Genomic DNA, 64,863 nt, shown 5'->3' with positions numbered 1-64,863 from the left:
ACCTGTGTGCCCAGAGTACCAGGCTGCCCAGAGAGGTTGTGGAGTTTCCATCCTTGGAGATAGTCAGAAGCCATCTGGACAGAGTGCTGGGCAACCTGCTCTAGGTGACTGTGCTTGAGCAGGGGCGTTGGACCAGCTGATCTCTAAAGGTCCCTTCTCACCTCAACTGTTCTGTGATTCTGTGTGGCTTTGGCTGTTGAAAGCCTCATTTTGTGAGATACCATGAGGAAATTACATATGTACCTTTAAGTCTCTCCTCTGTATGCAAGGTCATCTCACAGGTTCCAGCTTTTCAGCTGTTGCTTGGTTCCCTACATCCACGTAAGATGCTTTGAGTTACCCAAGAACATCCTGTGGAGAGAAATAGTCTCCCAAATCTTTTGGGCTTTCTGGCCCAAAGACCCTATGTGCAAACAGTTGCATGTTGGATCTGGGCCTCCCTTCTAATTCTAGCTGGTCAATGGGCTCTTGGAGCTGATCAGCTTCCACTTTCCTTTGTGTTGCTTGAAAGTACACGTAAGGCCTGTGATGCAGAATGAGTAATACTGTATTCCCTGGCTGCCTCCATGGGTTTGGAGATCTGCTTTTCATCCTGGTTTGCACGTTTCTGCTGCTGCCATCTGCCGTGTGACTGGGTCCTTACTCACAGGAAGTACGTGAAGGGCTCAGACACAGCAAATGTGGGTCAAACAGAAATCTTTAAAGCACTGGTGAGCACAGGTCTCCCCAGAGCTGAGTCACTCAGGACAGGAGTGAAATCATTGCTGAGTGTAGACTGTCTGGGACTTGGAAAGGTGGGGACAGAAGAGGATTCAAACTTGGAGACTGATGTTCTTTTTCTGATCTCCTGTGTATCATTCCCCAGGCTACAGTCTGGGAAAAAAATTTGTTCAGTATGTTTTGACAAAACAATAAGGAGTGACAAGTGACCTGTTCTGCTTTGCTGTTTTGAGACGATACAGCCATGGTACTAAGGACTGCCTTCCCCAGAGGCCACACCTTGGGTGGGAGCATGGTCCCTGGAGACAGATGCAGGGTAGGGAAGAGGCTTGGATCTGTGTGTTGTTACAGACCTTGCTGCTGGACAAGTCAGCTGAACCAGAATTTTCACGGGCTCATTTTAATTCTCTTTGGTACTCAACTTGATGCCCAGATGCAGATCTGCCAGTGGTGAATGAGGGAAAGATGGAGAAATGCTCCCTTCTCAGCAGGTGGCTGGGGCCCCTGCTGCCTTTGCACTAACAGTTTCACACAAGAGAAGTTCAGGCCCCATTTTTGCCCCTTTCTCTGGTTGGAGTTGGCCCTTTTAACAACACCAGTCCCTGGAGGTGGGCTCCTCTCTGCTGCTATTAAGACCAAGCTTTTGGTTAGCTAGAGAAGCAGCTATGGGATCCCGTAGGGACACTTGGGGCTTACAGCTACATAATCATAATTAGTGATCCCCATTAATAAATGCAGCAGTGCCATGCTATCGTTTTGGCTTTGCTGGCCACGTTGGCTAGTTCAGTGCAACGCGAGGCAGCTTAATGGTGGTGACATCTCTCGGTGGGTGTGCAAAGTTGTTTCTGGCAATGCCTGTAAACACCTCCCACCACCACCCTCCTCCAAAGAAGAGCCCGAAAGCCCATTTTGGGCAGCTCTCCAATGCTAGTTTTGGCATGTTTGAAGCAGTCCTATGGTGGGACGGGGAAGGTTTGGGCCCAGCACCACTTCATCGGGCTCTTGAGACCAGAAACAAAGCTTCTGCCTCCTGCTTGCCGGAGATGGTGGCTTAAGCACCCTTCCCAGCAGACCTTGGTGGAAAGGGGCTGTAAGGTGGCCTGGAGGGGACCCAGAGCCAAGCTGCCAGGCCAGCAGGTTCCTGCCTGGGGCCTGCCCCTGCTCATGTTGCCCATACACGGTGACAGAGCCAGGCCTTTGTGGAGGACATGTCCCACCACTGGGCCTCCCCACCACCTTGCTTCTGCGGCTGGCTCACCCGCTGAGTCGCGGTGGTGTTGGAATGTTGCCACTGGGTTTGCTGCTCAAGAAAAGGCAAAAAAAACAGCCCCCCGCCTCCCAGTCCCCATCGCCCTTGCGGCCCAAGCAGAACAGGTCCCAGCACCGTGCCTGCAACAGAGGCAGGGTGAGCTGGGCGGCCGTGTGAAACCACCTGGTACCGTCACGGCAGCCCATGCTGGGAACTACCCCCACCCTGCGCTGGGCTCAGCTTGTACCCACGCAAGGAACTTGAAAGAAAGCAACGGATAGCAAGCTCAGGCTCTTGTTAGCTGGATATATTTCTTTTTTTTTTTTTTCTTTTTTTTTTTTCGGTGGTGGTGGTTTTTCACAGAACACTGTTTGCAGTAGAGAAAAAAACTGGCATTGCAGTCTGTCGTTACAACGTTGGTATGGTCACGTAACCCAGGACGCGTTTGGCCTTCAGCACAGAAACCTCGACCGGCACGTGCCACAGCAGGGCTCAGGTGGTCTGCTCCGGTCCGCAGTTGGTTTTCGTTGTTTTTGTTGTTCTTTTTCTTTTTTACCTTTTACGTATGTGAATTTTTCTTTTCTTTTTTTAAACATTTCTCAAGCTTTCTCCGAAGGAATGGCCACTGGCTCTCAGCTAGCAGAAGGAGACTACAGAAGAGCTCTTGGACACGTGGGATGGTTTCCTTCTCCCGCCTCGCAGCTGACTTGGTCTAGATAGTTTTCCAACTCGTTTTTATTAAAAAAATAAAAAAATGCTGCAACTATCAGTTTTACAAGGCATACAAAATCTCTAAAAGGGAAACACAAGCGCAAGGTGCTGAGGTACGAAAACCTGAGGTAGTTTTTGTGTGTGTATGTGTGTGGGTTTTTCTTCTTTCTTTTAAAAAATTTTTGCTAGTTTTTCAAGCCCTGGGCCAGCAACCTCTTGTAAATGTGTTACTCCCTCCCCTTTCCCCCTTCTCTCTCCCCAACATTTAAAAAGGGATCCTTCCTGAAATGCCAAGTCCCTAGGGGCAGCCCCTCGGCCAGGCAAGGCAGGGGCCCTCCCAGGTTACCTGGTTTGGGGGGGGGGGGGACAAGGACACCGTTTTTTTTTTTCAGGTTGGTTTGTGTGTGTTTGCTGTTTTTTTGCAAAAAAATGCTGGCTAAGTACCATGGGGTCGGGCTGGTGATAACCAAAGGAGAAGTTGTGGCTGAGCGGGTCTGTCGTTTGCTTTCTGCAGGGCGGTAGTGAGAGCACTGCTTTGTCCGGTGGGGAGGGAGAGAGACAGACAGACAGACAGACAGAGCGGGGGAACGGGGCAGATGCAAAACCCAGTTTGGACTCTGTGAAGCTAAGAGGAAAGGGCATGGGAAAAAGAGGGAAAGAGAGAGAGAGAGAGAGAGAGATTCCTCTTAAAAGAGACGGTATCCCTTCTGTTGGCTTATACAGGCAATCCCCACAGTGCACTGAGGGTGTTGCTCTTCTCAAAGCCCTTAAGAAATTGCCACTTTTTAACGCTCACTCAATCTTTTTTTTCTGCTGGCAATCCTAAATCTCTGGTGTACTGTGCATCAGAGAACCAATGGACCAGCTTCTTTCCTTAAAAGTCTAGAAAAGCCTGCTTTTTTTTCTAAAAACAAACGCCCCCCCTCCCTCAAGATCCCAACCACCCCCCCTTTGAAATTAAAAAAAAAACTAAAAAAATCTTAAAAAAATTAAAAATCGGCGTTAGTTTTAGTTATTGATATATTAATTCTAAAATATATTAACGCTGCGAATGCTGCAGGGGGCACTGCAGCCCCCGTGCTGTAAAATCTCCTCCTCTAGTTCCGTGCACGCAGGTACAAAGAGCAGTTCCAAAAAGTTGTCAAGGAATTGGTTTTAGAGGAGAGAAAAAAGAAGAAAAAAAAAAAAGGATCTCTGCCTATGTTAGTCCAACTAAAGGGATAGCGTCGGTAGTAAATAGAGTAAGGTGACAGCTGGGGGATTGACAGAGTCTGCAGCGCCCTCGGGCAAGCAGCCCAGCGCTGAGGCATCTTCAGTGTGAATGGGTGGGAAAACCCTCCCTTTCCCCGGCCGCCGTCCATCCGTCCGTCCTCTGCAGGGCCCCAGCCACAGGCAGACTTTCGTGCCTCAGGACGGTCTTTGGTTTGCTCCCCTGATCGGCTGTTGTGTCAGGCGTGGGCAGGGTTACATTCATCGGGTGTTGCGGGCTGGCCCGGTGGGAGCCTCACTTGCTGTGCTGCGAGGCCGGGGCTCCCTGAGCGTGTTTCTGCTCCTGCTGCTTCACCTGCTGTATGATCTCCCTGACCTTGTGCTGTGCGGTCTGCAGACAAAGCGAGAGCTGGGCATCAGGGCGGCAGAAGAAGGAAGAGCCTGGCGAGCGGCATCGCGAGCTCGCCCGGCACGGCGGTGGCCACCACGGCCGCCTGGCCCCGCTGCCCGCCCCGGCCACAACCGAATATCCCTCGGCTTCTTGGCCGCTGAGCTCTTTTAGTTAAAAATGGGACAGGACGATGATTTGGCATCGCTGTAGCTGGCGTGAAATGCTAAAGAAGGAGCAGCCATGCTCCTAGGTGACTGCGGCCCAGGTTGCCTGCTCGTGCCTGGCTGGGGAGCAGGGCCGAGTTACTGGCGACCACAGATGGACACGTGCTCTTCCAGGACAACTGCCAGATGGGAAGGGGGGGGGTAAAAGCCAAAGCAATGCACATTTCCACATTGCTGCCGCACAGAGCGCGCCCATGTTGCACTCGGCGAAGGCTCCCGCGCTTACGGCCTGCGTGTGTGGCTGCATGTTTGCATTGCGATGTAAAAACAAGATGAATCCTGAAATAGGTGCTCTCTTCCTGACTTACTCTGGTGGGAACAGGCTCGGCGTGCCTCTGTGAAGGGTAGGCAACCTCATTTACAAGCATTTCATTGCAATTCATGTATTTAGCCTGTCCTTTTCACAGCCACAGATTCCAAGAGTGAATTTCTTTTTTCGGGTGATACTGTCCTATCTGAACAGTTACTCGCATGTGAAGGCAGGTGAGCAGGGTGCGGGTTCTGCACTAAGGTGGGATTCGTCTCCTCTAACATCGTATGCCTATGGTATAGGTGTCTCCGTGGGAGCGCAGTCTGCTGGGCTCCCTTGCCAGCACTGGAATTTCGGATACAATCCCTAGGAACAGGCATGGGCTTGGTGGAGAGATGATTTACACCCTGGGTGCCACAATGTGGGGTGTTTAAGATGATTTGTAGGTGTATATTTTTAGTTAGATTAATGCTACCTTTACGCTTAGTGCCAGTACACCTGGGGAGAGCTGCTGAAATACCTCTAACGCCTCCAGGAAGCGAGGGACCCATCAAAAACAGAGATGCTCATGTACAAACAAGGATGCTCGCACAGAGCTATGTTTGGTGCCTGCTGGCAAGACTGACAGGTTTCCTTTAGGGATCCAACTAGCTAGGAATATGAAGAAAGACATTTCAAAACCTTACCTGACTGGCAAAGAAATGCCCAATTGTGGAAGAATGGTTAAGTGAAAAGGGGCATGATCTCTTAGAAGTGAGCAATCCTGTCTTCACGATGGAGGGAGGATCCCACGGCTATGTGAACTGTCCTTGAACATTCCTAGACCATTACAAAAGGGGAAGGCAAGTAGTGGTAAACAAGTCAAGGAGGGGGCCGACAAGCCCCTCCACGTGAACAGCAACTTTGCACCAATCACGTGTTCGCTTTAGGCGCGTGAACAGAGACTGTAAACCAATCATACAGCTGTTGCTAGCACATGCTCTATCGCCTGTCTATATATACTCTGTGTAAGCTCTAATAAAGGGAGAACGACCATACTCATATTGAGACTCATCGTTACTCCGGGTCCGTCCCCCCACTCCGACATCTGGTAGCAGAGGATGGTTTACTTCCGTGACTACCGACATCTGGTAGCAGAGGATGGTTGATTTCCGATAAGAGCTCCGAGACTGCGGTAAGCAGCAAGAGGACGGGAGTGGGGATTGAACGGCTGAGAGGAGTGCTGGTTGTACGCCGCTAGCCAACCAGACACTGAGGCCTCGGGGTCGCACCCCGCCTCTCAGGGAGCAGCATGGAGGCTGATGCTGCCGCCACCTTGCTCGCCGGGATACTCTCTAAGAGAGGGATTGACGCCCCGGCGAAGCAGTTGCATCGGTTGATCAAGCTAGGGCAACAGTGGGGACATTTCCCTGGTATTCATATGCTATTTTCTGTATCGGAATGGCGAGATTTCGGAGAGACAATGTGGCAGAAGACGATTGAGGGAGGTGAGAAGGAGGAAAAGGCAATAAAAGCTGTTTGCGCACTTTGGAACACCGTACTAGAGACTTTAACGGCAGTGTGCCGGTCCGTCGGGGAGGCACTGCAAAGGGTGCAGGAGAACTCTGAGGGGGAGGCATCGACAGTGCCGTCACCCGCTGCGTTCCAGAAAGCGGAAGTTTCCTCGGAGCCGGCCGGCCCGAGCTCTGAGGCAAACGCGGAAGTGCACCCGGAGGAGGTTCAAAGAGGGGCGGTGGCCACGCCCCTTGCTGACCTCATAGACTTGGGCGGGAAGGAGTGCCGACCCCCTCCTAGTGCTCCTCCCCCGCCGCTGCCTAGCAACAGTCGCCTGTACCCACCGTTGCCGCTGCCTACGCCACCTCAGCGGCCGCCTCTACCCTCCTTCAACGAGACCACCCGCTCACGCCAGACTCCATCAGAGTACCCCCCCACTGCTTTCGTCCAGCGAGTCTTTGGGGGACAACACGCCTGACACCAGAAATAAAGTACCGCCGTCACCAGAAGAAACCGTAAGAGTGCTACAGGAGCTATCGGAACGCCTGAAAAAAGTGGAGCTGCAGGCGCAAGAGAAAGAGGGAGGAAGGAGTACCTCCCTGCTTAATAAATCCCCTCGCCGGACTTCCAAGGGAGTCCCGCTGGGGTGGTATTATCAAGGACGCTATAATAGAAGGACAATGGAAGCCTGTTGCGGGGTCCGAGGGCCCCACAGCACTGGCGTTCCCCGTGCTACAACAGAATGGTCAGGGGAAATGGGAACCACATGATTGGAAAATTTTACAACAAGCCGCCAAGGGTTGGGAGCCCTTGGAGCTGAGGCAAAAGGGGGGCACCCAATTTGGAACAATGGTACCAAAAAAAAAAAAAAAAAAAAGGCCTTGCCGCCAGACGTCTTTTTGATATGTGGTGACAGGGCCTGGCAGGGAATTCCAAAAAATGTAATGGGTGGTCCATGTTATCCTGGCAAATTGACACTGCTGGCACCCGACAAAAATTGGTGGAGAAATATAACGGGGCATAGGACCGCCATCCGCAGTAAACGGGCGGCCATAGGGCTCTCACCAAATTGTAATGATAAGGTTACCCTACGCAGTCCTACTGAAAGAGTGTTTTTGTCCTTCTTCGTGCCTGGGGCAGCAGCAGGCAACGCCTTAAACCAAATAGGACGCTTGGCTTGCTGGGCAGAGAAGCAAGCTAACGTCACTACTGAGGTAATAGAGAGCCTATTAGAGGACCAAGGTAGCCTGCGACATGCTATTCTGCAAAATAGGGCTGCAATTGATTTTTTGTTATTAGCTCAAGGTCACGGTTGTGAGGATTTTGAAGGTATGTGCTGCATGAATTTGTCTGATCATAGTGAATCCATTCACAAACAATTGCAATGGTTGAAGGAGCACGCAAGTAAAATCCGTCAGAACCATGGGCTGTTAGGCGAATGGTTAACTAACCTGTTTGGAAATCTACCACAGTGGCTAATAGGGTTGCTTACTGAAGGCTCACGCATCTTAATGATCCTTGTAGTTATAGGTTTGTGTTTATGTGTAGTATTAAGCTGTATTAAGAAAGCTCTGCTGAAAGTAGTGAACCAAGCCTGGATTGCTCAAAAACAAGAAGGGGGAATAGTGGAAGAATGGTTAAGTGAAAAGGGGCATGATCTCTTAGAAGTGAGCAATCCTGTCTTCACGATGGAGGGAGGATCCCACGGCTATGTGAACTGTCCTTGGACATTCCTAGACCATTACAAAAGGGGAAGGCAAGTAGTGGTAAACAAGTCAAGGAGGGGGCCGACAAGCCCCTCCACGTGAACAGCAACTTTGCACCAATCACGTGTTCGCTTTAGGCGCGTGAACAGAGACTGTAAACCAATCATACAGCTATTGCTAGCACATGCTCTATCGCCTGTCTATATATACTCTGTGTAAGCTCTAATAAAGGGAGAACGACCATACTCATATTGAGACTCATCGTTACTCCGGGTCCGTCCCCCCACTCCGACATCTGGTAGCAGAGGATGGTTTACTTCCGTGACTACCGACACCCAATGATTTTAACGATGACCTCCTCATTCTCATCTGGGGTTTGGTCTCGTGACACAACGACTTCTGCACTAGTTAAATTCTGCAGTTCGTTCACCTGAACCAAAAGGAAGATTCCTCATTTTTGTGCAGCTGTTCTTGGAAGAGCTAAAATCCATTTTCTGTGCCTTTCCATCCTTGACCCTAGCTGTGCTGCAGCACCAGGCATCCCCCCTCCCTCCTCAGCTCCCGCCACTGGCTGCTGAGGGTCTGACTCTGCCCCACCTCAGGGACCATCGAACATTGGCTAGTTCAGTGCAACGCAAGGCAGCTTAATGGTGGTAACATCTCTCGGTGGGTGTGCAAAGTTGTTTCTGGCAATGCCTGTAAACACCTCCCACCATCACCCTCCTCCAAAGAAGAGCCCGAAAGCCCATTTTGGGCAGTTCTCCAATGCCAGTTTGAAGCAGTCCTATGGTGGGACGGGGAAGGCTTGGGCCCAACACCGCTTCGTTGGGCCCTTGAGACCAGAAACAAAGCTTCTGCCTCCTGCTTGGTTTGGATGCTGGATGTTTCCACTGAGTCCATTAGCGAATTCACCCCCTTGTTCACCTTCTGTCATTGTAGTGGGGATATGAACACAAGAAAAGGGGTGGAGATTTGGAGCGTGTGTGTTTAGATGGAGCAAAAGGGGTAGAGGGGACAGTGTATATGTATCCAGGGATTTATTGGATGAGGGAAAGGCATGGCAGGGGATATAAATATGGGGATCATAGTATGGTTTGTATATGTATACAGAGTGGAAGGAAAGGCGATGGTGTCACAGGTGTCAACCGTTGGTGTTGCCAAGTGACCTGGAACCTTTGCCTAACATTCTGAGCTGCTAGTGGCTGATAGCTGAGGCATCTCTGTGTCTGCCAGCTCTGTCTCCCTGAAAGGAGCGAGTGTACTGACTGCGTGCTACGGTTTGCTGAGCACAGTCGCCTTCTCCATGAGGAACCGTTGCTCCAGGAGGTTCTTGAGGCTATGCTTAATATTATATAATAATAATATAATATAATATAATATAATATAATATTATATATATTATTTCATTTCATAGTTTGACCAGGAGCCTCTGTTCGCTAACTGATCATTGGAAATGATGATGTTAAGCAGGTGGGATGAAATGCAAATGAAACTGTGTTAGGTGGCTTCAGAAGCTGTCCTGCTGCCGAAAATAAGTTTTCAAACATTGCTAACTGAGAGCACATTAGCTACTATTGTAGAGCACCACTGAAGTGCAATATTCAATTTTCTTTCATTAACCCATGAAAATTTGAATTTACTTACAGCTTTAAACTATAAACCTTAACAAACTGTTCTCTGTGCTGTTGCGGGGCAGGGAAGGGGGGTTTGAAAAGAAGAGGGCCTGAGCTTACATGCATATATGTAGCGTTATTGCACTTTTCTAATACCTTATTTTTTTTCCTGTGGCTGCTGAGGGGGAAAGTAAAATGATGGCTGCAAATGGGTGCTGTCTCCTCTAGAACAAGGAGAAGGACGTGAACATATCCTTGCATGGAGAGCAGTTTCAAATGACTCGTGTTTTCTGGTCTATTTTTTCAGCTTGTTTCAAATATTACTCGACACCAGTGTCCTTATTACTGTCTCCCAGGCCCTTGGTAAAACCTAAATTGTAATGACAGGGCATAACCTCCTCCCAGGAGGTGTGCACGCATTCATATTGGAGTCACAGGTAGCTAAGCATAGATTCGTTTTTTTTTTTTTTTTCCCTAGCTTCTGTCTTTTGCCTATCTGTGTTCCCTAGGAGGCCATGCCTACTTTAGAAAAATCAAGGACTTCCTCATTTATTTCTTAATTACTGAGAAATAATTCATCTTGCCCTGTGATCAAGCTAATTCTAAACACCCAAGTGTTTGATAAAGTAAAAAAGGACAAAACAATGCTCTCACAGATGTTTAGTGCTCTGCTAAAACTGGAGAAAGATGCAGTTCTATTCAAGAACAGTTATTGCTAGCACAGGCAGGTATTTAAACTGTACCTACCTCAGAATGTAGCATTGAGAAGGATGAATTATACTTTAGCTCTGCTGCAAGACTAATGCTGGAAAGTTTTCATTGAAGACCAGCTCAGAATGAAACTTAGCTCTTGCTAAAAAATTGAGCAGGAGGACACAGATGTATTTTATCCTCTTCGGTTTTATCTTCTGAAATATCAGACTTGCATTTAACACCTCCCCCCCCAGTATTTTCTGCCTACCTTTATTAGCCTATCAATAGCAAATGTCATCTGTGTTATATGAAAGGTGCAGTTAAGGATATCAGCTATGTTTGAAGAACTTTTTGTGCACCCGATACAAAAGGAAGATAGTCCATTAGTGGTGGTACCAGCTTGTGTTTGGGAGCATAACAGTTTAAAAGGAAACATTTTGTTGTCCTTAGACTTTTCTTTTTTTGCAGCTCACTTAATGTAGTGATATATATGTTTACATATGACCTTAGATGGCTTGGTAGTCTTTAGTATGCCCCTTTTCTAAGGATAAACTTTACATCTTAAGCTCAGTAGTATTTTTGTTCCTAGTAACAAAAATAAAACATTGGATGATGTAAGGAGACGTTAATGGAACACGTGAGAAAGAGGCTGAAGATGCTCTAGTGGGAGAAGTAGCTGCCTGTGAGTGGTCTGTTGCCTGAGAGAGATGTGTGGTATATTGATGAGAGATGCTGCAGCAGTGGCAGTAACTGCAGTTGAAGAGACCTTCATGTGTTTCTGTCTGACATGATCCCAGAGGTGGTTGGAGGGGACAACTTTGGGACATGAAAGCTAATTTTGAACGTTTGGGCCCTGTGAAGGGAACTCAGTCTCTTAGAAGCTTGTCTGTGGTTGCAAAACACTGTTCTGCATGTTCTTTCCTCAGCGTTCAGTCACCTGTGGAAGATCCTGACCAGACTCCAGCCAAAAAGCGAAAATCAGGTATTACACATTATAGAAGTAATTAATATGTCTTTTTCTTAGGTTTCATGCATCTTGGAAAACTCTGGCTTTTGTACTTAATCACTGTTATTGAAATCGACTTTCCAAGCCGTTCCTTTCTCCTTGTGATCATCTCTGTAGCAGGGGCCTGAGGGTGCGTCATGGGGCCTAGCCCTAAATGTGGTGTTATCTGTGTTGACTGAGTATGGCAGGGTACAATACTTCCACAGCCGTTAGGAGATATCCCAGATCAGTAGAGCGTTGTGGACTGCATTTGGTGGTTTCTGGCTATGCATGCGTGCGTACGTTTGAGCAGCAGAGAGCATTTTTAGAGCAAAGTTGTGTGCTCCCTATCTGTATTCATGATGCTATACCTCTGTTAGTTCAAAATACCTCTATCTTTTGTATTTTGAGAAACCATTTTGAATCTGGGATATTAAGGAAAGTTCTTTTAAACTGATGGCAGGCAGAGAAAAATGATGTTTCTGATTGTAGCCAGCTAGTGAGTTTTAGAAAAAACTTCTGAACTGAAAACAGAAGACACTAGTCTGAGTTCAGTCTGAGTCTGAAAAGTTTGGCATGTGAATTTGGAAAAGGTAGGAGAGCTGCGTAAAGGGTGGAGATGCAGCAGGGGTTAGGCGTAGGAGAAAACAGCAGCGGCCGAGAGTGATGGAGTGGTATTGCTGCTCTCCTCAGTGAGACTTTGTGATACCCCCTCTGCAAAGTGATTACAGTGTTCAGGAGGAAAACTGTGCAGCCGCCTGCAGCCATGTTAGTACCTCTAGATACCAGCCACATTGGTCACGATTTGAGATGGAATATTCCCCTTGACAGTGTTTACTGAAAGAGAGGGAGAAAGCGATGCTCTTTAGGCTTTGGGACTTTTACTAGCACAAGTTCCAAGAGGAGAGTTTCTCAGTTACTGCTTGTCAAAGGATGCTGCCTCTCATTTAATGGTAGAGACTGCTGAACTGTAAATGCACTTTTCAGACTTCAGAGCGTAAAACAGTTGAGAATATGTCAAACTGATGTCTCGCTCCTCCTTTTAGCAGCATGACCAACCCTCAGTAGGAACAATTTGCGAGTCTTAGTAAGTAGGCCGAATCTGCTTCTAGGAACCTGGTACCATCTATGCCCTCGTCTACTTCGATGTCATTCTCTTAACTTCAAACAAATGCTGTTGTGTAATATCATTTAATCTCTAACACAGTCCTTTATTAGACAATCTTGGCTTGCTAACGTTTGGAAATACTGTCTGAGGGGTTGCATGTTTCTGCTTTTTGAATGCTGAAAAGAAAAGGCTTGGGTAGCTTTGGTTTCTAGACCTTAGTGAACGGCTTTTCTCAATTAGTCAAGAGCAACACGTAGCAAACTGTAGGAGTACAGGCGTGTATGGAGGGGGTGAAGAATAGAAATTGTACCATGTGCTGCTTTTCTAGAAACACTGAATGTTCCCAAAAGCAGGGTGTCCTTAAAAATCTGGCTGCAGGCTCCTAGGTTAGTCTTTGAGCCCCGGTTCTGAAGACCTGCTAGGTGAGCTGACTGGTCCAAAACTCACCACCAGCTGCTGTTGACAGTAAGGTGTGTAACTTAATCCTACCTGGAGCACTAGAACTCATTTTAAGGAGGTGGATTTCTATTTATATTAAAGCTGTAATCCCCTTTTTAATCACGTTCTTGTATGGCCTTTCTTGGTTTTCTAGATTATGCCGTCCGTAAGCCTAAAGAGAGAGTTGAAAAAGTTCCTGCTGTGGTGAAGTTTCCAGCCAAGGCAGCAGATAAACACCGGAAGGCTTCGGTCAGCAATGCAGCTCCAAGCGCAGAGTCTGCAGAAGAGGTTAGCAAGGTTTTTGAAAATAGGTAGTTATGATATTGAGTGAATGCATGCAAGATGAGCTGCTTTCCCTAGTGCATCTTAAAGTTGGACGTGTTCTAAGGCTGCACAGCGCTAGGTTCTTCTTTTCCATTTATAACAGGCAGCTCTTGTGTGCTGGGTTTGCATCATTCAAGTTTGAATACTCTACTCTAGCACTTGTAATTCAGGAGCTAAACGTTTGCTGTCTTCCAGATGCTTTACAGTAGTTCAAGTTTATAGCCTTAGTGTGTTTGCAGGCATTGCGTGGTTTTTTTTCAAGCTCGTAGTTAAAGAGTCAAGATATATTACCTTGCAAAGAAAAACTGCATGCTTTCCTCTGGAAAACCTCTTTCTGATAGGTGCATTATCTACCAGTCCATGAGTAGATTCCTGTAGGACTTTGGTTCTGTGAAAGTGGTTCTTGAACTGCTTGATTTTATAGTTTGGTTTCAAAGGTGCATTGTTATTTATTGCCCCACTAGGATAAGAAGAATAAGAAACTGTCACATTCTAACGATTGGCTCTTGAGGGAGTCTCTAACTGTTTTATTTGTACAAAATTTATTTTTCAAGGACTAATCTATCATACTTCAGAATGTTTAGGCACTGACAGTGATATAACTTAGTGATAGGCTCACATTGTTTTAATGTACTTGAGATTTGTTCAATTTTTCTCTGAAGAATGACATGCAGTTTTAACACACTAAACTTTCATGATCCAGAAGTTTTCAGTTAGAATAAAATACTGCATAGAACTGGATATAAAACGGTTTTAAGTGAAAATCCCTTCTGTAATGTGTACAAAATCACTGCATACATGAGATACTATATTAAAAAATTGAAGTGTACTTGTCAGAGGACCTGTAGAGATCTGCATTCTGCTGTGATCTGAATCAGTAAATTATAGTCTCTGAATCATAATACACTTGACCTTAAATTTCAGGAGGATTATGTGTTTGCTTGGATTTGTGTTCATGCTATACTCACACAGTTACCTTTTCTGTTTTTACTCAAGACTCAGTCCACTGCTTCTGACAATTTGTCTAATAGACCAGCAGGTTGTGCACAAGATTTAGAAATGCTACAAGTTGGTAAGGCTGACATCAAGTTATTTACTTGCTCCTTTTTTACCCTACCTTGTGTATCGTGTGACACCACCCTGAGGTTTATGTACTGGTTTTGCGGTACTAACATTGGTAGATGCAATAGCAGGTAAAATCTAGGAGTGCTTTAGCACGAAGTCTGTTTTCTTTCCTGCATCTTTGCATTGCTTCTGATTTTTGGGCCAGACATTTGTCTTGTCATCTCAGTATTAAGTGCAAGAGCTGTGTCGGATGCTGTCCTGCAGTTCTGATATGTCTGCTGCTGGCTTGCCTGAAGTAAATTGCATTAATTTCAGATCATAGATTCTGATAATCCTTTTTTATTTCAAGTTGAGGCTGACAGTAGTTTGTGTCCACAAATTTCTTTAGCTGCCAGCATGAAAACCTGAAATTACTGTAAACATAGTAACCTAGTGCAAATAGTATTATGATGTAACAGAGAAAATGAAAAGAACTCATTTTTGGTGAAGCTCTTCGTTGTAAATTCATAAAACTTTAGTTTCCTTTTGTATTTACTGGTGGCTCGTGCTCTTCTTTTATAGACAAAATGCCTTGTGGAAGCAATACTCGCTTGAATAAAGCAGCATTGTCCCTTTCTCATAAGACAATCCCTTGCTTGAGGTAAAAATCCTTTGGTTTTCTTTGACTTCTCTGAAAAGTTTGTTGTCTTTCACTTTTGTTCTCGAACTTTCTGTGTGTTGCATGACATTTATATCTGTCCACCTACCTTTTTCCACGGTGTTCTGGAACTCCTTCAAGCTGCAATGCTACAAGGAGGTCTCCAGCTACTTTATTTCCAACAAAGTTTAAACTTTTTGTTTAAATCCAGATTAATGGTCTGTGGTAGGTGAAAGTGTGGAACTTGAAAAGAAGAGGTTGGGACCAGGGAAACTTGTCAGAAGCTTCTAAATAGTCTGACAGGAAAAAATAAGTTGCTGCTAAGTGCATGATGTTGAGCATAAAATAGTTCGTGATTTAATAAGAGGAGTGATCTTGACTTTGCATTTGTTTCTGCTTATTGTTTGGGTGATGCTGAAGCATTGCTTGTACGCTTACCTCAGAGTTAGAAATAGTTGGAAGAGGGAAGGAATGGGTCAGGATGTGATTTCACACATTTACTGTTTGCCTCCCGGTCTCAAAATTAGATTGGTAGTCTTGTGTGTGTCCCAGCTTGGGATTACCATGACGAGAAAAGCAGCAGCTATGCTTCAGCGTGCTGGCTTTTAGAACACCTGAAGTTCTGATGACATGAATAACACACCTGCATGGATCTTTGATCTTCTGTAATGACTCAGGGCATGGACTGCTGTGGAAATGACCCTGAGAGTAGCAGTTTGCTTGGAGAATTTTTCCTGTGCAGAACTTCTCATGCTTTCCCACTGAGTATTTGATGATAGCAAGTCTTACCTGAAAGTCACAAACATCTCATGTCTGTCTCCATCATAATCAATGTGCATGCTTTACAAAGTGGTCGTTGGTGCAACTTGAATTGGGAGATGCTTACTTGAATGTTATTATTTCTTTTGCCATTGGTATTTTTAGCGCAAGCAGGAATGGCAAACACCGGATCAAACCAACTCTAGAAGACGCCTTAACGCTGAGGCCACCCATTAGGGAGCACACTATGCTAGAATCCACAACATCAGAATCTGGCAAAACGGGGAGGCCTTTTTGTACGGCTGAAGAGGTAAGCTTGATGAGAAAGGTGTCTTTTGAAATCGAGTAACTTAATAGTTGCAACAGAACTGTATCTTCGCTGAAGTGAATTTTGTAACATTCAGTGCAATGGATATAGCGAATGAAATTGAAGGGACGCTTCTGAAAGTCAGTGTATAATGTTTTATTTGCCGTTGTGTGCATCAGATCTTGAAATAGAGCAGTCCTTGGGTTGCCAAAAGACTGAATTTTAACCCGTTCTTGTGGAAGTGATGTGCTGGGGGAGGAACCCTAGGCAGTTTCACTTAGCAGTTAAACTGTACTGCCTTGTCCCTGAGTATATTTTTGTTGCAGGGTTGACTAGAATTCTTGTTTCAGTATTTTGTCCTTAACCTAACTCAAGTGCTGTCTTTACGTAGCAACCTTAAATGGATGGTGCAGGTAAAAATGGCACAATTGCTGATGGTACTTAGTTGAAGGACTGAGAAGCCCTGCCCTGTCCTTTCCTCCCAGTATCTGAAGCAACTGTTGGAAAATATTTGATAAACCTAGCTTATATTGAAGAAGTATTGGAGGAACTGTGGAATATGGTTAAGATATCACCTTGGGGACTCACAGCAACGTGGTAGTTGTGTGTATTGACAGGAGTGCGTGCTAACCAGAATTATTATGCAAGAAGTGCAGACCACACCTAAAGAGGAATGAGGGTGTGGGAATTCCTGCTAAAATAAAACTGGAGACCGCCAGGATTCTGGGAACACCTGTGCAGTCTGTACCAATTTTCTATTACAAGTATTGTGTTGCTTCATATGCAGTGGTTATAATGTGTGTTTTTGTTTTGTTTTGTTTTTTCCCCCCTTCTGCTAGGATGTCCAGAGAGGTGAAAAGGAGAAATGCAAAGGACTCTTGAAACTAGTAAAGGAAAAGTATCCTAGAAGCTGCCCAATTCCTCAATCTACAAACTTCTGCAAGTAATTATAGAAAAAAGAACGCTAACTTTTTAGTAGCAACTTTGTAGCTGCTATAAATGGGAAGGGGGAGGGAATTCATCTTTTGCAGTCTCAGGATTCTGGATAGTGTCCCAGAGCAGGTGTTGGGGCAAACTGTTTTGTAATATGCCACAGTGTTGCTTAAGGTTAGAAGTATTTTATGGCCTTTAAAACAAAACAATAAAAAAAAAAACCCTTCCCTCCCGGCCCCCAAGCTGAAGCATGAATATTCTAAGAAGGTATATTCTAAAGGTGAAGATTTGTTAGTTGGTATGAGTGTATTTCTGGTTCCGATACTCCTTTATTGTATCTGCATTAAGACAGTATCTAGTTTAGGTAAGCGTTCCTAGTAGCGTACATTCTTTTTAATGGTGCTACAGTCAGTGCCCTGGATTTTTATACTAGAAGTTATCTTCCTCTCATTTGGAATTGTTGAGTTTTTTCTTGGTCAGGAGTCCTGTTTTATTTGAGAATGTGAAGCTTAACTTAAACCCAGGAAATGCCAGATTTCTGTCCCTGCGTCCCCCCTACCCTGCAAATCCTTCTCACGCACTTGAGTAGGAAGGTCTCTTTTTGCAGTACACAAAATGCCATCGCTGTCCTGCATGTAGAATCCCAGGGCTTGAAGCAGCCAAAAAAGGAATCTTGTGGGTACTTTTGATTCTTATATACCAGTTATAAGTATATTGGTATCTTTATAGCTGTGTCAGTGTCAGGACGCTAAATTAACTATGCCAGTGTGTGTAAAAATAAATAAATAAATAAATAATAGTAATAATAAAAACACCTCTCTTGGTGGAATAGTTATATTTCAAAGCTGTGCAGAAGGGGGACTAGTTGTTGTAAAATGCTGATGCCAAGATAGTGCTAAATTCCAGCATGCCTTTCTACATAGTAAGATGGTAGAAAATGCCGTCCCTTCTTGTAGTTTCTCTTAAATGCTCCAAGACCTGGATTGTTCCCATAAGCTCAGAAAAAGCCCAAATCTCCATTTGGTGGTTCACAGCTAGAAAACATGTAAACGCGTGACTTCAGATCAAAACAGCACAGCACATTTAAACATTCTGGTGATTGAAAATGATGTGGAAAACAGTGTTTCAAATCATTCTTGGTGCACCTGCATTAGCATTTTAGGGCGGATCAAGACCCGGTTTCTGGCATCTGATATCTCAATCATCGACTTCTGTGCTTTGGTTCATATCGCAGAGCATTCTTGGAGCATGTGAAATAGGTTTCTTTCAGATGAAGCTAAACCAGAAGGGGTTCTTATTGAGTGCATCTAATGCACTCCAACTGTGAGTAGGCATTTAGTCCCTGAAGTCCTCGTAGAGCTAGGCTCAAGTAAAACATCCCTGAAATGTGTATGTTGTGGACATTGTGTTCTCAATGTCAACTGTTTCCCTTGCAGATCCATTCCTTTTGAGCCGTACTGCTTTCTAAAGTAGACGTAGCCATAGCAGATAGTTCCTGTCATTGTCAGAAAATTTGACTCCTGTATCTTCAGTGTGTGTGATTTGAAAGTAACCAGGCTTTTGACTGTAAACTGCCTGTTAACAGAATGCCTTTTGCATTTTGTGATGAAACCAGTGTGGGAGATGCACGTTTCTGTTAATGGACTGAACAACCTAATTTTATTTTACAAGCTTCTATTTCCTTAATTTATAGTCTCCAACTCTGTAGTGTAGACAATCATGTAGAAATAAACTGTATTCTTTTTAGTGTATTGGTATGCACCGATAGCAAACACCGTATGTATAGAAATTCTTATTTTTCTCTTGCGTTTCTTGCTGCATCAAAGTGCTCAAGCCTCCTCGAAGGAACCAGTGACGTCTGCAAGTCATCTGGAAGAACAAAGGCGTGGAGAAGACATCTACCAGTGTATGACACTAAAAACCAGTGAGTATCCCTGTGATTCATATCTGTTCCATTTCGTAGGTAGACTTAATCAAGCAGGGCATTTCCTTAAGTCTTGAAGGTAGTCTATACTAAAAAGATTTGTTGGTACTACTGTATTGTCAAGCTGTGTCCCTTTATAAGGAACTCTAGGTGGGTTAGAGCATTTATGCTGGTATAGCTTATGTCAGTTCTTAAAACGAAACAAGCTCTTTCTGGAAGGAAAGAAAAAAATACACACACACACACACACACACACGCACACACGCACACACGCACACACACACACTTACTAGCTGAAGTGGCTTTGTAAGTCTTTTGTTGGCGTGAGAAGGTTTGTTAAAATTGCGCCTGAGAGCCAATACCGTGTTAATGATGGTGTAGACATAACTCTACACTTGCACAGTAGTAAACTTTTTAGTATCCGGCTGTTTGTGGTAGTAGAGTATAATAAATTAATTGTGCACCCTTAGGTGCCTTTTATTTAGCTTAGAGATGGGATTATATGTTACTCTTTAATCCCTTTTTAATGCTGTAGTTGACCATTCTCCTGGTAGCAGAGCTTCCAGACCAAACAAGCTAATTACATCTTTTCTGGATGGGCACAATACCATTGTTTATATAAAGTTAGTTTCTTTTATCTATCTTCTCTAGCATACTGAAGATATATAACTACTTACGGTGACCTTAGTTGTCTCCTGCAGAGTGGGCTGGTTAGACTGGTTTGCTGATAAACTATTTTCTTTTGTACCCAGCACTGTTATAATGTCATGTGTTCATGTATATACATTTAATACTGTCCCAATCAGGGTTTTTTTCCTATTATTTGTTACTTAATAGTTCATCAGTTCTTTGTACACATCTGTGACTTTATTACACAATTGTATGGGTTTTGAAATTATCTCTGAGTTGGTACTAAAATTTGGGGAAAGCTTGCTTTGTGGTGCAAAGTGACAGTCTATGCTTCTGAGCTGGGGGCTGTGTGCAGTTATTGTAAAAATCACTAAATTTTTTTCAAGTATGCAGTCTAGGCTTTAAAACTTAGTACATTTCCTGCTTCAGTTCTCATAAACTTGCACATGACATTCAAGAGGTGTGTTTGCCAGAGTTCAAACTTTCTAACCATCCGGTCATTATTAGAAGTTTTTTGTGTTATCACCCATAAACTGAGAACCATGTATGTCTCCTTGCAATTAAAAATAGCCTTTTTGTTTCTCTGCTAATGCTTTCCCATCTTTCTGTGCAGGTATCAAATGTGCTGATGCTTGTGGCCCACAGTGGTTGCAGAAAAATGATATGATCAGGTACATTAAGCATGGCTTTTAATCATGGTTCTTGCTTCTCTTGGCTCTGTGTGTGTGTGTGTTTCTGCCTCGAGTAGTGTCCAGAAGGAAAAAAATTGTATTTCCTGTCTCAGGGTTGTGGAACAGGAGGAGCTACCTTGTGAGTCTGGAATTGTTCACAAGCCAGTTGCATCGCAAGTGCAGCTCCCATGCTAAGCCCATCTGTTTGACCAACAGGGCCTGTGCTGGTGTGGAGTTTGCTGATTATGCCAAGTCCTTTGCTAGGGGAAGAGAGTCAGCAGAGGATGGAAGTGGTGGCATTGCCAAGCTGTCCTTGCATTTGCAGGGAATGTAGCCATCTTCATCCCTTGCAGGTGTCTTTCTGCCTAACCATTACCAAGTCGACTTTTCCCTTCTTTCACTTTGAAGCTAGTATCCTAAGCATCAGGATGAGGAACCTTGTAAAGCCTAGTGGGACTGAGGCAGTTTCTGTAACTTACAGGATGCTTTGGGTTTGAATATGAGACTGAAAAGGAAGCGTGCAGTTGGGTTGTCTGTTTGAGAGAGACTTTGAGTGAACTCCTTTGCATTAGTCATCTGAGCAGGAGGCAGTATGAGTTCAGTTGGCTTTGTGTTGTTGCAGGAAAACTGGTTTTGGCTGCAGTAAGTACAGTCACTGGGAGAGATTTTCTATGGCAGTCTGATCTACACATCTTTTTGCAGTGACCGTTCCTTAAACAAAAAGGGGAGAAAGTGGAGGTGGGAACAGAGAGACTTAGTTGTGGCAGTCCTGCTTTTTCTGGCTGATTCTGGCCCTATTATTCTCCCTGCTTTAAAAGCTAGCGCTACATTCAGCTGTGCAGCACTGTTCCTGTGCTCAAACTGTCAGCAGTTCCTCTAAACTCAAGGGAGAGAAGGAAACAAAATAACTGAGAATATGATGGGTTCAAGTAAAAGGAACATTTTCTTGCCTTTTTTGCAGATTTAGCTACTAACTGAAGTCATTCGGCAAGGCTTGCGATATCTACTCTTACCATGCTGGATTGAATGCCTTTAAAGCACAATGAGTGTGGGATACCATGAGAGTCTGTTGTAGGCCTTCCCCCTGGAAAGGGGGAATCTTCGAGGACAATGCAAATGCTTGTTTTTGGAGGAAAAGGGACCTGTAAACGGACAACTTTAATGTCTGTGTATTTGCTTGCTCTTCAGAGTCCGCGTTGTTTTAATGATAATCCTTTCCAAATGGGGATAGTCACTCTCTTGACTAGCCTATAAAAGGCAAGTAAACATCTTCTAGCTGTCCATTTTTAACTGAATGTGCTGGTCTTAGTTTCAGTAAGCTAACTATACTTGGATGCAAGTACAGTTGCAAATACTTATGTTATACCTTGCAGTATAACGCCTGGCTTGCAGTATTTCTCACCAGTATATCCCAAAGCACGTTATAGAGGTGGTGTTGGTTGCTTCCTTGTTTTCCAAATAATGAAACTGATAGAGAAACAAAAGGAATCTTGCATATACTGATGGGAAAAAAGTTGGAAAGGCTCCCAGCTCTTTCTTCTATCCTACTTTTGCTGCTCCAAAAGAATGGTGCTGGAAGTTGAGATAATGTCTTCTCTTGTTCATGTGTGCCACTGAGGTTATAGTCAGATTCAGCTCTGCAAAAAGCATTTCTTAACCAGAAGATGGGTTCTGCAGAATTAAATGCGACAACACTGGAAACAACTCCTTTCTTTCTTTCCTTCTCTCAGGTACTACACAGCGGCAGAAAATTCTCATGAACAGGGAAGACCAGTGAAACAGGCCAGTGCAGGGGTAAGCTTGTGTTATTTAGTAGTTCATTATTTATAAAATATGACTGAGTGTTTTCGATCATGAATTTCTGCACTCTATCCTTACATATGTTGCTAGGTAAGTTATGTACTTATTCCAGTGTTTTTTTCCCCAGGGAAGGGGGGAGGATTATTCAGTGAATAGTGCTTTCACAAAAAATTAATGGCAGCAGGAAACTTATTTCTGAACTATTATGAGCGCACTGCACTATACTGTTTTTGTTTTTTCCTCTTTTCTTTTGGGTAAAACTTCAAAGCCTGTAGTGCACAAGCTTAGCTGACCTGCAGTACTAGTCTACATCATCTTTAGCCTCCTCTTGTTTTGAGAGATAGGAGGTACATCTCTGACTTTCATCTCTGATCAGGATTGAAATCGGAAATAAAAGTTTATCCATGGAAATAAGAAAGATTAATCTCAGTCTCAACTTGATACTTACATAGGGAGGCTTTCTGAGCTTCTTAATGTTAGTTCAAATCAAACCAACCTTCTGGCTGTCTTGACTCTATTAAATTTTGGATGTAGTTTCAATGTAGTATCAGTAAAACTAACTTTGGAGTTTGCTGTTTGGAAGCATGTAAAAAATATCCTTCCATTTTTATACATGAGCAAGACATTCTGCATTATTCCCAAGCCAAGCAAATCTGTATTTGTTTGCTAGCTTGATGTCCTTTTGTCTAACAGAGACAGCGTGGGGCTGAAATCTCAGAAGAAGTGTCGTTTAGATTACGTCTGGCTCCTGTTTTGTCCAGAAAGTCATCTGCCCTTGATGTGGAAGAGAAGAAATTCCCAAGCTCAGAAAAAAGAGTAGAAGGTCTTTCTCCACTCACAGAGGTACCATAGTTCTGTTTGCTCAAAGCAGAAAGCTTTGAAACAGCCATGAGTGACTCTATCTGTTACCGGTGGTTCTTAAGGCTTTTTGAAGTCTTAAGGGCTTGTATTTAACCTGTTACTAAGTTTCTGTAGCCGTGACTTCATAATGCCAGGGTCAGCAATAAAGCTGGTTTTAAAGGCTTAGTATGGTCCGCAACTCCTTAAGTTATGCTAACATAAGGGTTTGTGGGACTTCTGTGAGCAGGCCAGCAACAGGTCCAGGTTTAAAAACAGTCTACCAAGGACCATATTTAACACACATTTGTTTGCTTGACTAGTCCATGCTGTTTTACTGTCTTTGCCTCTTAACCTGTCCTGCCGTGCAAATAGGTCCTGAAGAGTAAGCTTTGCTGATCCACAATGTTGCATTACTTATGGGGAACCTGAGCATCTTGCACATGTCCTCAGGACCTCAGTCACACGTGCACTGGCCATGGTTGCACTGTGTATAACAGGGATCATAGGAGTTAACTTACTAACTATATCCAACAGGGCTTGGAAGTTCTAGTTCCCTTCCTCGTATGAACTTAGGCTGCTTTTATTCTTTGGAGTTACAGTCCTGCTGATCTAACTGAGCTCTTCCTTTTTGGCCCGTTGACAACTGACATGCAAGGGACTAGCAAATCAAAGTTTTACCAAAGTCTGCAAAGTAATGCTTCAATACAAGGGGAAAAAAAGGTGTTTTTCTCATTTTGCTATCTCAGATTCAGTCAAGGAGATGCTATTGCAGATCGGAGTATTTTATACTAACAGGCCCAATGATTTATTTGCATTCCCTACGCAAACTTAGATGCAGGCATCCATGTTGCAACCAGTCAGATGCACAACGCAGACTTCTAATTGCATGACTCTGGTGTAGTTACCTTGGTTTCCCTTTTTGCTGTCGCTTCCATTCCCTTTGAAGCTCACCACCTTCAGGTTTTTTCAGGCTCCTGTCTTACCTGCTTTGGTGTGGAGAATGCCTATTGTGGTTGGCATAAGCATCAGTGTTGCAAGGGCTCCAGCTTTATGTGAGAGAAGAGGTGTTTGCTGTATTTCTGCTCATTCTTCAGCTGCTTTATTGTGCTTGCTGCTCTGCATGTTTTATATCAGCTTCCGTTGTGAAAGCAAATTGAAACAACCTGAGCTTCAAAGCTAGGACTCTGAAACAACTGCCATTCATAACTCAGTAAAAAGCTGACAAAGCCACTAATCCTCTGATCTGAAACACTGTTGCTGTTTCCAAGCTCCAGGGTTATTCTGTCACCTGAACCTAACTTGACAGGCTTTAACAGGCTTGAATTTGAATGCTGTCTACAGGTTAGCATGCTCAGAACCTTTCTGAGCCATTTGCCATTTGTTTCAGGCCATGGAGAGAGAGGTCACTGCTGCATTTAACGAAGGTGAGCCCAATGAGATCATGAGCAGTGCCTTCAAACTAAAGGTCACCCGTGAGGACATCCACACACTAAGGAACCTTCACTGGCTAAATGATGAGGTAAAACTTGTTGCAACACAGAGGTTTTCTAGTTCAGTATATATTTTAAAATACACCTTGAGTGTCTATAAGTTTTCTTTTCATTCTGCACATCCCAGAAGTATCTGTAGGGTTGCGATTTTTAGGCCTTTAAGAACCCCATATTACTGGAAGCACCTTTATTTCTTCTACTGCATAGCTCTTAGAATTTAATCAAATTTTGTCTAGGTTAGTTGGAGTGGGTGAGAGGTGTTTATATCAAGCTGCAAAAGTAACCTAAGTGCAAATGTCTCAGCTGCATACTTAATGGTGGGCAGCAGATAAGCGCTGCTGTATTTTTTCATTTGGTGAGCCAGTGTCCTGTTTTTCATGTAAAGTTTGCTCTTTATTATACAGATCATTAATTTCTACATGAATCTTCTGGTGGAAAGAAATAAGAAAGAAAGATATCCAGCGCTTTATGCTTTTAGTACTTTCTTCTATCCCAAGCTAATTTCTGGGGGCTACAAAGCAGTAAAAAGATGGACCAGAGGTGTGGATCTGTTCAAACAGGACCTCATCTTAGTGCCCATTCACTTAAGAGTGCACTGGGCACTAGCGGTGAGTCAAATTGGCTTTTCTTTAGAACTGGATGAGGAGAAAAAACAAGCAAGAAATGTCACTTAGCACAAGTTTGTGCTGTGTCTAACTTAATCATGTTCTAATAACAGGTTATAGATGTCAGAAGGAAGAGCATCAAATACTTCGACTCGGTGGGACAAAAGGGTGACAAGATTTGTGAAACTTTGATGTAAGTAGCTGCTTGGTCACTGCTTTGGTTTTGAACCATGAGAAATGTTTTGTTTGTTTGTTTTCTTAGATTTCTCCCTTTAACACGTGACTAGATGTTCTTGCTTTTCTCATAGATACAAACCAGAAATCTTTCTGATTCACTTGCTACAAGTTGTATATGAATTGTAACATCAGTCACTTATCTAGTCTTGCCCTTCTCTCCAGGCTCTCAGATGTCTGGATTCTGCCAACTTCACAATATATTCTCAGCCAAAGCTTCACTGCCAAAGGTATAATAGGCCTGTGGCACAAATAAACTAACTTTGTTAGCAGTCAGTGAAGGTGGGCTGTTGACTAGGGGGAAGAATTTCAGGGAAATGTTTCAAAATACAGCCTGACTGGCAGAGGAAATGTGATGTATGTGATGTCTATGGAAGGCATTGCATTCTTGCAAGAGTGTTTCAGTTCTTTCATGCACCCCACTCTTTAAGACCTTTCAAATTACTATAGCTCAGTAATGTTAGCATCCTATGGCATAACCACTCCTTTTTATGATGAGCTATGCAACTCTTTATTGCTTAGCTCTTCCTTTCTCTTCTTGCCTTGAGACAATTTTTTTTTTTCCTCACGCTTCTTATGTTCATCCTTTTTACTGTAGTGAGCTTGTAACGTCCTTCTCCTCAGTTCTTCTGTGCCTCCACGCTTCTGGTTTGATGTTTTAAACAAAACCACCCTCTGGCTTACTCCAGCAGACTACCCTCGTGCTGTTACTGTGTGTCATTCAGACTTCTGAGATTCCAGTTCAAGATAGATGTCTTGTAGGAAACATTTCTAGATGTATCGGCTGGCATAACATGAATCTCAAACATTGTGGACACAGTTTTTTGTATGTATAGGTTTGTATGTACAGATTTTTTACCATTATAACTGTGTGTAAGCCAGCATCCCTAGATGTGTCTGCCACCAATGCAGAAGTAGTAAAAACCCTTAGTCCAACAACTTTATAGACCAAGCACATAAGAGTAGCCCCACTGGATCAACCCAAATGTTGTTTTAGCCCAGTACCGTCTTGGACGGCAGTTAACAGCAGATGCCTGGGAAAGCGTTTAAGAATAGGGCTGCATAATGATTTTTTCCTCAGCGTATTCTTCCAGCAACCTGTGGCCTGGGAACTTCCTCAGCCAGAGGTGCTAGCATAATAGCCTTTGTATTTGTTCTTCCAGAAGGGCACGAGGTATGTGGGATGAAGGCACGCCATGGAAAGGCATACTGGAAGGGCTTGGTTTTTCTCTTGCCTTTCTGATAACGTTTTATTTGCTTTGCTTGATCTCTGCTGAGCAATAAGCTTATGCTTTTATGGAAGTCTCTGTTGGAATCATTGGATCTCGTTCCTGACCGACAGCCGTTAGCTCACAGCCTGTCACCGTGTATGTAAAGTTAAGATTTGGGGTTTTCCTCCAAATGCCTTGCTTCAGCTGCAGTGAATATCCTCTGACATTTTACTATCCAGCCGTTCAGTATCCTTTGATGCTTCTGCAGCTCTTTTTTGTTGGCCTAAATATGGAGGTGAAGAGTGGTTTTGTTTTGTTTCAAACAGCCGATACCTGCAAGAAGAAAGCAAGGAAAAAAGAAATCTGGAGCTGTCTCTTTCAGAGTGGATTCTTCGCAGTATGGAGTCACATGTATGTGAGCACTATTTGGATTTGAAATGTGAACTGTAACTCCTCATCATGAAGGTCCTAACATATACTAATAAGTCTAAGCCTTTAGAGAATGCCCATAACCCTCTCTTGTTCTTAATGTACCGCCTCGGACTGCAAGTGGATCAGGAAACCGTGCTGGAATGGAATCTTAAGCAGTACCTCTCCTTGCTGGCTGAAAACTTTTTATTTTATTTTTTTAGTTAGTCATAGATTTAAAAAAACCACAGAGAACATCCCCTGCCCCATGAGGTGAATCTGGCTTTTGCCCTAGTTTCACAAGTCATATTTTGTTGGAGAATGTAAGCTCCTAAAATCAGTTTTGCATTTGGGCCTTTAATTCTTACGTGGAGTGCAAATCCTGGCATGTAACATAGCAAAGGGTTGATGTTTCTCAACAAATCTAACAGTGACAGGTAGTAGCTAAAGACTCAATTTAAAGAACAAAGGCTTAGTTGCACTGAGCACTGTGCAAACCTCAAGACGCCTTGCAGGAATGAAGGCTGCTATCCGCTGTTGGCCTGCCAAAAACTTGGATTTTAACATCTAAGCAAAGGAAGCAGAGGGAAGTGATGTTGTGTGGCTAATTGAGTATATTCCTTGTGTGTGCTAGGAGTGATCAATGGATAATAAAAGCAGGTTCGCAAGTGTCTGGTTAGTGTATTATCTGTATTGAGTACTGTATGCTACTTCCAAATTGCCTTTCTTTGAAGACAGAGGAAAATTCTCCCTTTTTTTGTGTTCGTTAGGAAATTCCCCAACAACTTAATGGAAGCGACTGTGGGGTTTTTATGTGCAAATATGCAGATTACATCTCCAGAGACAAACCGATCACTTTCACACAGGTGAGTGAAGCTCATAAAGCAAATTTTAGATTTCTCACACAAGTAAAAGAACTGGTGGGGAAGTTGCATAGCTGTTAACTGTGAAGTCTCAGAGGCTTCATTTTTGGTATGTAATACGAGGGCTGGAAGAGGGTAGAGTTGTATTCTGTCTTTATTTCTACTATCTGCTTCCTAGCAGAACCTGTGAAATTCCTCTTGGGCAAGGTACTGCAGATAATAGCTTTGTAACATACCTGGCCTTTGTATGTTTTGGAGAAATGTGTTCAACCCTTTGACCAGCTAAAACAGTAGTTGTTTTCAAATGCAGTGAGCTTTTATGAAAGGACTTGTAAGCTGTTAGTGAAGCAAATCTGGTTTTGTTGGGTTGTCATGTCTTGCAAACATTTAGTAGGGGGGTGGGGCAAACCAGTGCTGCATCTGAAGTGGCAGGTGTTGACTGTTCTTAAAATGAACTTTGTCGCATTAAGGAATTAACAGCTGGATGCTTATACGTATTTCTGCCTCTTTCAACTGTGACTTCATATTTAATGTTTTTGGGTTTTTTTCTTTTCAGAATAACATGCCTTACTTCCGCAGGAAGATGGTGTGGGAAATAATCCATCAGCAGCTGCTGTGAGACATGCACTATTAGAGTAACACTGTGATCACCGTGTGGTGACTAACTCTCGTTTTAATTATTTTTCTAATGCCTTATTTCAAAAGGCACACAAATTTTCCTCTTTAGGCTATAAAGTAGTGGTTAATTTTTTTTTCCAAATTTTGGAGACGGCAACTCTCTTTGAAATCAGCTAGTGCACCATAAGTGCAAGACAAAGACTGCTGTGTCCTTGCCCAAGGAATGGTTAAGAACGGATGCTATGTGAACCTCTGCTCCTACCTTGCAGCACACGTGGGCCAGATTACGGACAAATGGGACTTTTATCTCTGGTGGTAATGATTCTATTACCAAAGCTAATCTCCATAAGGACAACGTGCTTAGCTACTGTTTCCTCAAGGAGAGTTTTCTTCTGTTTCTGGAATATCCACGATCTACTTGATTCCTAAAACTGGATTTGTGATGACCATAAGAAGAAAGCATTTACAATCTTTGATTTGTAACAAATCCATAGTGAAGCCCCCATAGTTGGGGTTTGTTTTATTTTTTTGTGCGTCTCCAAGGAAATATCTAATGTGAAAAGAGAAGTATTTATTTCTTTTGTTTATTAAAATAAATATTTAACTTATATAAAAGAGCCTTATTGGAATGAAACTCTACCTGGTAAAGAAGTGGAGGGATTTTCTTAATTGAAAAAAGTTTGACATAGCAAACTGGTTTCTAGCTCATTTATAATCTACAATGAAGAAGGCTAGCCAGGATGAATATCAGAGCACAAAAGCCTCTAATCATCTGTCACAAAATCCTAACGGGGCTATCAGGATGTCATTCAGCAATGAGATGAGCAAGTGTAATACAGGTAATATCTAAGTGTAGGTCTGAAGAACAAATGTCTCTTTGGGATAACTCAGTAGGCTTCTCGGTAAGATAAACTAGTCTGTGCACAGCTTGGTGAACATGGCCTGCCCAGTACCGGAATCTGTTTAAGACTAATATGGGTGTCTCCACACAGTATTTCAGAGAGCAGCGTACCCCTGTGGAAGTGGAATAAAATGTACTGTCAGGTGCTGGTACAGATGCACAGGGTTTTGGACTGTGGCCTGCCGGATAAAGTGATGTTGCAGGATCATGTTCAGTTGCTTATTGCCTCTATGCTGGAGGGACTGCCTCCGTACATCTGCCAAATGAAGTGCTTGTGTGAATTCTTCCTGCTCTGTTCCAGTCAGACGGAGCTAGATTAGTTTAAACATGGTGTTTCCCCTTTCTTACTTCTTTTTGCCTTTAGGTTAGACTCCAGAATTGGAGTAGTATTAGAGGTCTTTCAGTTCCCCATTTACCATTGCAGAGGAAAGATTGTCCTTTAGCTGGTTTGTGAGCAGCTTATTCTAATGCTTGTATAAATAGACACAACAGGCTGTTTCTGTGCTCTCCCGTAGCTGTAACACAGGATGGAATAGTCACTGTAATATAGGTGACACCTAACTGGAGACAAGGTGGTTCTCCTCCTCAGCTCTGGCAAAAGGATGCTGATTTTTGGACATATCCCCTCTGTCATGTGTTTAAAATTCCAGCCCTGACCCTGTCTTACCTCCTCCAACATAGACTTGGCTGTGTCTCAGTCCGTCAAGGAACTATCACTATCTGCAAGTCGCTGTGGGAACATTCAGCTCTTATGGTGCTGCTCCTTGCCTGAGGAACTGTTCCACATCTTCTGGAAAAGCTGTTAAGCTGGCTTGTCTGCATTGTGGGCCACCAGCTGGTTCAGTGTGTGCTTTCAAACTAATCAGCTTAATCCATCACAAAATCAGGTTCTCCAAAGAGAACCATCACAAAGGCAATCTGTCATATTTTGTCCTTAGATGAGATTATTTCTTCATTTTCCCTGGATTCCCTAAGGACTTGAGGAAGGTTTCAGCTCTTTATTGACTTTAGGGCCCAGTAGTTCAATGCTGTGCTTTAAGTAGCCTTTCCTGTTTGCTTCAGTTCTTGCCTTGTAGTGGGGTATTGTCATTTCTGAGCTTGACCCTGCAGTTTTCTCATCTATCAAAGTAGCATTTTTCTTTTCAAAACAAAACCAACCAAAGAGCCCCACTGTGCTAGTGGCATAAGAGTTTGTGAAACAAGAGAATGCTTTCCAAGTCCTCCTTGTACTTCCCCCTAAACATAGGACGCTCAGGCATTAGGTGAAAGGAGCAGAATGAAACTCCCTTGAAAAGCTCGCCTGGACACAGACAGCTAAACACGCAGACTCCTAAACTAGAGTATAAACCTTGTTAGGAGATAACAGCTTTGGTGCCTGCAGCTTGGTTAAAAGGCACCTGTGTGCCCAGAGTACCAGGCTGCCCAGAGAGGTTGTGGAGTTTCCATCCTTGGAGATAGTCAGAAGCCATCTGGACAGAGTGCTGGGCAACCTGCTCTAGGTGACTGTGCTTGAGCAGGGGCGTTGGACCAGCTGATCTCTAAAGGTCCCTTCTCACCTCAACTGTTCTGTGATTCTGTGTGGCTTTGGCTGTTGAAAGCCTCATTTTGTGAGATACCATGAGGAAATTACATATGTACCTTTAAGTCTCTCCTCTGTATGCAAGGTCATCTCACAGGTTCCAGCTTTTCAGCTGTTGCTTGGTTCCCTACATCCACGTAAGATGCTTTGAGTTACCCAAGAACATCCTGTGGAGAGAAATAGTCTCCCAAATCTTTTGGGCTTTCTGGCCCAAAGACCCTATGTGCAAACAGTTGCATGTTGGATCTGGGCCTCCCTTCTAATTCTAGCTGGTCAATGGGCTCTTGGAGCTGATCAGCTTCCACTTTCCTTTGTGTTGCTTGAAAGTACACGTAAGGCCTGTGATGCAGAATGAGTAATACTGTATTCCCTGGCTGCCTCCATGGGTTTGGAGATCTGCTTTTCATCCTGGTTTGCACGTTTCTGCTGCTGCCATCTGCCGTGTGACTGGGTCCTTACTCACAGGAAGTACGTGAAGGGCTCAGACACAGCAAATGTGGGTCAAACAGAAATCTTTAAAGCACTGGTGAGCACAGGTCTCCCCAGAGCTGAGTCACTCAGGACAGGAGTGAAATCATTGCTGAGTGTAGACTGTCTGGGACTTGGAAAGGTGGGGACAGAAGAGGATTCAAACTTGGAGACTGATGTTCTTTTTCTGATCTCCTGTGTATCATTCCCCAGGCTACAGTCTGGGAAAAAAATTTGTTCAGTATGTTTTGACAAAACAATAAGGAGTGACAAGTGACCTGTTCTGCTTTGCTGTTTTGAGACGATACAGCCATGGTACTAAGGACTGCCTTCCCCAGAGGCCACACCTTGGGTGGGAGCATGGTCCCTGGAGACAGATGCAGGGTAGGGAAGAGGCTTGGATCTGTGTGTTGTTACAGACCTTGCTGCTGGACAAGTCAGCTGAACCAGAATTTTCACGGGCTCATTTTAATTCTCTTTGGTACTCAACTTGATGCCCAGATGCAGATCTGCCAGTGGTGAATGAGGGAAAGATGGAGAAATGCTCCCTTCTCAGCAGGTGGCTGGGGCCCCTGCTGCCTTTGCACTAACAGTTTCACACAAGAGAAGTTCAGGCCCCATTTTTGCCCCTTTCTCTGGTTGGAGTTGGCCCTTTTAACAACACCAGTCCCTGGAGGTGGGCTCCTCTCTGCTGCTATTAAGACCAAGCTTTTGGTTAGCTAGAGAAGCAGCTATGGGATCCCGTAGGGACACTTGGGGCTTACAGCTACATAATCATAATTAGTGATCCCCATTAATAAATGCAGCAGTGCCATGCTATCGTTTTGGCTTTGCTGGCCACGTTGGCTAGTTCAGTGCAACGCGAGGCAGCTTAATGGTGGTGACATCTCTCGGTGGGTGTGCAAAGTTGTTTCTGGCAATGCCTGTAAACACCTCCCACCACCACCCTCCTCCAAAGAAGAGCCCGAAAGCCCATTTTGGGCAGCTCTCCAATGCTAGTTTTGGCATGTTTGAAGCAGTCCTATGGTGGGACGGGGAAGGTTTGGGCCCAGCACCACTTCATCGGGCTCTTGAGACCAGAAACAAAGCTTCTGCCTCCTGCTTGCCGGAGATGGTGGCTTAAGCACCCTTCCCAGCAGACCTTGGTGGAAAGGGGCTGTAAGGTGGCCTGGAGGGGACCCAGAGCCAAGCTGCCAGGCCAGCAGGTTCCTGCCTGGGGCCTGCCCCTGCTCATGTTGCCCATACACGGTGACAGAGCCAGGCCTTTGTGGAGGACATGTCCCACCACTGGGCCTCCCCACCACCTTGCTTCTGCGGCTGGCTCACCCGCTGAGTCGCGGTGGTGTTGGAATGTTGCCACTGGGTTTGCTCCTCAAGAAAAGGCAAAAAAACCAGCCCCCCGCCTCCCAGTCCCCATCGCCCTTGCGGCCCAAGCAGAACAGGTCCCAGCACCGTGCCTGCAACAGAGGCAGGGTGAGCTGGGCGGCCGTGTGAAACCACCTGGTACCGTCACGGCAGCCCATGCTGGGAACTACCCCCACCCTGCGCTGGGCTCAGCTTGTACCCACGCAAGGAACTTGAAAGAAAGCAACGGATAGCAAGCTCAGGCTCTTGTTAGCTGGATATATTTCTTTTTTTTTTTTTTCTTTTTTTTTTTTCGGTGGTGGTGGTTTTTCACAGAACACTGTTTGCAGTAGAGAAAAAAACTGGCATTGCAGTCTGTCGTTACAACGTTGGTATGGTCATGTAACCCAGGACGCGTTTGGCCTTCAGCACAGAAACCTCGACTGGCACGTGCCACAGCAGGGCTCAGGTGGTCTGCTCCGGTCCGCAGCTGGTTTTCGTTGTTTTTGTTGTTCTTTTTCTTTTTTACCTTTTACGTATGTGAATTTTTTTTTTCTTTTTTTAAACATTTCTCAAGCTTTCTCCGAAGGAATGGCCACTGGCTCTCAGCTAGCAGAAGGAGACTACAGAAGAGCTCTTGGACACGTGGGATGGTTTCCTTCTCCCGCCTCGCAGCTGACTTGGTCTAGATAGTTTTCCAACTCGTTTTTATTAAAAAAAAAAAAAATGCTGCAACTATCAGTTTTACAAGGCATACAAAATCTCTAAAAGGGAAACACAAGCGCAAGGTGCTGAGGTACGAAAACCTGAGGTAGTTTTTGTGTGTGTATGTGTGTGGGTTTTTCTTCTTTCTTTTAAAAAATTTTTGCTAGTTTTTCAAGCCCTGGGCCAGCAACCTCTTGTAAATGTGTTACTCCCTCCCCTTTCCCCCTTCTCTCTCCCCAACATTTAAAAAGGGATCCTTCCTGAAATGCCAAGTCCCTAGGGGCAGCCCCTCGGCCAGGCAAGGCAGGGGCCCTCCCAGGTTACCTGGTTTGGGGGGGGGGGGGACAAGGACACCGTTTTTTTTTTTCAGGTTGGTTTGTGTGTGTTTGCTGTTTTTTTGCAAAAAAATGCTGGCTAAGTACCATGGGGTCGGGCTGGTGATAACCAAAGGAGAAGTTGTGGCTGAGCGGGTCTGTCGTTTGCTTTCTGCAGGGCGGTAGTGAGAGCACTGCTTTGTCCGGTGGGGAGGGAGAGAGACAGACAGACAGACAGACAGAGCGGGGGAACGGGGCAGATGCAAAACCCAGTTTGGACTCTGTGAAGCTAAGAGGAAAGGGCATGGGAAAAAGAGGGAAAGAGAGAGAGAGAGAGAGAGAGAGATTCCTCTTAAAAGAGACGGTATCCCTTCTGTTGGCTTATACAGGCAATCCCCATAGCGCACTGAGGGTGTTGCTCTTCTCAAAGCCCTTAAGAAATTGCCACTTTTTAACGCTCACTCAATCTTTTTTTTCTGCTGGCAATCCTAAATCTCTGGTGTACTGTGCATCAGAGAACCAATGGACCAGCTTCTTTCCTTAAAAGTCTAGAAAAGCCTGCTTTTTTTTCTAAAAACAAACGCCCCCCCCTCCCTCAAGATCCCAACCACCCCCCCTTTGAAATTAAAAAAAAAACTAAAAAAATCTTAAAAAAATTAAAAATCGGCGTTAGTTTTAGTTATTGATATATTAATTCTAAAATATATTAACGCTGCGAATGCTGCAGGGGGCACTGCAGCCCCCGTGCTGTAAAATCTCCTCCTCTAGTTCCGTGCACGCAGGTACAAAGAGCAGTTCCAAAAAGTTGTCAAGGAATTGGTTTTAGAGGAGAGAAAAAAGAAGAAAAAAAAAAAAGGATCTCTGCCTATGTTAGTCCAACTAAAGGGATAGCGTCGGTAGTAAATAGAGTAAGGTGACAGCTGGGGGATTGACAGAGTCTGCAGCGCCCTCGGGCAAGCAGCCCAGCGCTGAGGCATCTTCAGTGTGAATGGGTGGGAAAACCCTCCCTTTCCCCGGCCGCCGTCCATCCGTCCGTCCTCTGCAGGGCCCCAGCCACAGGCAGACTTTCGTGCCTCAGGACGGTCTTTGGTTTGCTCCCCTGATCGGCTGTTGTGTCAGGCGTGGGCAGGGTTACATTCATCGGGTGTTGCGGGCTGGCCCGGTGGGAGCCTCACTTGCTGTGCTGCGAGGCCGGGGCTCCCTGAGCGTGTTTCTGCTCCTGCTGCTTCACCTGCTGTATGATCTCCCTGACCTTGTGCTGTGCGGTCTGCAGACAAAGCGAGAGCTGGGCATCAGGGCGGCAGAAGAAGGAAGAGCCTGGCGAGCGGCATCGCGAGCTCGCCCGGCACGGCGGTGGCCACCACGGCCGCCTGGCCCCGCTGCCCGCCCCGGCCACAACCGAATATCCCTCGGCTTCTTGGCCGCTGAGCTCTTTTAGTTAAAAATGGGACAGGACGATGATTTGGCATCGCTGTAGCTGGCGTGAAATGCTAAAGAAGGAGCAGCCATGCTCCTAGGTGACTGCGGCCCAGGTTGCCTGCTCGTGCCTGGCTGGGGAGCAGGGCCGAGTTACTGGCGACCACAGATGGACACGTGCTCTTCCAGGACAACTGCCAGATGGGAAGGGGGGGGGTAAAAGCCAAAGCAATGCACATTTCCACATTGCTGCCGCACAGAGCGCGCCCATGTTGCACTCGGCGAAGGCTCCCGCGCTTACGGCCTGCGTGTGTGGCTGCATGTTTGCATTGCGATGTAAAAACAAGGTGAATCCTGAAATAGGTGCTCTCTTCCTGACTTACTCTGGTGGGAACAGGCTCGGCGTGCCTCTGTGAAGGGTAGGCAACCTCATTTACAAGCATTTCATTGCAATTCATGTATTTAGCCTGTCCTTTTCACAGCCACAGATTCCAAGAGTGAATTTCTTTTTTCGGGTGATACTGTCCTATCTGAACAGTTACTCGCATGTGAAGGCAGGTGAGCAGGGTGCGGGTTCTGCACTAAGGTGGGATTCGTCTCCTCTAACATCGTATGCCTATGGTATAGGTGTCTCCGTGGGAGCGCAGTCTGCTGGGCTCCCTTGCCAGCACTGGAATTTCGGATACAATCCCTAGGAACAGGCATGGGCTTGGTGGAGAGATGATTTACACCCTGGGTGCCACAATGTGGGGTGTTTAAGATGATTTGTAGGTGTATATTTTTAGTTAGATTAATGCTACCTTTACGCTTAGTGCCAGTACACCTGGGGAGAGCTGCTGAAATACCTCTAACGCCTCCAGGAAGCGAGGGACCCATCAAAAACAGAGATGCTCATGTACAAACAAGGATGCTCGCACAGAGCTATGTTTGGTGCCTGCTGGCAAGACTGACAGGTTTCCTTTAGGGATCCAACTAGCTAGGAATATGAAGAAAGACATTTCAAAACCTTACCTGACTGGCAAAGAAATGCCCAATTGTGGAAGAATGGTTAAGTGAAAAGGGGCATGATCTCTTAGAAGTGAGCAATCCTGTCTTCACGATGGAGGGAGGATCCCACGGCTATGTGAACTGTCCTTGAACATTCCTAGACCATTACAAAAGGGGAAGGCAAGTAGTGGTAAACAAGTCAAGGAGGGGGCCGACAAGCCCCTCCACGTGAACAGCAACTTTGCACCAATCACGTATTCGCTTTAGGCGCGTGAACAGAGACTGTAAACCAATCATACAGCTGTTGCTAGCACATGCTCTATCGCCTGTCTATATATACTCTGTGTAAGCTCTAATAAAGGGAGAACGACCATACTCATATTGAGACTCATCGTTACTCCGGGTCCGTCCCCCCACTCCGACATCTGGTAGCAGAGGATGGTTTACTTCCGTGACTACCGACATCTGGTAGCAGAGGATGGTTGATTTCCGATAAGAGCTCCGAGACTGCGGTAAGCAGCAAGAGGACGGGAGTGGGGATTGAACGGCTGAGAGGAGTGCTGGTTGTACGCCGCTAGCCAACCAGACACTGAGGCCTCGGGGTCGCACCCCGCCTCTCAGGGAGCAGCATGGAGGCTGATGCTGCCGCCACCTTGCTCGCCGGGATACTCTCTAAGAGAGGGATTGACGCCCTGGCGAAGCAGTTGCATCGGTTGATCAAGCTAGGGCAACAGTGGGGACATTTCCCTGGTATTCATATGCTATTTTCTGTATCGGAATGGCGAGATTTCGGAGAGACAATGTGGCAGAAGACGATTGAGGGAGGTGAGAAGGAGGAAAAGGCAATAAAAGCTGTTTGCGCACTTTGGAACACCGTACTAGAGACTTTAACGGCAGTGTGCCGGTCCGTCGGGGAGGCACTGCAAAGGGTGCGGGAGAACTCTGAGGGGGAGGCATCGACAGTGCCGTCACCCGCTGCGTTCCAGAAAGCGGAAGTTTCCTCGGAGCCGGCCGGCCCGAGCTCTGAGGCAAACGCGGAAGTGCACCCGGAGGAGGTTCAAAGAGGGGCGGTGGCCACGCCCCTTGCTGACCTCATAGACTTGGGCGGGAAGGAGTGCCGACCCCCTCCTAGTGCTCCTCCCCCGCCGCTGCCTAGCAACAGTCGCCTGTACCCACCGTTGCCGCTGCCTACGCCACCTCAGCGGCCGCCTCTACCCTCCTTCAACGAGACCACCCGCTCACGCCAGACTCCATCAGAGTACCCCCCCACTGCTTTCGTCCAGCGAGTCTTTGGGGGACAACACGCCTGACACCAGAAATAAAGTACCGCCGTCACCAGAAGAAACCGTAAGAGTGCTACAGGAGCTATCGGAACGCCTGAAAAAAGTGGAGCTGCAGGCGCAAGAGAAAGAGGGAGGAAGGAGTACCTCCCTGCTTAATAAATCCCCTCGCCGGACTTCCAAGGGAGTCCCGCTGGGGTGGTATTATCAAGGACGCTATAATAGAAGGACAATGGAAGCCTGTTGCGGGGTCCGAGGGCCCCACAGCACTGGCGTTCCCCGTGCTACAACAGAATGGTCAGGGGAAATGGGAACCACATGATTGGAAAATTTTACAACAAGCCGCCAAGGGTTGGGAGCCCTTGGAGCTGAGGCAAAAGGGGGGCACCCAATTTGGAACAATGGTACCAAAAAAAAAAAAAAAAAAAAGGCCTTGCCGCCAGACGTCTTTTTGATATGTGGTGACAGGGCCTGGCAGGGAATTCCAAAAAATGTAATGGGTGGTCCATGTTATCCTGGCAAATTGACACTGCTGGCACCCGACAAAAATTGGTGGAGAAATATAACGGGGCATAGGACCGCCATCCGCAGTAAACGGGCGGCCATAGGGCTCTCACCAAATTGTAATGATAAGGTTACCCTACGCAGTCCTACTGAAAGAGTGTTTTTGTCCTTCTTCGTGCCTGGGGCAGCAGCAGGCAACGCCTTAAACCAAATAGGACGCTTGGCTTGCTGGGCAGAGAAGCAAGCTAACGTCACTACTGAGGTAATAGAGAGCCTATTAGAGGACCAAGGTAGCCTGCGACATGCTATTCTGCAAAATAGGGCTGCAATTGATTTTTTGTTATTAGCTCAAGGTCACGGTTGTGAGGATTTTGAAGGTATGTGCTGCATGAATTTGTCTGATCATAGTGAATCCATTCACAAACAATTGCAATGGTTGAAGGAGCACGCAAGTAAAATCCGTCAGAACCATGGGCTGTTAGGCGAATGGTTAACTAACCTGTTTGGAAATCTACCACAGTGGCTAATAGGGTTGCTTACTGAAGGCTCACGCATCTTAATGATCCTTGTAGTTATAGGTTTGTGTTTATGTGTAGTATTAAGCTGTATTAAGAAAGCTCTGCTGAAAGTAGTGAACCAAGCCTGGATTGCTCAAAAACAAGAAGGGGGAATAGTGGAAGAATGGTTAAGTGAAAAGGGGCATGATCTCTTAGAAGTGAGCAATCCTGTCTTCACGATGGAGGGAGGATCCCACGGCTATGTGAACTGTCCTTGGACATTCCTAGACCATTACAAAAGGGGAAGGCAAGTAGTGGTAAACAAGTCAAGGAGGGGGCCGACAAGCCCCTCCACGTGAACAGCAACTTTGCACCAATCACGTGTTCGCTTTAGGCGCGTGAACAGAGACTGTAAACCAATCATACAGCTATTGCTAGCACATGCTCTATCGCCTGTCTATATATACTCTGTGTAAGCTCTAATAAAGGGAGAACGACCATACTCATATTGAGACTCATCGTTACTCCGGGTCCGTCCCCCCACTCCGACATCTGGTAGCAGAGGATGGTTTACTTCCGTGACTACCGACACCCAATGATTTTAACGATGACCTCCTCATTCTCATCTGGGGTTTGGTCTCGTGACACAACGACTTCTGCACTAGTTAAATTCTGCAGTTCGTTCACCTGAACCAAAAGGAAGATTCCTCATTTTTGTGCAGCTGTTCTTGGAAGAGCTAAAATCCATTTTCTGTGCCTTTCCATCCTTGACCCTAGCTGTGCTGCAGCACCAGGCATCCCCCCTCCCTCCTCAGCTCCCGCCACTGGCTGCTGAGGGTCTGACTCTGCCCCACCTCAGGGACCATCGAACATTGGCTAGTTCAGTGCAACGCAAGGCAGCTTAATGGTGGTAACATCTCTCGGTGGGTGTGCAAAGTTGTTTCTGGCAATGCCTGTAAACACCTCCCACCATCACCCTCCTCCAAAGAAGAGCCCGAAAGCCCATTTTGGGCAGTTCTCCAATGCCAGTTTGAAGCAGTCCTATGGTGGGACGGGGAAGGCTTGGGCCCAACACCGCTTCGTTGGGCCCTTGAGACCAGAAACAAAGCTTCTGCCTCCTGCTTGGTTTGGATGCTGGATGTTTCCACTGAGTCCATTAGCGAATTCACCCCCTTGTTCACCTTCTGTCATTGTAGTGGGGATATGAACACAAGAAAAGGGGTGGAGATTTGGAGCGTGTGTGTTTAGATGGAGCAAAAGGGGTAGAGGGGACAGTGTATATGTATCCAGGGATTTATTGGATGAGGGAAAGGCATGGCAGGGGATATAAATATGGGGATCATAGTATGGTTTGTATATGTATACAGAGTGGAAGGAAAGGCGATGGTGTCACAGGTGTCAACCGTTGGTGTTGCCAAGTGACCTGGAACCTTTGCCTAACATTCTGAGCTGCTAGTGGCTGATAGCTGAGGCATCTCTGTGTCTGCCAGCTCTGTCTCCCTGAAAGGAGCGAGTGTACTGACTGCGTGCTACGGTTTGCTGAGCACAGTCGCCTTCTCCATGAGGAACCGTTGCTCCAGGAGGTTCTTGAGGCTATGCTTAATATTATATAATAATAATATAATATAATATAATATAATATAATATTATATATATTATTTCATTTCATAGTTTGACCAGGAGCCTCTGTTCGCTAACTGATCATTGGAAATGATGATGTTAAGCAGGTGGGATGAAATGCAAATGAAACTGTGTTAGGTGGCTTCAGAAGCTGTCCTGCTGCCGAAAATAAGTTTTCAAACATTGCTAACTGAGAGCACATTAGCTACTATTGTAGAGCACCACTGAAGTGCAATATTCAATTTTCTTTCATTAACCCATGAAAATTTGAATTTACTTACAGCTTTAAACTATAAACCTTAACAAACTGTTCTCTGTGCTGTTGCGGGGCAGGGAAGGGGGGTTTGAAAAGAAGAGGGCCTGAGCTTACATGCATATATGTAGCGTTATTGCACTTTTCTAATACCTTATTTTTTTTCCTGTGGCTGCTGAGGGGGAAAGTAAAATGATGGCTGCAAATGGGTGCTGTCTCCTCTAGAACAAGGAGAAGGACGTGAACATATCCTTGCATGGAGAGCAGTTTCAAATGACTCGTGTTTTCTGGTCTATTTTTTCAGCTTGTTTCAAATATTACTCGACACCAGTGTCCTTATTACTGTCTCCCAGGCCCTTGGTAAAACCTAAATTGTAATGACAGGGCATAACCTCCTCCCAGGAGGTGTGCACGCATTCATATTGGAGTCACAGGTAGCTAAGCATAGATTCGTTTTTTTTTTTTTTTTCCCTAGCTTCTGTCTTTTGCCTATCTGTGTTCCCTAGGAGGCCATGCCTACTTTAGAAAAATCAAGGACTTCCTCATTTATTTCTTAATTACTGAGAAATAATTCATCTTGCCCTGTGATCAAGCTAATTCTAAACACCCAAGTGTTTGATAAAGTAAAAAAGGACAAAACAATGCTCTCACAGATGTTTAGTGCTCTGCTAAAACTGGAGAAAGATGCAGTTCTATTCAAGAACAGTTATTGCTAGCACAGGCAGGTATTTAAACTGTACCTACCTCAGAATGTAGCATTGAGAAGGATGAATTATACTTTAGCTCTGCTGCAAGACTAATGCTGGAAAGTTTTCATTGAAGACCAGCTCAGAATGAAACTTAGCTCTTGCTAAAAAATTGAGCAGGAGGACACAGATGTGTTTTATCCTCTTCGGTTTTATCTTCTGAAATATCAGACTTGCATTTAACACCTCCCCCCCAGTATTTTCTGCCTACCTTTATTAGCCTATCAATAGCAAATGTCATCTGTGTTATATGAAAGGTGCAGTTAAGGATATCAGCTATGTTTGAAGAACTTTTTGTGCACCCGATACAAAAGGAAGATAGTCCATTAGTGGTGGTACCAGCTTGTGTTTGGGAGCATAACAGTTTAAAAGGAAACATTTTGTTGTCCTTAGACTTTTCTTTTTTTGCAGCTCACTTAATGTAGTGATATATATGTTTACATATGACCTTAGATGGCTTGGTAGTCTTTAGTATGCCCCTTTTCTAAGGATAAACTTTACATCTTAAGCTCAGTAGTATTTTTGTTCCTAGTAACAAAAATAAAACATTGGATGATGATGTAAGGAGACGTTAATGGAACATGTGAGAAAGAGGCTGAAGATGCTCTAGTGGGAGAAGTAGCTGCCTGTGAGTGGTCTGTTGCCTGAGAGAGATGTGTGGTATATTGATGAGAGATGCTGCAGCAGTGGCAGTAACTGCAGTTGAAGAGACCTTCATGTGTTTCTGTCTGACATGATCCCAGAGGTGGTTGGAGGGGACAACTTTGGGACATGAAAGCTAATTTTGAAAGTTTGGGCCCTGTGAAGGGAACTCAGTCTCTTAGAAGCTTGTCTGTGGTTGCAAAACACTGTTCTGCATGTTCTTTCCTCAGCGTTCAGTCACCTGTGGAAGATCCTGACCAGACTCCAGCCAAAAAGCGAAAATCAGGTATTACACATTATAGAAGTAATTAATATGTCTTTTTCTTAGGTTTCATGCATCTTGGAAAACTCTGGCTTTTGTACTTAATCACTGTTATTGAAATCGACTTTCCAAGCCGTTCCTTTCTCCTTGTGATCATCTCTGTAGCAGGGGCCTGAGGGTGCGTCATGGGGCCTAGCCCTAAATGTGGTGTTATCTGTGTTGACTGAGTACGGCAGGGTACAATACTTCCACAGCCGTTAGGAGATATCCCAGATCAGTAGAGCGTTGTGGACTGCATTTGGTGGTTTCTGGCTATGCATGCGTGCGTACGTTTGAGCAGCAGAGAGCATTTTTAGAGCAAAGTTGTGTGCTCCCTATCTGTATTCATGATGCTATACCTCTGTTAGTTCAAAATACCTCTATCTTTTGTATTTTGAGAAACCATTTTGAATCTGGGATATTAAGGAAAGTTCTTTTAAACTGATGGCAGGCAGAGAAAAATGATGTTTCTGATTGTAGCCAGCTAGTGAGTTTTAGAAAAAACTTCTGAACTGAAAACAGAAGACACTAGTCTGAGTTCAGTCTGAGTCTGAAAAGTTTGGCATGTGAATTTGGAAAAGGTAGGAGAGCTGCGTAAAGGGTGGAGATGCAGCAGGGGTTAGGCGTAGGAGAAAACAGCAGCGGCCGAGAGTGATGGAGTGGTATTGCTGCTCTCCTCAGTGAGACTTTGTGATACCCCCTCTGCAAAGTGATTACAGTGTTCAGGAGGAAAACTGTGCAGCCGCCTGCAGCCATGTTAGTACCTCTAGATACCAGCCACATTGGTCACGATTTGAGATGGAATATTCCCCTTGACAGTGTTTACTGAAAGAGAGGGAGAAAGCGATGCTCTTTAGGCTTTGGGACTTTTACTAGCACAAGTTCCAAGAGGAGAGTTTCTCAGTTACTGCTTGTCAAAGGATGCTGCCTCTCATTTAATGGTAGAGACTGCTGAACTGTAAATGCACTTTTCAGACTTCAGAGCGTAAAACAGTTGAGAATATGTCAAACTGATGTCTCGCTCCTCCTTTTAGCAGCATGACCAACCCTCAGTAGGAACAATTTGCGAGTCTTAGTAAGTAGGCCGAATCTGCTTCTAGGAACCTGGTACCATCTATGCCCTCGTCTACTTCGATGTCATTCTCTTAACTTCAAACAAATGCTGTTGTGTAATATCATTTAATCTCTAACACAGTCCTTTATTAGACAATCTTGGCTTGCTAACGTTTGGAAATACTGTCTGAGGGGTTGCATGTTTCTGCTTTTTGAATGCTGAAAAGAAAAGGCTTGGGTAGCTTTGGTTTCTAGACCTTAGTGAACGGCTTTTCTCAATTAGTCAAGAGCAACACGTAGCAAACTGTAGGAGTACAGGCGTGTATGGAGGGGGTGAAGAATAGAAATTGTACCATGTGCTGCTTTTCTAGAAACACTGAATGTTCCCAAAAGCAGGGTGTCCTTAAAAATCTGGCTGCAGGCTCCTAGGTTAGTCTTTGAGCCCCGGTTCTGAAGACCTGCTAGGTGAGCTGACTGGTCCAAAACTCACCACCAGCTGCTGTTGACAGTAAGGTGTGTAACTTAATCCTACCTGGAGCACTAGAACTCATTTTAAGGAGGTGGATTTCTATTTATATTAAAGCTGTAATCCCCTTTTTAATCACATTCTTGTATGGCCTTTCTTGGTTTTCTAGATTATGCCGTCCGTAAGCCTAAAGAGAGAGCTGAAAAAGTTCCTGCTGTGGTGAAGTTTCCAGCCAAGGCAGCAGATAAACACCGGAAGGCTTCGGTCAGCAATGCAGCTCCAAGCGCAGAGTCTGCAGAAGAGGTTAGCAAGGTTTTTGAAAATAGGTAGTTATGATATTGAGTGAATGCATGCAAGATGAGCTGCTTTCCCTGGTGCATCTTGAAGTTGGACGTGTTCTAAGGCTGCACAGCGCTAGGTTCTTCTTTTCCATTTATAACAGGCAGCTCTTGTGTGCTGGGTTTGCATCATTCAAGTTTGAATACTCTACTCTAGCACTTGTAATTCAGGAGCTAAACGTTTGCTGTCTTCCAGATGCTTTACAGTAGTTCAAGTTTATAGCCTTAGTGTGTTTGCAGGCATTGCGTTGTTTTTTTTCAAGCTCGTAGTTAAAGAGTCAAGATATATTACCTTGCAAAGAAAAACTGCATGCTTTCCTCTGGAAAACCTCTTTCTGATAGGTGCATTATCTACCAGTCCATGAGTAGATTCCTGTAGGACTTTGGTTCTGTGAAAGTGGTTCTTGAACTGCTTGATTTTATAGTTTGGTTTCAAAGGTGCATTGTTATTTATTGCCCCACTAGGATAAGAAGAATAAGAAACTGTCACATTCTAACGATTGGCTCTTGAGGGAGTCTCTAACTGGTTTATTTGTACAAAATTTATTTTTCAAGGACTAATCTATCATACTTCAGAATGTTTAGGCACTGACAGTGATATAACTTAGTGATAGGCTCACATTGTTTTAATGTACTTGAGATTTGTTCAATTTTTCTCTGAAGAATGACATGCAGTTTTAACACACTAAACTTTCATGATCCGGAAGTTTTCAGTTAGAATAAAATACTGCATAGAACTGGATATAAAACGGTTTTAAGTGAAAATCCCTTCTGTAATGTGTACAAAATCACTGCATACATGAGATACTATATTAAAAAATTGAAGTGTACTTGTCAGAGGACCTGTAGAGATCTGCATTCTGCTGTGATCTGAATCAGTAAATTATAGTCTCTGAATCATAATACACTTGACCTTAAATTTCAGGAGGATTATGTGTTTGCTTGGATTTGTGTTCATGCTATACTCACACAGTTACCTTTTCTGTTTTTACTCAAGACTCAGTCCACTGCTTCTGACAATTTGTCTAATAGACCAGCAGGTTGTGCACAAGATTTAGAAATGCTACAAGTTGGTAAGGCTGACATCAAGTTATTTACTTGCTCCTTTTTTACCCTACCTTGTGTATCGTGTGACACCACCCTGAGGTTTATGTACTGGTTTTGCGGTACTAACATTGGTAGATGCAATAGCAGGTAAAATCTAGGAGTGCTTTAGCACGAAGTCTGTTTTCTTTCCTGCATCTTTGCATTGCTTCTGATTTTTGGGCCAGACATTTGTCTTGTCATCTCAGTATTAAGTGCAAGAGCTGTGTCGGATGCTGTCCTGCAGTTCTGATATGTCTGCTGCTGGCTTGCCTGAAGTAAATTGCATTAATTTCAGATCATAGATTCTGATAATCCTTTTTTATTTCAAGTTGAGGCTGACAGTAGTTTGTGTCCACAAATTTCTTTAGCTGCCAGCATGAAAACCTGAAATTACTGTAAACATAGTAACCTAGTGCAAATAGTATTATGATGTAACAGAGAAAATGAAAAGAACTCATTTTTGGTGAAGCTCTTCGTTGTAAATTCATAAAACTTTAGTTTCCTTTTGTATTTACTGGTGGCTCGTGCTCTTCTTTTATAGACAAAATGCCTTGTGGAAGCAATACTCGCTTGAATAAAGCAGCATTGTCCCTTTCTCATAAGACAATCCCTTGCTTGAGGTAAAAATCCTTTGGTTTTCTTTGACTTCTCTGAAAAGTTTGTTGTCTTTCACTTTTGTTCTCGAACTTTCTGTGTGTTGCATGACATTTATATCTGTCCACCTACCTTTTTCCACGGTATTCTGGAACTCCTTCAAGCTGCAATGCTACAAGGAGGTCTCCAGCTACTTTATTTCCAACAAAGTTTAAACTTTTTGTTTAAATCCAGATTAATGGTCTGTGGTAGGTGAAAGTGTGGAACTTGAAAAGAAGAGGTTGGGACCAGGGAAACTTGTCAGAAGCTTCTAAATAGTCTGACAGGAAAAAATAAGTTGCTGCTAAGTGCATGATGTTGAGCATAAAATAGTTCGTGATTTAATAAGAGGGCTGATCTTGACTTTGCATTTGTTTCTGCTTATTGTTTGGGTGACGCTGAAGCATTGCTTGTACGCTTACCTCAGAGTTAGAAATAGTTGGAAGAGGGAAGGAATGGGTCAGGATGTGATTTCACACATTCACTGTTTGCCTCCCGGTCTCAAAATTAGATTGGTAGTCTTGTGTGTGTCCCAGCTTGGGATTACCATGACGAGAAAAGCAGCAGCTATGCTTCAGCGTGCTGGCTTTTAGAACACCTGAAGTTCTGATGACATGAATAACACACCTGCATGGATCTTTGATCTTCTGTAATGACTCAGGGCATGGACTGCTGTGGAAATGACCCTGAGAGTAGCAGTTTGCTTGGAGAATTTTTCCTGTGCAGAACTTCTCATGCTTTCCCACTGAGTATTTGATGATAGCAAGTCTTACCTGAAAGTCACAAACATCTCATGTCTGTCTCCATCATAATCAATGTGCATGCTTTACAAAATGGTCGTTGGTGCAACTTGAATTGGGAGATGCTTACTTGAATGTTATTATTTCTTTTGCCATTGGTATTTTTAGCGCAAGCAGGAATGGCAAACACCGGATCAAACCAACTCTAGAAGACGCCTTAACGCTGAGGCCACCCATTAGGGAGCACACTATGCTAGAATCCACAACATCAGAATCTGGCAAAACGGGGAGGCCTTTTTGTACGGCTGAAGAGGTAAGCTTGATGAGAAAGGTGTCTTTTGAAATCGAGTAACTTAATAGTTGCAACAGAACTGTATCTTCGCTGAAGTGAATTTTGTAACATTCAGTGCAATGGATATAGCGAATGAAATTGAAGGGACGCTTCTGAAAGTCAGTGTATAATGTTTTATTTGCTGTTGTGTGCATCAGATCTTGAAATAGAGCAGTCCTTGGGTTGCCAAAAGACTGAATTTTAACCCGTTCTTGTGGAAGTGATGTGCTGGGGGAGGAACCCTAGGCAGTTTCACTTAGCAGTTAAACTGTACTGCCTTGTCCCTGAGTATATTTTTGTTGCAGGGTTGACTAGAATTCTTGTTTCAGTATTTTGTCCTTAACCTAACTCAAGTGCTGTCTTTACGTAGCAACCTTAAATGGATGGTGCAGGTAAAAATGGCACAATTGCTGATGGTACTTAGTTGAAGGACTGAGAAGCCCTGCCCTGTCCTTTCCTCCCAGTATCTGAAGCAACTGTTGGAAAATATTTGATAAACCTAGCTTATATTGAAGAAGTATTGGAGGAACTGTGGAATATGGTTAAGATATCACCTTGGGGACTCACAGCAACGTGGTAGTTGTGTGTATTGACAGGAGTGCGTGCTAACCAGAATTATTATGCAAGAAGTGCAGACCACACCTAAAGAGGAATGAGGGTGTGGGAATTCCTGCTAAAATAAAACTGGAGACTGCCAGGATTCTGGGAACACCTGTGCAGTCTGTACCAATTTTCTATTACAAGTATTGTGCTGCTTCATATGCAGTGGTTATAATGTGTGTTTTTGTTTTGTTTTGTTTTTTCCCCCCTTCTGCTAGGATGTCCAGAGAGGTGAAAAGGAGAAATGCAAAGGACTCTTGAAACTAGTAAAGGAAAAGTATCCTAGAAGCTGCCCAATTCCTCAATCTACAAACTTCTGCAAGTAATTATAGAAAAAAGAACGCTAACTTTTTAGTAGCAACTTTGTAGCTGCTATAAATGGGAAGGGGGAGGGAATTCATCTTTTGCAGTCTCAGGATTCTGGATAGTGTCCCAGAGCAGGTGTTGGGGCAAACTGTTTTGTAATATGCCACAGTGTTGCTTAAGGTTAGAAGTATTTTATGGCCTTTAAAACAAAACAATAAAAAAAAAAACCCTTCCCTCCCGGCCCCCAAGCTGAAGCATGAATATTCTAAGAAGGTATATTCTAAAGGTGAAGATTTGTTAGTTGGTATGAGTGTATTTCTGGTTCTGATACTCCTTTATTGTATCTGCATTAAGACAGTATCTAGTTTAGGTAAGCGTTCCTAGTAGCGTACATTCTTTTTAATGGTGCTACAGTCAGTGCCCTGGATTTTTATACTAGAAGTTATCTTCCTCTCATTTGGAATTGTTGAGTTTTTTCTTGGTCAGGAGTCCTGTTTTATTTGAGAATGTGAAGCTTAACTTAAACCCAGGAAATGCCAGATTTCTGTCCCTGCGTCCCCCCTACCCTGCAAATCCTTCTCACGCACTTGAGTAGGAAGGTCTCTTTTTGCAGTACACAAAATGCCATCGCTGTCCTGCATGTAGAATCCCAGGGCTTGAAGCAGCCAAAAAAGGAATCTTGTGGGTACTTTTGATTCTTATATACCAGTTATAAGTATATTGGTATCTTTATAGCTGTGTCAGTGTCAGGACGCTAAATTAACTATGCCAGTGTGTGTAAAAATAAATAAATAAATAAATAATAGTAATAATAAAAACACCTCTCTTGGTGGAATAGTTATATTTCAAAGCTGTGCAGAAGGGGGACTAGTTGTTGTAAAATGCTGATGCCAAGATAGTGCTAAATTCCAGCATGCCTTTCTACATAGTAAGATGGTAGAAAATGCCGTCCCTTCTTGTAGTTTCTCTTAAATGCTCCAAGACCTGGATTGTTCCCATAAGCTCAGAAAAAGCCCAAATCTCCATTTGGTGGTTCACAGCTAGAAAACATGTAAACGCGTGACTTCAGATCAAAACAGCACAGCACATTTAAACATTCTGGTGATTGAAAATGATGTGGAAAACAGTGTTTCAAATCATTCTTGGTGCACCTGCATTAGCATTTTAGGGCGGATCAAGACCCGGTTTCTGGCATCTGATATCTCAATCATCGACTTCTGTGCTTTGGTTCATATCGCAGAGCATTCTTGGAGCATGTGAAATAGGTTTCTTTCAGATGAAGCTAAACCAGAAGGGGTTCTTATTGAGTGCATCTAATGCACTCCAACTGTGAGTAGGCATTTAGTCCCTGAAGTCCTCGTAGAGCTAGGCTCAAGTAAAACATCCCTGAAATGTGTATGTTGTGGACATTGTGTTCTCAATGTCAACTGTTTCCCTTGCAGATCCATTCCTTTTGAGCCGTACTGCTTTCTAAAGTAGACGTAGCCATAGCAGATAGTTCCTGTCATTGTCAGAAAATTTGACTCCTGTATCTTCAGTGTGTGTGATTTGAAAGTAACCAGGCTTTTGACTGTAAACTGCCTGTTAACAGAATGCCTTTTGCATTTTGTGATGAAACCAGTGTGGGAGATGCACGTTTCTGTTAATGGACTGAACAACCTAATTTTATTTTACAAGCTTCTATTTCCTTAATTTATAGTCTCCAACTCTGTAGTGTAGACAATCATGTAGAAATAAACTGTATTCTTTTTAGTGTATTGGTATGCACCGATAGCAAACACCGTATGTATAGAAATTCTTATTTTTCTCTTGCGTTTCTTGCTGCATCAAAGTGCTCAAGCCTCCTCGAAGGAACCAGTGACGTCTGCAAGTCATCTGGAAGAACAAAGGCGTGGAGAAGACATCTACCAGTGTATGACACTAAAAACCAGTGAGTATCCCTGTGATTCATATCTGTTCCATTTCGTAGGTAGACTTAATCAAGCAGGGCATTTCCTTAAGTCTTGAAGGTAGTCTATACTAAAAAGATTTGTTGGTACTACTGTATTGTCAAGCTGTGTCCCTTTATAAGGAACTCTAGGTGGGTTAGAGCATTTATGCTGGTATAGCTTATGTCAGTTCTTAAAACGAAACAAGCTCTTTCTGGAAGGAAAGAAAAAAATACACACACACACACACACACACACGCACACACGCACACACGCACACACACACACTTACTAGCTGAAGTGGCTTTGTAAGTCTTTTGTTGGCGTGAGAAGGTTTGTTAAAATTGCGCCTGAGAGCCAATACCGTGTTAATGATGGTGTAGACATAACTCTACACTTGCACAGTAGTAAACTTTTTAGTATCCGGCTGTTTGTGGTAGTAGAGTATAATAAATTAATTGTGCACCCTTAGGTGCCTTTTATTTAGCTTAGAGATGGGATTATATGTTACTCTTTAATCCCTTTTTAATGCTGTAGTTGACCATTCTCCTGGTAGCAGAGCTTCCAGACCAAACAAGCTAATTACATCTTTTCTGGATGGGCACAATACCATTGTTTATATAAAGTTAGTTTCTTTTATCTATCTTCTCTAGCATACTGAAGATATATAACTACTTACGGTGACCTTAGTTGTCTCCTGCAGAGTGGGCTGGTTAGACTGGTTTGCTGATAAACTATTTTCTTTTGTACCCAGCACTGTTATAATGTCATGTGTTCATGTATATACATTTAATACTGTCCCAATCAGGGTTTTTTTCCTATTATTTGTTACTTAATAGTTCATCAGTTCTTTGTACACATCTGTGACTTTATTACACAATTGTATGGGTTTTGAAATTATCTCTGAGTTGGTACTAAAATTTGGGGAAAGCTTGCTTTGTGGTGCAAAGTGACAGTCTATGCTTCTGAGCTGGGGGCTGTGTGCAGTTATTGTAAAAATCACTAAATTTTTTTCAAGTATGCAGTCTAGGCTTTAAAACTTAGTACATTTCCTGCTTCAGTTCTCATAAACTTGCACATGACATTCAAGAGGTGTGTTTGCCAGAGTTCAAACTTTCTAACCATCCGGTCATTATTAGAAGTTTTTTGTGTTATCACCCATAAACTGAGAACCATGTATGTCTCCTTGCAATTAAAAATAGCCTTTTTGTTTCTCTGCTAATGCTTTCCCATCTTTCTGTGCAGGTATCAAATGTGCTGATGCTTGTGGCCCACAGTGGTTGCAGAAAAATGATATGATCAGGTACATTAAGCATGGCTTTTAATCATGGTTCTTGCTTCTTTTGGCTCTGTGTGTGTGTGTGTTTCTGCCTCGAGTAGTGTCCAGAAGGAAAAAAATTGTATTTCCTGTCTCAGGGTTGTGGAACAGGAGGAGCTACCTTGTGAGTCTGGAATTGTTCACAAGCCAGTTGCATCGCAAGTGCAGCTCCCATGCTAAGCCCATCTGTTTGACCAACAGGGCCTGTGCTGGTGTGGAGTTTGCTGATTATGCCAAGTCCTTTGCTAGGGGAAGAGAGTCAGCAGAGGATGGAAGTGGTGGCATTGCCAAGCTGTCCTTGCATTTGCAGGGAATGTAGCCATCTTCATCCCTTGCAGGTGTCTTTCTGCCTAACCATTACCAAGTCGACTTTTCCCTTCTTTCACTTTGAAGCTAGTATCCTAAGCATCAGGATGAGGAACCTTGTAAAGCCTAGTGGGACTGAGGCAGTTTCTGTAACTTACAGGATGCTTTGGGTTTGAATATGAGACTGAAAAGGAAGCGTGCAGTTGGGTTGTCTGTTTGAGAGAGACTTTGAGTGAACTCCTTTGCATTAGTCATCTGAGCAGGAGGCAGTATGAGTTCAGTTGGCTTTGTGTTGTTGCAGGAAAACTGGTTTTGGCTGCAGTAAGTACAGTCACTGGGAGAGATTTTCTATGGCAGTCTGATCTACACATCTTTTTGCAGTGACCGTTCCTTAAACAAAAAGGGGAGAAAGTGGAGGTGGGAACAGAGAGACTTAGCTGTGGCAGTCCTGCTTTTTCTGGCTGATTCTGGCCCTATTATTCTCCCTGCTTTAAAAGCTAGCGCTACATTCAGCTGTGCAGCACTGTTCCTGTGCTCAAACTGTCAGCAGTTCCTCTAAACTCAAGGGAGAGAAGGAAACAAAATAACTGAGAATATGATGGGTTCAAGTAAAAGGAACATTTTCTTGCCTTTTTTGCAGATTTAGCTACTAACTGAAGTCATTCGGCAAGGCTTGCGATATCTACTCTTACCATGCTGGATTGAATGCCTTTAAAGCACAATGAGTGTGGGATACCATGAGAGTCTGTTGTAGGCCTTCCCCCTGGAAAGGGGGAATCTTCGAGGACAATGCAAATGCTTGTTTTTGGAGGAAAAGGGACCTGTAAACGGACAACTTTAATGTCTGTGTATTTGCTTGCTCTTCAGAGTCCGCGTTGTTTTAATGATAATCCTTTCCAAATGGGGATAGTCACTCTCTTGACTAGCCTATAAAAGGCAAGTAAACATCTTCTAGCTGTCCATTTTTAACTGAATGTGCTGGTCTTAGTTTCAGTAAGCTAACTATACTTGGATGCAAGTACAGTTGCAAATACTTATGTTATACCTTGCAGTATAACGCCTGGCTTGCAGTATTTCTCACCAGTATATCCCAAAGCACGTTATAGAGGTGGTGTTGGTTGCTTCCTTGTTTTCCAAATAATGAAACTGATAGAGAAACAAAAGGAATCTTGCATATACTGATGGGAAAAAAGTTGGAAAGGCTCCCAGCTCTTTCTTCTATCCTACTTTTGCTGCTCCAAAAGAATGGTGCTGGAAGTTGAGATAATGTCTTCTCTTGTTCATGTGTGCCACTGAGGTTATAGTCAGATTCAGCTCTGCAAAAAGCATTTCTTAACCAGAAGATGGGTTCTGCAGAATTAAATGCGACAACACTGGAAACAACTCCTTTCTTTCTTTCCTTCTCTCAGGTACTACACAGCGGCAGAAAATTCTCATGAACAGGGAAGACCAGTGAAACAGGCCAGTGCAGGGGTAAGCTTGTGTTATTTAGTAGTTCATTATTTATAAAATATGACTGAGTGTTTTCGATCATGAATTTCTGCACTCTATCCTTACATATGTTGCTAGGTAAGTTATGTACTTATTCCAGTGTTTTTTTCCCCAGGGAAGGGGGGAGGATTATTCAGTGAATAGTGCTTTCACAAAAAATTAATGGCAGCAGGAAACTTATTTCTGAACTATTATGAGCGCACTGCACTATACTGTTTTTGTTTTTTCCTCTTTTCTTTTGGGTAAAACTTCAAAGCCTGTAGTGCACAAGCTTAGCTGACCTGCAGTACTAGTCTACATCATCTTTAGCCTCCTCTTGTTTTGAGAGATAGGAGGTACATCTCTGACTTTCATCTCTGATCAGGATTGAAATCGGAAATAAAAGTTTATCCATGGAAATAAGAAAGATTAATCTCAGTCTCAACTTGATACTTACATAGGGAGGCTTTCTGAGCTTCTTAATGTTAGTTCAAATCAAACCAACCTTCTGGCTGTCTTGACTCTATTAAATTTTGGATGTAGTTTCAATGTAGTATCAGTAAAACTAACTTTGGAGTTTGCTGTTTGGAAGCATGTAAAAAATATCCTTCCATTTTTATACATGAGCAAGACATTCTGCATTATTCCCAAGCCAAGCAAATCTGTATTTGTTTGCTAGCTTGATGTCCTTTTGTCTAACAGAGACAGCGTGGGGCTGAAATCTCAGAAGAAGTGTCGTTTAGATTACGTCTGGCTCCTGTTTTGTCCAGAAAGTCATCTGCCCTTGATGTGGAAGAGAAGAAATTCCCAAGCTCAGAAAAAAGAGTAGAAGGTCTTTCTCCACTCACAGAGGTACCATAGTTCTGTTTGCTCAAAGCAGAAAGCTTTGAAACAGCCATGAGTGACTCTATCTGTTACCGGTGGTTCTTAAGGCTTTTTGAAGTCTTAAGGGCTTGTATTTAACCTGTTACTAAGTTTCTGTAGCCGTGACTTCATAATGCCAGGGTCAGCAATAAAGCTGGTTTTAAAGGCTTAGTATGGTCCGCAACTCCTTAAGTTATGCTAACATAAGGGTTTGTGGGACTTCTGTGAGCAGGCCAGCAACAGGTCCAGGTTTAAAAACAGTCTACCAAGGACCATATTTAACACACATTTGTTTGCTTGACTAGTCCATGCTGTTTTACTGTCTTTGCCTCTTAACCTGTCCTGCCGTGCAAATAGGTCCTGAAGAGTAAGCTTTGCTGATCCACAATGTTGCATTACTTATGGGGAACCTGAGCATCTTGCACATGTCCTCAGGACCTCAGTCACACGTGCACTGGCCATGGTTGCACTGTGTATAACAGGGATCATAGGAGTTAACTTACTAACTATATCCAACAGGGCTTGGAAGTTCTAGTTCCCTTCCTCGTATGAACTTAGGCTGCTTTTATTCTTTGGAGTTACAGTCCTGCTGATCTAACTGAGCTCTTCCTTTTTGGCCCGTTGACAACTGACATGCAAGGGACTAGCAAATCAAAGTTTTACCAAAGTCTGCAAAGTAATGCTTCAATACAAGGGGAAAAAAAGGTGTTTTTCTCATTTTGCTATCTCAGATTCAGTCAAGGAGATGCTATTGCAGATCGGAGTATTTTATACTAACAGGCCCAATGATTTATTTGCATTCCCTACGCAAACTTAGATGCAGGCATCCATGTTGCAACCAGTCAGATGCACAACGCAGACTTCTAATTGCATGACTCTGGTGTAGTTACCTTGGTTTCCCTTTTTGCTGTCGCTTCCATTCCCTTTGAAGCTCACCACCTTCAGGTTTTTTCAGGCTCCTGTCTTACCTGCTTTGGTGTGGAGAATGCCTATTGTGGTTGGCATAAGCATCAGTGTTGCAAGGGCTCCAGCTTTATGTGAGAGAAGAGGTGTTTGCTGTATTTCTGCTCATTCTTCAGCTGCTTTATTGTGCTTGCTGCTCTGCATGTTTTATATCAGCTTCCGTTGTGAAAGCAAATTGAAACAACCTGAGCTTCAAAGCTAGGACTCTGAAACAACTGCCATTCATAACTCAGTAAAAAGCTGACAAAGCCACTAATCCTCTGATCTGAAACACTGTTGCTGTTTCCAAGCTCCAGGGTTATTCTGTCACCTGAACCTAACTTGACAGGCTTTAACAGGCTTGAATTTGAATGCTGTCTACAGGTTAGCATGCTCAGAACCTTTCTGAGCCATTTGCCATTTGTTTCAGGCCATGGAGAGAGAGGTCACTGCTGCATTTAACGAAGGTGAGCCCAATGAGATCATGAGCAGTGCCTTCAAACTAAAGGTCACCCGTGAGGACATCCACACACTAAGGAACCTTCACTGGCTAAATGATGAGGTAAAACTTGTTGCAACACAGAGGTTTTCTAGTTCAGTATATATTTTAAAATACACCTTGAGTGTCTATAAGTTTTCTTTTCATTCTGCACATCCCAGAAGTATCTGTAGGGTTGCGATTTTTAGGCCTTTAAGAACCCCATATTACTGGAAGCACCTTTATTTCTTCTACTGCATAGCTCTTAGAATTTAATCAAATTTTGTCTAGGTTAGTTGGAGTGGGTGAGAGGTGTTTATATCAAGCTGCAAAAGTAACCTAAGTGCAAATGTCTCAGCTGCATACTTAATGGTGGGCAGCAGATAAGCGCTGCTGTATTTTTTCATTTGGTGAGCCAGTGTCCTGTTTTTCATGTAAAGTTTGCTCTTTATTATACAGATCATTAATTTCTACATGAATCTTCTGGTGGAAAGAAATAAGAAAGAAAGATATCCAGCGCTTTATGCTTTTAGTACTTTCTTCTATCCCAAGCTAATTTCTGGGGGCTACAAAGCAGTAAAAAGATGGACCAGAGGTGTGGATCTGTTCAAACAGGACCTCATCTTAGTGCCCATTCACTTAAGAGTGCACTGGGCACTAGCGGTGAGTCAAATTGGCTTTTCTTTAGAACTGGATGAGGAGAAAAAACAAGCAAGAAATGTCACTTAGCACAAGTTTGTGCTGTGTCTAACTTAATCATGTTCTAATAACAGGTTATAGATGTCAGAAGGAAGAGCATCAAATACTTCGACTCGGTGGGACAAAAGGGTGACAAGATTTGTGAAACTTTGATGTAAGTAGCTGCTTGGTCACTGCTTTGGTTTTGAACCATGAGAAATGTTTTGTTTGTTTGTTTTCTTAGATTTCTCCCTTTAACACGTGACTAGATGTTCTTGCTTTTCTCATAGATACAAACCAGAAATCTTTCTGATTCACTTGCTACAAGTTGTATATGAATTGTAACATCAGTCACTTATCTAGTCTTGCCCTTCTCTCCAGGCTCTCAGATGTCTGGATTCTGCCAACTTCACAATATATTCTCAGCCAAAGCTTCACTGCCAAAGGTATAATAGGCCTGTGGCACAAATAAACTAACTTTGTTAGCAGTCAGTGAAGGTGGGCTGTTGACTAGGGGGAAGAATTTCAGGGAAATGTTTCAAAATACAGCCTGACTGGCAGAGGAAATGTGATGTATGTGATGTCTATGGAAGGCATTGCATTCTTGCAAGAGTGTTTCAGTTCTTTCATGCACCCCACTCTTTAAGACCTTTCAAATTACTATAGCTCAGTAATGTTAGCATCCTATGGCATAACCACTCCTTTTTATGATGAGCTATGCAACTCTTTATTGCTTAGCTCTTCCTTTCTCTTCTTGCCTTGAGACAATTTTTTTTTTTCCTCACGCTTCTTATGTTCATCCTTTTTACTGTAGTGAGCTTGTAACGTCCTTCTCCTCAGTTCTTCTGTGCCTCCACGCTTCTGGTTTGATGTTTTAAACAAAACCACCCTCTGGCTTACTCCAGCAGACTACCCTCGTGCTGTTACTGTGTGTCATTCAGACTTCTGAGATTCCAGTTCAAGATAGATGTCTTGTAGGAAACATTTCTAGATGTATCGGCTGGCATAACATGAATCTCAAACATTGTGGACACAGTTTTTTGTATGTATAGGTTTGTATGTACAGATTTTTTACCATTATAACTGTGTGTAAGCCAGCATCCCTAGATGTGTCTGCCACCAATGCAGAAGTAGTAAAAACCCTTAGTCCAACAACTTTATAGACCAAGCACATAAGAGTAGCCCCACTGGATCAACCCAAATGTTGTTTTAGCCCAGTACCGTCTTGGACGGCAGTTAACAGCAGATGCCTGGGAAAGCGTTTAAGAATAGGGCTGCATAATGATTTTTTCCTCAGCGTATTCTTCCAGCAACCTGTGGCCTGGGAACTTCCTCAGCCAGAGGTGCTAGCATAATAGCCTTTGTATTTGTTCTTCCAGAAGGGCACGAGGTATGTGGGATGAAGGCACGCCATGGAAAGGCATACTGGAAGGGCTTGGTTTTTCTCTTGCCTTTCTGATAACGTTTTATTTGCTTTGCTTGATCTCTGCTGAGCAATAAGCTTATGCTTTTATGGAAGTCTCTGTTGGAATCATTGGATCTCGTTCCTGACCGACAGCCGTTAGCTCACAGCCTGTCACCGTGTATGTAAAGTTAAGATTTGGGGTTTTCCTCCAAATGCCTTGCTTCAGCTGCAGTGAATATCCTCTGACATTTTACTATCCAGCCGTTCAGTATCCTTTGATGCTTCTGCAGCTCTTTTTTGTTGGCCTAAATATGGAGGTGAAGAGTGGTTTTGTTTTGTTTCAAACAGCCGATACCTGCAAGAAGAAAGCAAGGAAAAAAGAAATCTGGAGCTGTCTCTTTCAGAGTGGATTCTTCGCAGTATGGAGTCACATGTATGTGAGCACTATTTGGATTTGAAATGTGAACTGTAACTCCTCATCATGAAGGTCCTAACATATACTAATAACTCTAAGCCTTTAGAGAATGCCCATAACCCTCTCTTGTTCTTAATGTACCGCCTCAGACTGCAAGTGGATCAGGAAACCGTGCTGGAATGGAATCTTAAGCAGTACCTCTCCTTGCTGGCTGAAAACTTTTTATTTTATTTTTTTAGTTAGTCATAGATTTAAAAAAACCACAGAGAACATCCCCTGCCCCATGAGGTGAATCTGGCTTTTGCCCTAGTTTCACAAGTCATATTTTGTTGGAGAATGTAAGCTCCTAAAATCAGTTTTGCATTTGGGCCTTTAATTCTTACGTGGAGTGCAAATCCTGGCATGTAACATAGCAAAGGGTTGATGTTTCTCAACAAATCTAACAGTGACAGGTAGTAGCTAAAGACTCAATTTAAAGAACAAAGGCTTAGTTGCACTGAGCACTGTGCAAACCTCAAGACGCCTTGCAGGAATGAAGGCTGCTATCCGCTGTTGGCCTGCCAAAAACTTGGATTTTAACATCTAAGCAAAGGAAGCAGAGGGAAGTGATGTTGTGTGGCTAATTGAGTATATTCCTTGTGTGTGCTAGGAGTGATCAATGGATAATAAAAGCAGGTTCGCAAGTGTCTGGTTAGTGTATTATCTGTATTGAGTACTGTATGCTACTTCCAAATTGCCTTTCTTTGAAGACAGAGGAAAATTCTCCCTTTTTTTGTGTTCGTTAGGAAATTCCCCAACAACTTAATGGAAGCGACTGTGGGGTTTTTATGTGCAAATATGCAGATTACATCTCCAGAGACAAACCGATCACTTTCACACAGGTGAGTGAAGCTCATAAAGCAAATTTTAGATTTCTCACACAAGTAAAAGAACTGGTGGGGAAGTTGCATAGCTGTTAACTGTGAAGTCTCAGAGGCTTCATTTTTGGTATGTAATACGAGGGCTGGAAGAGGGTAGAGTTGTATTCTGTCTTTATTTCTACTATCTGCTTCCTAGCAGAACCTGTGAAATTCCTCTTGGGCAAGGTACTGCAGATAATAGCTTTGTAACATACCTGGCCTTTGTATGTTTTGGAGAAATGTGTTCAACCCTTTGACCAGCTAAAACAGTAGTTGTTTTCAAATGCAGTGAGCTTTTATGAAAGGACTTGTAAGCTGTTAGTGAAGCAAATCTGGTTTTGTTGGGTTGTCATGTCTTGCAAACATTTAGTAGGGGGGTGGGGCAAACCAGTGCTGCATCTGAAGTGGCAGGTGTTGACTGTTCTTAAAATGAACTTTGTCGCATTAAGGAATTAACAGCTGGATGCTTATACGTATTTCTGCCTCTTTCAACTGTGACTTCATATTTAATGTTTTTGGGTTTTTTTCTTTTCAGAATAACATGCCTTACTTCCGCAGGAAGATGGTGTGGGAAATAATCCATCAGCAGCTGCTGTGAGACATGCACTATTAGAGTAACACTGTGATCACCGTGTGGTGACTAACTCTCGTTTTAATTATTTTTCTAATGCCTTATTTCAAAAGGCACACAAATTTTCCTCTTTAGGCTATAAAGTAGTGGTTAATTTTTTTTTCCAAATTTTGGAGACGGCAACTCTCTTTGAAATCAGCTAGTGCACCATAAGTGCAAGACAAAGACTGCTGTGTCCTTGCCCAAGGAATGGTTAAGAACGGATGCTATGTGAACCTCTGCTCCTACCTTGCAGCACACGTGGGCCAGATTACGGACAAATGGGACTTTTATCTCTGGTGGTAATGATTCTATTACCAAAGCTAATCTCCATAAGGACAACGTGCTTAGCTACTGTTTCCTCAAGGAGAGTTTTCTTCTGTTTCTGGAATATCCACGATCTACTTGATTCCTAAAACTGGATTTGTGATGACCATAAGAAGAAAGCATTTACAATCTTTGATTTGTAACAAATCCATAGTGAAGCCCCCATAGTTGGGGTTTGTTTTATTTTTTTGTGCGTCTCCAAGGAAATATCTAATGTGAAAAGAGAAGTATTTATTTCTTTTGTTTATTAAAATAAATATTTAACTTATATAAAAGAGCCTTATTGGAATGAAACTCTACCTGGTAAAGAAGTGGAGGGATTTTCTTAATTGAAAAAAGTTTGACATAGCAAACTGGTTTCTAGCTCATTTATAATCTACAATGAAGAAGGCTAGCCAGGATGAATATCAGAGCACAAAAGCCTCTAATCATCTGTCACAAAATCCTAACGGGGCTATCAGGATGTCATTCAGCAATGAGATGAGCAAGTGTAATACAGGTAATATCTAAGTGTAGGTCTGAAGAACAAATGTCTCTTTGGGATAACTCAGTAGGCTTCTCGGTAAGATAAACTAGTCTGTGCACAGCTTGGTGAACATGGCCTGCCCAGTACCGGAATCTGTTTAAGACTAATATGGGTGTCTCCACACAGTATTTCAGAGAGCAGCGTACCCCTGTGGAAGTGGAATAAAATGTACTGTCAGGTGCTGGTACAGATGCACAGGGTTTTGGACTGTGGCCTGCCGGATAAAGTGATGTTGCAGGATCATGTTCAGTTGCTTATTGCCTCTATGCTGGAGGGACTGCCTCCGTACATCTGCCAAATGAAGTGCTTGTGTGAATTCTTCCTGCTCTGTTCCAGTCAGACGGAGCTAGATTAGTTTAAACATGGTGTTTCCCCTTTCTTACTTCTTTTTGCCTTTAGGTTAGACTCCAGAATTGGAGTAGTATTAGAGGTCTTTCAGTTCCCCATTTACCATTGCAGAGGAAAGATTGTCCTTTAGCTGGTTTGTGAGCAGCTTATTCTAATGCTTGTATAAATAGACACAACAGGCTGTTTCTGTGCTCTCCCGTAGCTGTAACACAGGATGGAATAGTCACTGTAATATAGGTGACACCTAACTGGAGACAAGGTGGTTCTCCTCCTCAGCTCTGGCAAAAGGATGCTGATTTTTGGACATATCCCCTCTGTCATGTGTTTAAAATTCCAGCCCTGACCCTGTCTTACCTCCTCCAACATAGACTTGGCTGTGTCTCAGTCCGTCAAGGAACTATCACTATCTGCAAGTCGCTGTGGGAACATTCAGCTCTTATGGTGCTGCTCCTTGCCTGAGGAACTGTTCCACATCTTCTGGAAAAGCTGTTAAGCTGGCTTGTCTGCATTGTGGGCCACCAGCTGGTTCAGTGTGTGCTTTCAAACTAATCAGCTTAATCCATCACAAAATCAGGTTCTCCAAAGAGAACCATCACAAAGGCAATCTGTCATATTTTGTCCTTAGATGAGATTATTTCTTCATTTTCCCTGGATTCCCTAAGGACTTGAGGAAGGTTTCAGCTCTTTATTGACTTTAGGGCCCAGTAGTTCAATGCTGTGCTTTAAGTAGCCTTTCCTGTTTGCTTCAGTTCTTGCCTTGTAGTGGGGTATTGTCATTTCTGAGCTTGACCCTGCAGTTTTCTCATCTATCAAAGTAGCATTTTTCTTTTCAAAACAAAACCAACCAAAGAGCCCCACTGTGCTAGTGGCATAAGAGTTTGTGAAACAAGAGAATGCTTTCCAAGTCCTCCTTGTACTTCCCCCTAAACATAGGACGCTCAGGCATTAGGTGAAAGGAGCAGAATGAAACTCCCTTGAAAAGCTCGCCTGGACACAGACAGCTAAACACGCAGACTCCTAAACTAGAGTATAAACCTTGTTAGGAGATAACAGCTTTGGTGCCTGCAGCTTGGTTAAAAGGTACCTGTGTGCCCAGAGTACCAGGCTGCCCAGAGAGGTTGTGGAGTTTCCATCCTTGGAGATAGTCAGAAGCCATCTGGACAGAGTGCTGGGCAACCTGCTCTAGGTGACTGTGCTTGAGCAGGGGCGTTGGACCAGCTGATCTCTAAAGGTCCCTTCTCACCTCAACTGTTCTGTGATTCTGTGTGGCTTTGGCTGTTGAAAGCCTCATTTTGTGAGATACCATGAGGAAATTACATATGTACCTTTAAGTCTCTCCTCTGTATGCAAGGTCATCTCACAGGTTCCAGCTTTTCAGCTGTTGCTTGGTTCCCTACATCCACGTAAGATGCTTTGAGTTACCCAAGAACATCCTGTGGAGAGAAATAGTCTCCCAAATCTTTTGGGCTTTCTGGCCCAAAGACCCTATGTGCAAACAGTTGCATGTTGGATCTGGGCCTCCCTTCTAATTCTAGCTGGTCAATGGGCTCTTGGAGCTGATCAGCTTCCACTTTCCTTTGTGTTGCTTGAAAGTACACGTAAGGCCTGTGATGCAGAATGAGTAATACTGTATTCCCTGGCTGCCTCCATGGGTTTGGAGATCTGCTTTTCATCCTGGTTTGCACGTTTCTGCTGCTGCCATCTGCCGTGTGACTGGGTCCTTACTCACAGGAAGTACGTGAAGGGCTCAGACACAGCAAATGTGGGTCAAACAGAAATCTTTAAAGCACTGGTGAGCACAGGTCTCCCCAGAGCTGAGTCACTCAGGACAGGAGTGAAATCATTGCTGAGTGTAGACTGTCTGGGACTTGGAAAGGTGGGGACAGAAGAGGATTCAAACTTGGAGACTGATGTTCTTTTTCTGATCTCCTGTGTATCATTCCCCAGGCTACAGTCTGGGAAAAAAATTTGTTCAGTATGTTTTGACAAAACAATAAGGAGTGACAAGTGACCTGTTCTGCTTTGCTGTTTTGAGACGATACAGCCATGGTACTAAGGACTGCCTTCCCCAGAGGCCACACCTTGGGTGGGAGCATGGTCCCTGGAGACAGATGCAGGGTAGGGAAGAGGCTTGGATCTGTGTGTTGTTACAGACCTTGCTGCTGGACAAGTCAGCTGAACCAGAATTTTCACGGGCTCATTTTAATTCTCTTTGGTACTCAACTTGATGCCCAGATGCAGATCTGCCAGTGGTGAATGAGGGAAAGATGGAGAAATGCTCCCTTCTCAGCAGGTGGCTGGGGCCCCTGCTGCCTTTGCACTAACAGTTTCACACAAGAGAAGTTCAGGCCCCATTTTTGCCCCTTTCTCTGGTTGGAGTTGGCCCTTTTAACAACACCAGTCCCTGGAGGTGGGCTCCTCTCTGCTGCTATTAAGACCAAGCTTTTGGTTAGCTAGAGAAGCAGCTATGGGATCCCGTAGGGACACTTGGGGCTTACAGCTACATAATCATAATTAGTGATCCCCATTAATAAATGCAGCAGTGCCATGCTATCGTTTTGGCTTTGCTGGCCACGTTGGCTAGTTCAGTGCAACGCGAGGCAGCTTAATGGTGGTGACATCTCTCGGTGGGTGTGCAAAGTTGTTTCTGGCAATGCCTGTAAACACCTCCCACCACCACCCTCCTCCAAAGAAGAGCCCGAAAGCCCATTTTGGGCAGCTCTCCAATGCTAGTTTTGGCATGTTTGAAGCAGTCCTATGGTGGGACGGGGAAGGTTTGGGCCCAGCACCACTTCATCGGGCTCTTGAGACCAGAAACAAAGCTTCTGCCTCCTGCTTGCCGGAGATGGTGGCTTAAGCACCCTTCCCAGCAGACCTTGGTGGAAAGGGGCTGTAAGGTGGCCTGGAGGGGACCCAGAGCCAAGCTGCCAGGCCAGCAGGTTCCTGCCTGGGGCCTGCCCCTGCTCATGTTGCCCATACACGGTGACAGAGCCAGGCCTTTGTGGAGGACATGTCCCACCACTGGGCCTCCCCACCACCTTGCTTCTGCGGCTGGCTCACCCGCTGAGTCGCGGTGGTGTTGGAATGTTGCCACTGGGTTTGCTGCTCAAGAAAAGGCAAAAAAACCAGCCCCCCGCCTCCCAGTCCCCATCGCCCTTGCGGCCCAAGCAGAACAGGTCCCAGCACCGTGCCTGCAACAGAGGCAGGGTGAGCTGGGCGGCCGTGTGAAACCACCTGGTACCGTCACGGCAGCCCATGCTGGGAACTACCCCCACCCTGCGCTGGGCTCAGCTTGTACCCACGCAAGGAACTTGAAAGAAAGCAACGGATAGCAAGCTCAGGCTCTTGTTAGCTGGATATATTTCTTTTTTTTTTTTTTTTCTTTTTTTTTTTTCGGTGGTGGTGGTTTTTCACAGAACACTGTTTGCAGTAGAGAAAAAAACTGGCATTGCAGTCTGTCGTTACAACGTTGGTATGGTCACGTAACCCAGGACGCGTTTGGCCTTCAGCACAGAAACCTCGACTGGCACGTGCCACAGCAGGGCTCAGGTGGTCTGCTCCGGTCCGCAGCTGGTTTTCGTTGTTTTTGTTGTTCTTTTTCTTTTTTACCTTTTACGTATGTGAATTTTTTTTTTCTTTTTTTAAACATTTCTCAAGCTTTCTCCGAAGGAATGGCCACTGGCTCTCAGCTAGCAGAAGGAGACTACAGAAGAGCTCTTGGACACGTGGGATGGTTTCCTTCTCCCGCCTCGCAGCTGACTTGGTCTAGATAGTTTTCCAACTCGTTTTTATTAAAAAAAAAAAAAATGCTGCAACTATCAGTTTTACAAGGCATACAAAATCTCTAAAAGGGAAACACAAGCGCAAGGTGCTGAGGTACGAAAACCTGAGGTAGTTTTTGTGTGTGTATGTGTGTGGGTTTTTCTTCTTTCTTTTAAAAAATTTTTGCTAGTTTTTCAAGCCCTGGGCCAGCAACCTCTTGTAAATGTGTTACTCCCTCCCCTTTCCCCCTTCTCTCTCCCCAACATTTAAAAAGGGATCCTTCCTGAAATGCCAAGTCCCTAGGGGCAGCCCCTCGGCCAGGCAAGGCAGGGGCCCTCCCAGGTTACCTGGTTTGGGGGGGGGGGGGACAAGGACACCGTTTTTTTTTTTCAGGTTGGTTTGTGTGTGTTTGCTGTTTTTTTGCAAAAAAATGCTGGCTAAGTACCATGGGGTCGGGCTGGTGATAACCAAAGGAGAAGTTGTGGCTGAGCGGGTCTGTCGTTTGCTTTCTGCAGGGCGGTAGTGAGAGCACTGCTTTGTCCGGTGGGGAGGGAGAGAGACAGACAGACAGACAGACAGAGCGGGGGAACGGGGCAGATGCAAAACCCAGTTTGGACTCTGTGAAGCTAAGAGGAAAGGGCATGGGAAAAAGAGGGAAAGAGAGAGAGAGAGAGAGAGAGATTCCTCTTAAAAGAGACGGTATCCCTTCTGTTGGCTTATACAGGCAATCCCCATAGCGCACTGAGGGTGTTGCTCTTCTCAAAGCCCTTAAGAAATTGCCACTTTTTAACGCTCACTCAATCTTTTTTTTCTGCTGGCAATCCTAAATCTCTGGTGTACTGTGCATCAGAGAACCAATGGACCAGCTTCTTTCCTTAAAAGTCTAGAAAAGCCTGCTTTTTTTTCTAAAAACAAACGCCCCCCCTCCCTCAAGATCCCAACCACCCCCCCTTTGAAATTAAAAAAAAAACTAAAAAAATCTTAAAAAAATTAAAAATCGGCGTTAGTTTTAGTTATTGATATATTAATTCTAAAATATATTAACGCTGCGAATGCTGCAGGGGGCACTGCAGCCCCCGTGCTGTAAAATCTCCTCCTCTAGTTCCGTGCACGCAGGTACAAAGAGCAGTTCCAAAAAGTTGTCAAGGAATTGGTTTTAGAGGAGAGAAAAAAGAAGAAAAAAAAAAAAAAGGATCTCTGCCTATGTTAGTCCAACTAAAGGGATAGCGTCGGTAGTAAATAGAGTAAGGTGACAGCTGGGGGATTGACAGAGTCTGCAGCGCCCTCGGGCAAGCAGCCCAGCGCTGAGGCATCTTCAGTGTGAATGGGTGGGAAAACCCTCCCTTTCCCCGGCCGCCGTCCATCCG

The 64,863-nt window shown here is 44.1% G+C and overlaps 2 protein-coding genes across 5 annotated transcripts; both read left to right on the top strand.

Moving 5' to 3' along the window:
- Positions 1-10,534: 10,534 nt before the first annotated feature.
- Positions 10,535-28,712, top strand: LOC136992636 (sentrin-specific protease 2-like). 4 transcript variants are annotated; one of them, XM_067302118.1, is made up of 16 exons: positions 10,535-11,242; positions 12,946-13,079; positions 14,112-14,187; positions 14,742-14,820; positions 15,742-15,886; positions 16,723-16,826; positions 18,643-18,740; positions 19,984-20,041; positions 21,772-21,835; positions 22,535-22,684; positions 24,069-24,200; positions 24,576-24,779; positions 24,890-24,969; positions 26,548-26,632; positions 27,400-27,495; positions 28,049-28,712. In XM_067302118.1, exons 1-16 carry the CDS (start codon positions 11,086-11,088, stop codon positions 28,109-28,111), a joined length of 1,725 nt encoding a protein of 574 aa, XP_067158219.1. In that variant the 5' UTR covers positions 10,535-11,085; the 3' UTR covers positions 28,112-28,712. The 4 variants fall into 4 exon arrangements, 3 of the variants coding, with proteins under 3 accessions (XP_067158219.1, XP_067158220.1, XP_067158221.1); XR_010885066.1 differs by lacking the exons at positions 27,400-27,495; positions 28,049-28,712 and adding an exon at positions 25,700-25,846 and having other exon boundaries at positions 26,548-26,626; XM_067302119.1 differs by lacking the exon at positions 22,535-22,684.
- A 14,681-nt stretch (positions 28,713-43,393) lies between these two features.
- LOC136992635 (sentrin-specific protease 2-like) lies at positions 43,394-59,122 on the top strand. Its single transcript, XM_067302117.1, has 15 exons — positions 43,394-43,489; positions 44,522-44,597; positions 45,152-45,230; positions 46,152-46,296; positions 47,133-47,236; positions 49,053-49,150; positions 50,394-50,451; positions 52,182-52,245; positions 52,945-53,094; positions 54,479-54,610; positions 54,986-55,189; positions 55,300-55,379; positions 56,958-57,042; positions 57,810-57,905; positions 58,459-59,122. Exons 2-15 carry the CDS (start codon positions 44,585-44,587, stop codon positions 58,519-58,521), a joined length of 1,371 nt encoding a protein of 456 aa, XP_067158218.1. The 5' UTR covers positions 43,394-43,489; positions 44,522-44,584; the 3' UTR covers positions 58,522-59,122.
- The last annotated feature ends 5,741 nt before the right edge of the window (positions 59,123-64,863 follow it).

Source organism: Apteryx mantelli, chromosome 9 (assembly GCF_036417845.1).
Source record: "Apteryx mantelli isolate bAptMan1 chromosome 9, bAptMan1.hap1, whole genome shotgun sequence".
Classification (NCBI taxonomy): Eukaryota; Metazoa; Chordata; class Aves; order Apterygiformes; family Apterygidae; genus Apteryx; species Apteryx mantelli.
The sequence above is the reverse complement of the archived record's forward strand: the minus strand, read 5'-3'. Positions and strand labels throughout refer to the sequence as shown.

What these genes read in the sequence shown, in the direction of transcription:
- LOC136992635 (XM_067302117.1), top strand. An exon ending in CAGAAAAATGATATGATCAG is followed by an intron (nt 50,452 to 52,181) that starts GTACATTAAGCA and finishes TCCTTCTCTCAG; the next exon opens with GTACTACACAGCGGCAGAAA. An exon ending in AAGATTTGTGAAACTTTGAT is followed by an intron (nt 55,380 to 56,957) that starts GTAAGTAGCTGC and finishes TGTTTCAAACAG; the next exon opens with CCGATACCTGCAAGAAGAAA.
- LOC136992636 (XM_067302118.1), top strand. Translation starts at nt 11,086, where the DNA reads ATGAAAGCTAATTTTGAACGTTTGGGCCCTGTGAAGGGAACTCAGTCT. An exon ending in CTTTTTGTACGGCTGAAGAG is followed by an intron (nt 15,887 to 16,722) that starts GTAAGCTTGATG and finishes CCCTTCTGCTAG; the next exon opens with GATGTCCAGAGAGGTGAAAA. An exon ending in GTCTTTCTCCACTCACAGAG is followed by an intron (nt 22,685 to 24,068) that starts GTACCATAGTTC and finishes CATTTGTTTCAG; the next exon opens with GCCATGGAGAGAGAGGTCAC.